The 72,089-nt window shown below is 42.8% G+C and overlaps 1 long non-coding RNA gene across 4 annotated transcripts; it reads right to left on the reverse strand.

The window, feature by feature from the left end:
- Positions 1–9,508: 9,508 nt before the first annotated feature.
- LOC140517363 (uncharacterized) lies at positions 9,509–48,819 on the reverse strand. Of its 4 annotated transcripts, XR_011971561.1 has the most exons (6): positions 48,675–48,819; positions 30,943–31,058; positions 20,380–20,450; positions 19,954–20,012; positions 19,687–19,797; positions 9,509–14,601 (listed from the first exon to the last, which is right to left on the reverse strand). It is a non-coding gene; the product is annotated as an uncharacterized lncRNA (long non-coding RNA). The 4 variants fall into 4 exon arrangements; XR_011971560.1 differs by lacking the exons at positions 30,943–31,058; positions 48,675–48,819 and adding an exon at positions 21,288–22,187; XR_011971559.1 differs by lacking the exons at positions 30,943–31,058; positions 48,675–48,819 and having other exon boundaries at positions 20,380–22,187.
- Positions 48,820–72,089: the final 23,270 nt, after the last annotated feature.

Below are 72,089 nucleotides of genomic sequence, written 5' to 3' on the forward strand. Positions count from 1 at the left end.
CTGGCAGCTAGAAGAATAACAGAAAATAAAACTACATGCGGTAACAAAAGACCAGGTCTTGCCTTTATGTTCTTCTTATAGATGAGCTGGACAGTGGGGAGAAGGCCTGTCCTCTGTCCAGCAGGCACAGCCCCAAACTATGCTTCCCTGACAAGGGCAGATCCATCCCAGTTGGGTAGCACCAGTGAAATGGACTAACCGAGACAAGCACAGGCAAGAGTTAATGGAGAATTTGGGAGCGTCTTTATTAGCCGGCGGCTGTCCACAAAGGAAGCAGCCCTGAACAAAGGTGTGTGTGCCTTTTAAGCATCTTAGCACTTCCCGGTACAGCCTTGCGGTTCCAATAGCACACATTTTTCACAGAACAGTTTTGACAGGGGTTCCTAGGTACTGCTAGGCAAGGGGGCACAACAGAGAGGGGGGCCCAAGCAGCTGGTAGGCAAAGGGGTACAACAGAGATGGGGGCCCAGGCAGCTGCTAGGCAAAGGGGTACAACAGAGAGGGGGGCCCAGGCAGCTGCTAGGCAAAGGGGTACAACAGAAAGTGGCTACTAGGCCCAACCCTGCCTAGAAATTCAACAGACATTATCTCAACCCAGGGGCTCCAGGGGGGTGGAAATAATGTCCATTTCACTAGAAGTCTGAGGGCTCTGGGGGAAAGTGGAACTTGACAGAGAAGGAGGAGAATTTTGTGGGTATCTTATGACCTTTGGCCAGCAGGCCCTTTGTGTGTGTTTCAGTTTTGTTTATGGTCTCCTGTGAGTCCTTTGCATCCTCTGCCTTTTCTATAGGGGTAAATAAAGAGCTTCCCAAACATAAAATCTGTTGTTCTTATTTTGTGTAGCTCATGAAGGAGCCAAGAAACCCTTTAATCTGTATCTTTGGGACCTTAGACATAAACTCTCTTCAATGATTGGTTATGAGTGGGGGCAATACAAGACAAAGCGAGTGACCTTTTGGGGTGGCCACCAAGATGGATATGCTTCCCCAAGCTTGGGAGCCCCAAGTCATGGATTATACAACAGAAATTCCTACTAGGTGGAAGACACTGTGAGAAGCACTGGGCTTACAAAGATAAAACTGAAACAGACCCTGTCCTGTGGTAACATTTGATCTGGAAAACACAATACAGATAAGGGAAAGGACTTACAGGAAGAATTCAGAGGGTGAGATTACTAACAGTTGGGGGCAGCATGGAAGGTTTCACAGGGGAGGTAGCACCAGAGTCAAGTTCTTAAGGAACATTAAAGGTCATCTAGTTTGACTCCCTCATTTTACATATGGGGAAACCAAGGCACAGAGACATGGAAGAGACTTTCTCAAGGTTGGCATGGGGTAAGGTTTCTTTCCCTTTCTAACCTAATCTAAGTTAAACTATGGCTCTGGAGAAGAAAGTGAGGTTGGTGACCTTGCACAGCCCTGCCTCACTCAAATCAGTCAGCTGCAGGTCATGCCATCATCTTGATGTCATGGTCCTCTTCAAGAACGAAGGACAAACACAACAATGTTAAATCCAAACAATAAGCTCACCCTCCTGATGTCACTGGTCCAAGCAACAACAACAATCTCTGTTAACTCAGCCATGCACTCTATGTAGCTAAATTAGACTGCCCTCTATCCTTCCAACACACCTTGAGCTCTCCTGCCTCCAAGCTTTCCCTAGGTCCTATGTCTAGAATGCTTTCACTCCCTTTCCCCACATTCACATACCTTAATCCATTGATGTGCCTACCCACGCTTTAAATACCAGCTCAGATGCAGCCTCCCTAATAGAACTGTGCCCGCCCCCCTAGCACTGCCCTTCCACCAGCTTCCCTCCAATGAATCTATCATAGAATTTCATATTTTATAATTACATATTTTGTATCTTAACCCCCTCCTTCACTTAGTTGTGTCTTATCTAGACCTCGTATCTCCGTAGCACCTACTTCTGTGCCCTCTCTCTGCCCCCTGCCTAAAGGCTCTCTTCTGGACCCTCCTGACTTAAGAGTGATTATCGATAGTAACTGTTGCTGTTTCCCCCCAGCCTGATGTCTTTCTTTTTATTGCTTCATTAAAGGGGCCATGCCCTGGCTACTTCTTAAACAGGCCAGTTCAATGGATAGGCGTTACCTCACCCTAAGTGAGTACCTGAAAAGACCTTGGCCTAAAGGGCCCAAGGTCTCCCAGTGCATCCTGGGTCATCTCCAGTCATCCTGATGAATATCTGGTCACTGGATTCAGATGGCTCTGGAGGAGAAGTGAGGCTGGTGACCTGCACAGCCCTCCCTCACTCAAAACAAACTCAAGTGCAAGTCATGTCAGCATTTCTCTGATGGCATGGTCTTCTTCAGCAATGAAGGATGAATACAACCTCTGTGCCCTCAGGAAACGTTTGAATTAACTACTGAATAAATGAATACATGAGAGCTGCTCCTTTCCACACTTTCTTGTTCATAATATGTTGTGATTTTTATTTTTAAAATTTGGGGTTTTCTTGGCAGAGATACTAGAGTGGGTTTGCTCTTTCTCCAAATCATTTTACAGATGAGGAAACTCAGGTAAACAGGGCAAAGTAACTTGCCCAGGGTCACCCATCTAATAAGTGTCTGAGCCTGGATTTGAACTCAGGAAGGTAAATCTTCCTGATTCTAGGCCCAGTACTCCATTCCCTGAACCACCAAGTTGCCCTGACCCTGATTACTAATCTTTAAATGGTGCTTTTAGACTTGCAATGTATTTTTCTGTTTTATTAATTAAATTTCTAATGAGATTTTTTTGGTTTTCACATTGCTGAGATTTCCTCCAGTGTTTTCCTTCCCTCTGCCAGTAAGCCATCCCTTAAAACAAAGTTTGTTTTTTAAAGAAAAAAGATGAGGAAAAAGCAAAATTGATTGACATATTGAAAAAATCTAATATTATTGTATGCAGTGTTCCACACCTGTGGGATTCTCCACCCCATCCCACCCTCTACCCTCTGTCTCATATTCTTTGGGGCTGAATTCATTCCTTATAATTTTATAACATTCACTTTCATTTGTTTTGTCGTTGTTATAATCATTGCAGATATTGTTCTCCTGTCTCTGCTAATCTAACTTTGCATGAGTTTATATTAGTCTCTTCATACTTTTCTACTCTTATCATGTTTGCTATTTCTTATAGCATAGTAATATTCTATTACATTCCAGTACCACAATTTGCTTCCTTTTTGTCAGTGATCTCCTTGGGGTAAATGCATAGCAATAGAATCTCTAGTTTAAAGGGCATGGACGCTTTAGGTATTTTATCTGTACGTTTCACAATTCTTTTCCAGAATAGTTTTCCTACTTTTCAGTGCCACCGATAATGCTTGTGTATCTTTCACACACCCTCCAACATTGACTGTTCCCATTTTTTGCCATTATGTTGTGAAGTATTTTAACATGTTATGTTTTTTTTAACCACCCTGGGTAGTGAAGTTATCATAATCCCCAATGCACCAATGAGGAATTGAGGCTCAGAGGCTTTAACAATTTACCGTGGTCAGTTAGGTAGTATCTGAAATTGTATTTGATCCTAGTTTCATTTGACTCCCAATCTACAACCTTTGCCCTAACCTTGCTGCCAAGCCGAAAGATATATCATTGAGGACACCTCTAGCCAAGAGAACTTAGAACTGTTTGAAATTTGATCCCTCTTCCCCCCTCCCCAAAAATGAAAAGCTCTAATTGGTTGTTTTTTGTTGGTGCCTCTCCAAGTGATGATGTTAGAACCTTCTAATGGCATACTAGAAAGGACAGTATTTTGAGGCTTTTACTTTTCTCTAGCAACGATCCAGGTCACCTTCCAGACATCTTGAGGAACATATCAAGTGTTCTAACTCTTTCTTACCAACTCAGCTTGTCCAAATCTGAACTCATATTTTCTCCAAAACGTGTCTCTTCTTCACATTCCCCTGATTCTTTTGTGGGCACTGCCATCCTTCAGGCACCCACAAGTATAACCCGAGTCATGCTTGACCCTTGCCTCCTTCCATCCATCCTTGCATCCTTACCTCCCTCTTGTCATCTACCCAGTGGTCCAGTTCTGTGTCTCTTTTCTGAACTCAGGAGTTCAGGATCTTAGCAGTTCTCCTAGGGCAAACTAGACATCTTCCGATTGCCCTCCCTTATGCCAATTTCACCTTTCCCTCTTCATCCCTCCATCTAACCCTCCTAATCCTAACCTTAATTCTCCACATAGCTGTCAAATATTGCTCAAAAAGATCTGACCCTATTGAAAAGCCTTTGGCAGCTCACTATTGCCTCTAAGTCAGGCAAAGTTCTTTTAATATATTTTATTGATGTTGTCTTTGTATCATCTAAATTTCCACCTGTATCTCTTTCCATTCTTCCTCCTGGGGAGCCATCTCATGTAAGAAAGAATTTTTTTTTTAAAGAAAAAAAAGAGGAAGAAAAGAAGCAGAAAAACCATTAAAACCAATCAACATGTTAAAAACCTTTTGGAACATACATGCAAAGTTGCACACCCCTGGACCTCCCACTTTTGCAAAGTAATGCTTGATTTTTAAAATTTTGTAAATTCACTTTCATCTATTTAGTAATTGTTCTTTGCATTTACCTTGTGGTTTGGGTGTATGTTGTTTGCTTGGTTGTGTTTACTTCACTCTGCTTCAGTTCATGTAAATGTTTCAATGGTTCTCTGATTAAAAGTAATAGTATTTAGTATATTTGTTAAAATTTAATAATACTTTATCATGAAGTGCTCTTTGCACTTCAAGATTTGTAAAGAACTGTATAGACATTATCTCATTTTATCTTCACAAGAACCCTAGGAAGTAGGAGCTATTATCATCCACATTTATAGATGAGGAAGACAGTGATTAGTTGACTTAACCAGGGTCACATAGTATCTGAGGCAGGATTTGAACTCTGGTCTTGAGTATCTTTGCCTAGAAAACCCATTTGGTATCATGAAGAGTCAGACATGACTGAACAACAACAACAAAACTTCATAACTGTAGGTTCAGTGTTCTCTACAGTGTGCCACTGTATTCATCAAATTTGTTCCTTACTATAGCACACTAATATTCCATTACATTCATGGACCACATCTGCTTATCCAAACTCAGTGGACATTTTTTAAAAATTTCCAGTTCTTTACTCCCTTCAAAAAGATTGCTATTATTATGTTGGTGTATATGGGGTTATTATTTTTATCAGTGATCTCCTTGCCTAGTACTAGCATCTCTCTATCAAAGGACATGGACAGTTTAGTCACTTTATTTACACAATTCCAAACTGCTTTCCAGAATGGTTGTGATGATGCACAGCATTTAGCAATAGAGACGCCAGTGACCTTGGAGAGAACCTTAATGGATGGGGAGGGGGAGAGAAGGGATTGGGAGCCAGAGGTTGAGAAGTGAGTAGAAGCTCAGTGGAGGCAAAGGGTTTTTTATAGGCATTTGGTTGTACGGGGAGAGGGTAGGGAGAGGTGGTGGGGGGGAGAGGAGAAATAGGTCACATGGTAACTGGAGGGGATGGTAAGGTCAAGGAAATTTTAACCTAAGGCTCTCATGTTCCGTATTGTGTGTTGGGCACAGGATGTTATGGTACCAGGATACAATTAGGTCTTCTCTGACTCTTGGGCATGAAGGCACACAAAGGGCAGTATAGGCTAATTATTAAAGACCTGCTTTTTTTTAGAACAAGCTGAGACAAGAAGACTGGGGTTCAAGTCTTCCCCTGTAGCCCCTACAAATAGTGTCTGGGTGACTCTGGGCAATTCATTTCACCTCTTAATTCTCCAGGCAATTGTCTAAGATTAAGTTACAGAGCAGGCAAATTAGCAGAGGGCATTTCTTCACTGGCAGTTCCCTATATAAATGAAAAATCATAGACCTAGTTTTAAAAAAAGTGATATTCATTGATTATCTGAAAACTCCACTTTTACAAAGGAACATGTGAGATGGCCAATGAAATTCCCAAGTGTTCAAATCATGAAGGATCTGTGTCCTTCCATCCCCCTAGAGCCACAACTACAGAAGTAGGGAGTAGGGGGAGTGGTGCTTCAAAGATGTGGTGAGAACTAACATGTCTATTTCTGTATATGTTATCTTAGCATAATTATGGATGGAAAGAATCCTGGATTTGGGTTAAGAGGCCCTGGTCTGAAGACCTTCCTCACTACCTATGGCCTTTAGGACCTTGGATGTGGCCCCCCGGGGGTCAGGGAGCTGGCCTTCCACACTATCATCTTCCTTCTGGTGATTATCTCCCACTTTTATCTTTTAGGTATATGGTTTGTTGCATAATTATTTGCAGGTTGACTCATGCATCAGACTGGGAGCTTCCTGAGAGCAAAGACTGTCTTTTGCCTTTCTTAGAATCCCCAGCACTTAGCCCAGGGACTTGCACCTAGTAGGTACTTAGTAAATGTTTGTTGACTGATTTCACCTCCCAATCTCAGACCCATTATCCATAGAATGAGGGCAACTATCTTGAAGGTACAACTCTTAACAGCCTGTGAGTCAACTGGAGAATTGGTTTCCTCAAGGACATGCATATAGGAGGATGGTGAGTAGAGAGGCCTGGTCTGGGAATGAGTCCTGACTCTGCTACTGTATGACCTTGGGCTTCAGTTTCCTCCTCTGTAAAACGGGTACATTGAACTTTGTGGCCTCTCAGATCGCTTCTAGCTCTAAAATCTTTCTGGTGAACCTCCAGGAGGGCAGAAACCCCATCTTATTTATCTTTCAGTCTCCCCCAGAGTCTAGCCAGTGCTTTGCACATAAGAGGCACTTAAGAAATGTTTGTAAATGAATGGATGGATAGGTGGATGAAGGGATGCAGCTTATGGGATGGATTGGTGAAAACTGTGATTTATGTGAAAATGAGATTCCTTTGTTCTATCCAGGTCTCAGAAGTATTTGTCATTATTAATGGAACATAAATCATGTCCTCTGGGGATCTGGTTTTTCCAGGTTAAACCCTCCTCCTCATGGAACCATGTGATCAGTTCTTTTCTTTGTAACATCAAGTTAACTGCTCTGAAAACATCAGGTTCTCACCTTAATGCTTCCATTTCACCTGTTTAACACTTTGTTGTTTAGAAAATGCTTTCTTAGGCATTTTCTCCTTGGAGCCTCCCAACCAACAAGCCAGATAAGACAGGGATTGTGAGCCCTATTTTATAGCAGAGGAAGCTGAGGACCCAGAGCAGAAGTGTCTTGACCAGATCAGATCTGGAACTTGAACCCCATTTTCTGCCAGTCCAGCCTTCTCTTCTGTTCTCACCCCTCCTGCTCTGCCTTCTCGCCTCTCCCACCTTCCAGTTTATTTCCACTGCTTCTCTCCTAAAGGAGAGGCCTCAGAGAGAAGTCTGCTAACCCTCTCTCATCCGGCACATCCCTGTGTCAGTGGCTTTGTTTCCCTGGGACCAGCTCATAGAGATCACTCAAATCCATCAGCCCCTAGAGACCAAATGCACTTTGTCCTGAGTTTGGTTCAGCCCTTAACCTAACACAGAAAGTGCAGCTCATCCCTGCAGAGATTCAGGGATTTCACAGATAAGGTCAATCCTCTGGGAAACCAGCAGGTACCAGACTACAGATCAATAGCCAGCAATAGATGGGGCCCTTTCGTTGGCTTTGATGAACACTGAGCTAGATAGACAAAGCACTGAGTAAATGCTCACCATGTGCCAGGCATGAGCTGGGGAATACCAAGTAAGGAGGCCCCTGGCCTCAAGGAGTTTATATTCTAAAGGGGGAAGACAACACATAAAGGGGTCCTGGATGGGGAGGGGAGGAAGACATGGTGAGGACACTGCCTACAGCAGCATTGGCTACAAAGTAAAGCAAAAGCCCCATTTAGCAGAGGGATGAGGGAAAGCCGGGAAGACTGTGGCAAATAGCAGCCTCCTAGAGGCCTGGTTCTCAGCAAAATAAGGCAGAAGACTGGCTTATCAGAGGGGTGAGGAGAGTTGGGAGGGAGCCTGGGGTGGAGTCCAAGTTTCAGGTGGGGTAGAGTTGGTTGGAGTGTGAGGCCATGATGAAGATACTGGTTCCCAGCAAGATAAGGCAGAAGACTCACCTATCAGAGCCCAGAAGGGAGCCAGAGGTGGAGTCCCAAGTTTTCAGTGTACCAGTTAGATTTAGGAGAGATGTCTAATCTCTCATAGTCCTATAGCACTCACACAATTAATGGCCCTGCAAGAATGGGCCCAGTCCCACACCAAGCCACAACCCAGCCATGCCAAACCTATGGTGCTGATAATGCCACTATCACTACTCTTGACCAAATAAAGAGAATGGGTAGAATATAGGAACCTCACAGAAGTTATTGACCCATGATCTGAGACTTCAAGCCAAGGCTGCATGACCCTCATGTCAGGGACATTGTCGAGGAGTTTCATGGTCAAGTGCAGACTGGCCAAGATGGTGTTTGAGTCCCTTCCTGATGCAGTATCCAAGGTGTGAAGTGTACCAGCCTCTCTTTCTTTTCTGTATGTGTGTTTAAGGCTTGTTGTTATTGTTATCCAGGTATGTCTGACTCTTCCTAATGCCATATGGGGTTTTCTTGGCAAAGACACTGGAGTGGTTGGCCATTTCCTTGTCCACTTCATTTTATAGATGAGGAAACTGAGGCAAACAGGATTAAATGGCTTGCTCAGGGTCATACAGCTAGTAAGTGTTTGAGGCTGGATTTGAACTCAGATCTTTCTGACTCCAGGCTTGGCACTCTATCCACTGCGTCACTAGCTGCCATATGTTTAAGGCAGATTGCTGTTATTAGGAAACTTTAATGAAGTGTGCATAGTTCTCACCAGAACCCTGCCCATGAAGGGCATTGGGCAACATGCCAGGAAGGGAACAGCTTTGTGGCTTCTGGACAAGCTCATTAGGTCCAACCAGTTGGTAAAGAGGCCTGCTTAAATAGCTTGTGGACTTTGCAGAGGCCTGCTTAAATAGCTTGTGGACTTTGCAGGGTTGGTGGAGATCCCAGAGTCTCTTTCCTTCTAGTTGAGCTGATAACTACCACAATCTCCTTCGACAGATTGGCATCCCAATGAGAACTGGCTGCAGTTTGGATGTAACATTCCATTCTGCTCTGTCTCCTTATCTTCCTAATCAGAGAATGTGCACAGGGTGGGCCACCAAGGGGCCAGGATGACTCCTCTGGAATCACAGAATCTCAGGGCTGGGAAGGACGAGAGAAGTCTGCTCCAATTCCTTCCTGGAGTTGGATTTCCCTTGAATTTTGTAACAATGGCCAGCACTGACGTGGGTCTTGGAAGCTTCCAAAGTGCTTGATGTATATTCTTTCACTAGATTCTTACAATAATCCAGTGAGGAGGGTACTATTATTGTCTCCATTCTACAGATGAGGAAACCAAAGCACAGAAGCTAAGTGATTTGCTGAAGGTCACATGGTGAGAGTATGAGATAGCATTCAAATTGTCCTTCACTCTGTCTCTGCACCCCCAGTTGCGTGCAAGTGGTCATTCAGCGTCTTCCTGAAAACTATTTAATGAGTTTCAGGTATATTTTGGGAAGGACATCAATAAAGTAGAGAGAATCTAGAGGAAGGAACCAGAATGGTGAAGGGCTTGAGATGAGACTATATGAAGACTGAGGGAATTGGGAATGTTTAGACCAAAGATGAGACACGATTGCTGTCTTTAAGTATTTGAAGGGTTGTAGAGGTGTGGTGGAGCAGTTGGGATGGGGCGGCGAGAGCTGATTGTTAGATTTTCAGTGTCAGCATTTATACCTCAGAAACCAGCAAAAACTCTAAATCATCGCATGATTTATTTTTTTGTTAATTGTTTTAACATTAACAATGTAGGTGTGTCCTTTTGGACAGCCAGTTGTTAAGCCTTTACTAGCCCATCCTCAAAGGGCTGTCAGGAGGAAGAGGGTAGATCTATTCTAGAAGTAGGAGCCGTGGATAGACCCCGTCCAGTGAGGAAGTTGGGCAACATGCCAGAAAGGGGAACAGCTTTGTGACTACAAGGTCACTTCCTTTTTTTAAGACTTCTTTTCTTTTCCCTCAGTTAAACATATATTCTCCAGCTTTCTGTAACAAGAGGGAGGTAGGTGGTACAGTGGATAGGCTCCCTTGACCTGGAGTCCAGAAGACCTGAGTTCAAACCTAGCCCCAGGGACTTATTAGCTATGAAATCCTGGGCAAATTCCTTCATCTCAGTTTTTCCAAAAGTAAAATGGGGATAATAATATCACCTACATCCTAAGGCTGTGGTGAGGATCAAATGAGATAATATTCCTAAAAAGTACCTTGCACATAGTAAATGCTTAATATATGCTTGTTTCCTTCCTTAGCTGAAGATCAGACCACCTATTTACATGGAAAATTACTGATAAGCATAGGTGAGAATCAGTGGATAAATCAACATTTATGAAACACTCACTATGTGCTAAGTGCTGGGGATATAAAACAAGGCAAAAGACAGTGTTTGCTCGTGGGCTAATAGAGGAGAGAGCACACAGACACTGTGCAAACAAGCTACTTGCAGGAGAAACTGGAAATGATCAACAGGGGGAAGGCACCAGAACTGAAGTGGGAAGATGAAGACTTGTTCAGTCATGTCTGAAGCTTTGTGACCTCATTTGGGGTTTTCTGGCAAAGATACTGGAGTGGTTTGCCATTTTCTTCTCTAGCTCATTTTACAGATGAGGAAACTGAGGCAAACAGGGTGAAGTGACTTGCCCAGGGTCATACAGCTAGGAAATGTCTGAAGCTGGATTTGAACTCAGGAAGATGAGTCTTCTTGATTCTGGCCTGGTGTGGTATCCACTGTGGTGCCAACTGGTAAATATCAAACACTTGGACTCGAAGTGCTAGGATTTGGGTAGAGAGAGCCTGTGTGGAGAACATGAGTGTCACATACCTATATTACAATATGGTCTCATCTCAAGCCCTTCACCATTCTGGTTCCTTCCTCTAGATTCTCTCTACTTTATTGATGTCCTTCCCAAAATATACCTGAAACTCATTAAATAGTTTTCAGGAAGACGCTGAATGACCACTTGCACGCAACTGGGGGTGCAGAGACAGAGTGAAGGACAATTTGAATGCTATCTCATACTCTCACCATGTGACCTTCAGCAAATCACTTATTGAGTGTTTGGTGCAGTCTTCCCCTGACTACACTGGAGCTTCCTCCTCACACCTGGTATGGGAGTGAAGGACTACCCTGTCTCCCAACTGAAGTCAGCTCACACTGGGTGTAATACTTAAGCTAACTTCAGACCCTTCTTAGTGATGAAAGATGTGTCCCACAGAGGGGGAAGGGGATGGGATACCAACAGAGGGGATGAGAGCCTGGAGAGGAAAGCCTCAGACCTAAGTGTGAAAAGTTTAACATAAACACAGAGGAAGAGTTGGAGAAATGGAGTGGACATCAGTCAGTCAGTCAACATGCAGTTCTTAATCAGGCGTTGGCTGGAATACAAAGAGGGGGCAAATTCTCAGTCCCTGCCCTCAAGGAGCCACATTCTAATGGGGGTGAAAACAGGCAAAAAACTATGCACAGACAAGATATAGATAAAGTAGATGTATGGCCATCTCAGAAGGAGAGAAGGGTAAAAACAAAATAGAAATTTAGACCTGGAAAGAAGGTTCAAGGTCATCTGGTCCAAGCCCCTTATTTTACATGTAAGGAAATCAAGCATCAGAGAGAGGGGACTTATTCTAGTCACAAGGGTAGTAAGTGGCAAAGTGGGGATTCAAGCCCAGGAAGATGATATGTCCTAGTGGGGCAGGAAGCTCTGCATTCAAATACTTCCTCAGACACTAATAATAATAATTACATAATATTTTCAGGTTTGCAATGCATTTTACATATATTTTCACATTTGATCTTCACAACCACCTTGGGAGATAGATACTGTTATTATCCCCATTTTATAGATGAGGAAACTGAGGGAGACAGAGGTTAAGTGACTTGCCCAGAGTCACACAACCAGCGAATGTCTGAAGCAGGATATGAACTCAGGTCTTCCTGACCTCAAGCTCAGAATTCTATCCTCTGTACCACCTAACCAATACTTATGTGATCCTGGACAAGTTATATAACCTCAATGTGCCTCACTTTCCTCACCTGTAAAATAAAGAGGTTAGACTCAATGACAGATTCTAAGGTTCCTTCTAGTTTCTAGCTGTAATCTTATAATCTTCTGATTCAAAGTTCAAATGTTTGATATCTACTACCTCCCACCTTCCCCACCAATGCCAATCAGCAGTTTTCTAGGCAGGTAGATATATATTGAGCTTCTGTTGGTAGCAATGATGTATCTCCAGACAAGGGAAGAAAAAAGAGCATTTAAAAACAGGAGGAAGAACTGGCCTCAGCACGTCAATTGATAGCTTCATTCAGGCCATTCAGCGTATACCCATAACCAACTGGTGCAATCTATTATCCCCCACTCACCTCTTTATCTCTAACTAAGGGAAAGGGTATGTTCACTGGACTGTGAGTTAGGATGTCATTGGCCTGAGGCAGTGCTGGCATCACCTCCATCTCCAAATTACCAGCCTAGGTCCTTTGGTCACAGGACAAAGGGCAGGCCCAGATCCGAGTGTGTGTCATTTCCACCTCTCTGGCCATGTTGATGCTATTTAGGGGTGGATGCCAGAAGGAAACTGAGGCTGGTGGGGAAATTTAAAATAAAAACCACTGAAAAATGATAAAATTTTCTCCTATTGATGGCTCTGTTGTGTTCAAAATAAGTATTTCCAAGGTTGTATTTTGCTTTGGGAGCCCAGCCTGTCTGCTCTAAAAGTTTGCTTTTTAGGAAACAGTCAGATGGACTCCCAGGAACTGGCTGACTTTTTGTATCCCATGGGTCAAGACAGCAAGATGACCTTGTGTCTTCCGAGTCTGGGAAGAAGAGGAAAGGGCACTTAACCAAATGCAACAAAACTAGAGAAAGGAAAAGAAACTAGCATGGGAATGAAATAAAGGAGTAATTGTCTATAATTATGGTTAGCTAACGTTTATCAGGGAGAGGCAAAGCACTATAAAGCACTAGACTGGAAGTCAGAAAACTGGTGTTCGAATCCTGGTTATCCTAGAAGAAAGAGAGAGAGAAACAGAGACAGAGAGAGAGAGAAGAGGTAGGAAGAAAGGAAAGGAGGAAGGAAGGAAGGAAGAAAGAAAGAGAAGGGGGAGGGAAGGAGAAAGAAAGGGAGGGAGTGAAGGAAGGAGGAAGAGAGGCAGGAAGAGAAGAAGAGAGGGAAGAAGGAAGGACATATAGGAGAAAGGTGGCTAGGGGAGGAGTGTTTAGGCCTCGAAAGTCATAGGGATGGTGAGGGGGGCCATTAGGAGCCATATTACCTTGTGACCTTTAGTTAATCACTTTAACCTTTTGGGGTCTTTGCTTCCTCCTATGTCAAATGAAGGGACTGGGTTGAATAACTGGTCAAGTCCCTGCTAACTCTACAATGGTGATTCTCTGCTCACAAATGCCAGGATCCCACTTCCAGGCTCCTCCAGATCCCCAAATCCCAAAGCTAGAAGGGACTTCAGGAATGATGGAGTACAGCCCCTAAACACTCCTAATCTCTTCTCTGAACTTCTTGACCAGAGGCAGCCTTTGCAGGGAGGGGGGTGGGTTGCCCAGCAGAGGGAAGCTGCTTTCTTTCCTAGGGGATCCACTTACCCTTGGGACAGCCCTGTCATGGGCCAGGATGTCCCTCTTACATGAAGCCTAACTTTGTTCCTCTGTCATTTCCCTCCATTACTCTTAAATTCTTCCCCCTGGGGTTAGGCAGAACAGTCTTCAGATGATGATGGTCACCTTGCTCTCCCTACATCTTTTCTTCTCCAGATTAAACAACCTTAGTTCCTTTAACCTCAACAGCCATCTTGCTCCTGCATCCGTCCACCATAGGCCATGCCATGAAGGATTTAGCCTTTTCAACTGCAAAAGTACCCCTTGGAGGCCCCTGCTCCGACCATGGGAATACATCACCTGGCTCACTGAATCTGCTTGGCCCAGCCCCAGACGATCCACCCCATTCCCGCTTTTGTACTGGACCATCCTTCTGTCTGCTGCACCAGTCATCTGGGCTGGGTAACCAGGCCTCCTCCAGGGAAGCTGGGGGTTCTCCTACTCTTCCCTCCTTTTAAACTCATGCTTACTTATCTTGCTTTGATTTCTCAAGAGAAACAAAAAGTTAGCAAGCTGATTTAAAGGAACTGAGCTTCTAATTGCCTTGAGTTTCATATAAAAATTCACAGTGGGAGGCTCTTAACATGAAAGTTCTGGGTGTGCCTGATGTTTTCACCCTGAGAGGTCATGGGAGGAACTGATGGATGGTGTGGGGGTTGTTTCACATTCTATAGCAGAATCTAGTGGTATTTCAGCAAGTTCGAGATATTTTCATGAAAATTAGGGATATTAGATCATGTTGACTAAAGAAAACTAGTCTTTTAAAAATCTAAGCATTTTAATAGTTTGGGTCAGAATTGGTCTGTGGATTCCTGGCCAAGCAACCATCTGAAAGTTAGTGGTAATGACTTTTTAATCCTCATTGCTCCCAACTCCAGGTATATAACTATGGCCAAGTACCTTATTTTTCTGGTGTCTCATCTGTGAGCTGGGAACAACACCAGAGACCTAATGGGAGAAATAATAACAGAAATGCTAATTAATCACATTGCATAACAGAAGCATCTGAATATATCCATAGAGATGACATTTTAGTGTCTTGTAATGGAAGGAACCCTGCAACTGCAGTCAAGAGACCTGGCTTTGACATTGATTGACTGTATGACTTTGAGCAAGTCACTTACTCTGCTGAGCCTAAGTTTCCTCATCTAATATTAAGAACTGTAAGATTAGCACTGATTTGTAGGGCTATCTTGAGGATCAAATGAAGATAAAGAATCTCTTCGTGAGACTTAAAAGCACTGAAAAATGTGAACTCATTCTTTCATCCCTAAGGGAGTGGTTCCCTTCTATGAAGCAAAACCACTGATTCTTTGGAATTAATTGTACATCTTTAGCAGGAACTTGAAGTCAATTAATTGAAAACCAAAGATGGAACAAGACATATTATTTTGTTGAACTCCTAGCTGATATATTAATTTTTTAAATGAACTCTCCTCTATATTTCTCTCCTTCTGAGTTGCCTTCTCAAGATCCCTCCACCCCCATAATTGCCTCCTGCTATTGATAAGAGAAAATGCCCAGGGTCCTCTGTTCCCTCCTCTCTTGACTTGCCAGACTTCACCAAGCCCCAGCACAGTCTCCTCCCTATCTTGGGTCATTTTGAACTCCTTCAAGGGAGAATCCGGGTCAGGTCACAAAGGACCTCTTTGTTGTCAAATCTAATGGGCTTTTCTCCAGTCTCGTGCTTCTTGACTATCTGGGGGTTTATGTCCTAGGGACTCCCCTTTCCCCACTTTCTGAATCCTCTCTCCTCCTTTGACTTCTGGGGTAGGGCTGCCTTCTGGTTCTCTTTCCACCTCTCTGACAGCTTCCTCTTGGTCTGCTTCACTGCCGCTGTGGGCTTTGGCTAGGGTCACTCAGCACTGACTTGTCTTCAGGAGTTGAGAAAATAGCTCTTTGGGAATCGCAGAATCAAACAATTTGCTGGCATGAGATTTGAAGCTGTGGATATGGATATGTACAGTACACATATACCCAAGTCAATGTATACGTTCATAACTGCATCTATATAAATATACATATGTATATGCATATATACACTCACATAATACCTACGTATACTCATATGTATACAAATATATCTACATACACATACATACATATATTGTATATATTCACATAAACATATGTAGTATATACATGTACTTATATATGTTCATATATACAAATATATAACATAAATGTTAAATGCTAAATAGCTATGAAGAAGAACTAATTTCAAGTTTTAAAAAACAGAAACTCATGTAAAGAACTAAAATCTAAAAATGTAGCAATGGAAAGGATGTATATCTTGAAGACTAATTGGTTCAAGTGACCTTGTGGCTTTTTCTATTTAACTTTCAATAGCTCACAGTGGTAGCCATACAAAAGTGAATGTTTTAGTGTTTTAAACAGAAAGAGCTCCTGCCCTCCAAGAGCTTAAAGTCTAATAGAGGCATATAACACATATAAATATATACACATATGTGCACACACACATACATGATACTAAATAGAATGTGATGGGACAAAAAGAAGGAAACAAACATTTTTGAAGCACCTACTACGTGCCAGGCCCCGAGTTAAACTTTGCGAATATCACCTCACCTGAGATAACACAAATAAAAAGAATTTGAGAAATACAGGTAAAAGGTGCTAGGAAAATCTTTAGTGGGAGGTTCAGGAAAGACTATGTAGAGAGGTCCACTGCAGTTGGATTGGGCCCTCAAGGCAGGAGAAAATACATTTCAGTTCCAGAGGCAAGCAAGGAGAGACAAAACCCAGAGACAAGAAAGTAGAGAACAAAACTGAACAACAGTTTGGTTGTAACATGGTGTGGATTACAAGGTGTGCTGCGAAACAAGGCTGAGAAGGAAGGTTGGAGCTGGACTAGTAATATTAGGTTAAGGAGATTAGGTTTTTTCTTTTTTTTTTTTTTTTACCCAGCAGCAAGAGGGAGGCATGGAAGACTTTAGAGCAAGGGAATGAGATAAATAGCCCTATGCCTTAAGAAGATTATCTTGCCAGTTGTATGAGGGATAAATTGAAGAGGAGGAAAGGGCAGAGGAAGGAAGGTTGTTAGCAAGAATCCATGCAAGGTCTTGAACTAGGGTGGTGGCAGTATGAATCAAGATGAGAAGGATGCTGAAGCTGTTTGGAGGTGGAATTGATGGGACTTAGCAACTGGTGGGATGTGGGAGGTGTAGGGAGAGGGAAAGATGACTCCAAGGTTTTAAGGTTCCTTGGCTCATATACATATAGGGAAGGAGAAGGCTTATGTGGGAAAATGATGAATTTAGTTTTGTACATGTTGAGTTTGAGGTACTTGATGGGGCATTCAGGGAGAGATGTCCAGCTGACAATTAGAGATGTGGGACTACAGCTCAGAAGGCAAGCTAGGACTGGATGTAGGGATATAGAGACAACTAGGTGGTACAGGGCATAGAGTGGGTAGAGTTCCCGGGCATGGATTCAGGAAGACTCATCTCCCTGAGTTCAAATCTGGCCTCAGAAACTTCTTGGCTGTGTGACCCTGGGCAAGTCACTTAACCCTTTTTGCCTCAGTTTCTCCATCTGTAAAATGAGTTGGAAAAGGAAATGGCAGACCAGTCCAGTGTGTTGCCAAGAAAATTCCAAATTGCTACACAACTGAAATAACTGAACAACAATGAACAAAAGTGGTAATTGTAGTATCATCTGCATAGATGTGATATATGAAGCTGGGGAGAAAATAAAGACAGATGAGAGCCTAGAACAGAGCTTTGGGGGAGCATCTGCACTTGAACAGGTAGAGGTAAGGAGGAGTCCAATGACCCAAATGGAGTAGTTGAGTCTTACAGTAGATAGAGCTATGGGCCTGGAGTCAGGAAAAACTGGGTTCAAATCTATCCCCAGACATTCTCTAGCTGTGTGATTCTGGACAATTCAGTTACCCTCCACCTGCTTCATTTCCCTCAACTGTAAATTGAGGATAGTAGCACTTGCCTTCCAGGGTTGTTTTAAGGAACAAATGAGATAATGTTTATAAAGGGCTTAGCAGGGTACCTGGCACATAGCAGGCACTTAACTAATGCTTAATTCCTTCTTCCCCTTCTAATGAAGCAAGCTGAAAGGAAACAGAGAGCTGGAGGAGAACCAGAAGAAAGTAGTACTACACAAGCCAAAAGCAGTATTCATAAGAGTGGGGTGGGGCATGCCACGAGGACAAACCACTGTAGACAATTAAGGAGCCTGAGGATGGAGAAGATCCCACAAGATCCAACCATCGAGGGAACAGGAGTGGTGGTGTCATCCCCTTACAGACTGCAGGGGGTTAAGGAGGGAGGGAGTGGCTTATGAGCATGGCAGGTAGGAAGGTGAACAACTCTTTCCCCAAGTTCAGCAATGAAAGGTTAGAAAAATATGGAGCTCCAGCCCGAGGGGCCCAGGGCACAGGGAAGGGAGACCTGAGCATGTTTGCAGACAATGGGGAAGAAGCCAACTGAGAAAAGGCTGAAACTGGATGAGAAGAATTGGATGGAACAGGAACACTAGAAAATGGCAGGAGGAGATCAATGACCCAAGGAGAGGGAGGAGCCAGGAGAATAATCCAGGGGGTTTTTAGACACTTTATTCTGAGGTGACATCTAGTGCTCTTTACAGGTTTTTTAGCACCTTTTTTCCTTCAGTTGTATAAAGAAATCCTGAGCTCAGTTTAGGTTCAAATGTAGGATGATACCCACAGTGGGGCCTGCAGACACAGCTATGGGGCAAGCCAAATGTAAATGTGAAAGGTAGTGAAAGGTAGTGTTAATGTGAAAGTGAGTGAAAGGTAAGGGCACCCTCTCCAGTGGGACTCTAGTTTCCCCCAGTGAGACGATGATCCTATAAAGTTGTCTTTCTCAATGTGCTCTCTTTCCCCATTAGTGTTTTGGTCTATACTTTCCAGAGAAGCTGGCTTCTCATCTAACTGTGTGAGAAGAGAAAAATGTTTACAGAGGAGTGATGCCAAGCCCATGTGAGGCTGGTATTGGGCAGAAGGCATCACTTGTCTTACTAGCTTTTCTCAGAGTTCCATGATTCCTCCTGGAAGGTTGGAGATGCCCTGGCCTGCTTCTCCTATCTGGGCCCTCCCCCCAACCCTTATTTCTGACACAATCAGGTCAGTGCTGGAGGTTGGAATGAATGTGTTGATATTTTCCTTTAAAGGAAAAAATCTGCTGGTTTCCAAGTATTTGTTTTAGTGGGAAAGAAGGCCACAACTTGACAATAGAAGCAGGGACTTTCTAAGCATGGATATTTCTCTGGAAAAGCATGTGAATTCAGCTGATATCCATGTCAAGAGAATGTTCTCTGGAGGTCCGGAGCTTGTCCACCCTCTCATAAGGGAAAGAATGTGTCATTTCTCATCCCAGGTATGGCTCTGTCATTCTGAGGGAGAGTAAGGTCCTGCATTCAATGCTGTTTCAGACTGTAGCTCATATGTGGCAGAGACTCAATAATTATTTAGTATCCATAAGTCCCATTTCTTCCCCAGAAGTCCTCCTTTGATGCCTCATCACAGCATGGAGACCAAATCCCCTCCAGGACCTCTCCTGGCTCAGCTTCCTCCTCTAAAATGAGAGAGTTGGACAAGATGACCTCTATGGTCTTTGGTCCTCTGAGTCTAATGAAAATTTTAGATCCTTTGATGTGCTCAGAAAGTCAAGCCCCTTCTTGTCCCAGATTTGTCCATATCTCAAGCTCAGGAATTGACACTGAAAAGGGGAGCTGCCTTCCTCCCTAGGTATCCCTTGGCCCCCTCTTGGATGAGCCTCATGGGAAAGGACAAGAAAGGTGTCAGCTTCCTCCAGGTCTGTGTGGAGTGGAAGGAAGCACCGAAGGAGGACACTGGCACAGACTCCCAGAGGCCCCCTTCCCTCCCCTCTTTTCCAATGATTCCTTTTGAGAGCAGATCCATGATTTCATTCCTCTCTCTCAGGAAGAGAGTTCCTAACTTAGGGAACCTTAGGGAGTTGTCTGCAGCTCTGATGGGCACTAAGCCAGGAAGAGTCAGAGGCTGCACTTGACTACCTGTCTTCTTGATTGCCAGGTGGGAATAGTGCTAAATATCCAACCACCATGCCAGGCTGCCTCTCTCGTCTTCCTTCTCCAGGGAGCTCGTGTGTTCAGTGACCATGTTTCCTAATTTTCAAACACATAAACACACATGTGTATACATATGTATACATGTGTATACATATGCACACATATGTGTATATACATACACACAAACACATATACATGCATATATACTATACATATATATGTGTATCATTTGGCAAAGAATCTTTTTCTTACTTGTTTATTGGACAGTTGCCGTCCCCAGGAGCAGTAGGGTTCTGGTGAAACAATCGACTCTAGAAAAGTAACACGTTTTTATGTTTAATCTGTTTCATTGAGATTTTCTCTATCCCTTTCTTAAATACAATCAACAAAGGGTTTAATAACTTTCTGAGGTGTAAATGCTCACACACAAAGTGCACCACCAGCCCAGTGGAAGCTGGCTCCAGCATGGCCCAGCACTGCATGGATCCTCACTGTAGAAGAGTGGATCCAAAGGAAAGAGGCCAGGGGGCTGGCAAGATCTTGTATGTTGTCTGCTCCATTAGACTGGGAGCACCTTGAGGGCAAGGACTGTTTACCTTTCTTTGTACCCCCAGCATTTAGCACAGTGCCTGGTACATAGTAGGTGTTTAATGAAAATTTGTGGATTAACTGACTGACCTGTGTTTGAGTTCTGGCCCTGTGGTTTACTCTCTACACACCCTTGGACAAGCTATGTCACTTCTCTGCCTCTGTAAAAGGAAAGAAAGAAGGAAGGGAGGGTGAGAGGAAATAAACATTTATTAAGCACTTACTAGGGGCCAGATTTGTATTCAGGTCTGACCTCCAGACCCAGGACTCTAGCCACCACACCATCAAGTTATCTCAAGGGTTTCTTAATCTGGGCTCCACAGACTAGATTTCAGAAGGCTGGTGAACTCAGATGTGAAAGGAAACAAACATGTTTTCTTTATAAACAATCCTATATATTTCATTTGATGCATTTAAAAACACAGTTCTGAGAAAGAGTCCATCAGCTTCCCTAGGTTGTTCAATGAGTCTGTGACACATACAGAAAAGATAAAAACTTCTGGACAAGATGTTATCTCAGGTACATTCAGGCTTTAAATCTGGTGATCTTCTAAAAAGGGAATGTGGGAGGATAAGGAGAGAGAGAAAGAGAGAAGGAGGAGAAGGGAGAGAAGGGGAGAGAGGTAAGGGAGAGGGAGGAGAGAAAGAGACAGAGGGGGAAGGAGAGAAAAAAGAGAGAGAAGGAGGGAGGAGAGAGATGAGGGAGAGAGAGGGAGGAGAAAGGGAGAAAGACAAGGAGACAGATTGGGGGGCGGGGGGCGGGGTTGGAAAAAAAGGCGAAAAGACTTGACTGTGGGGAGGAGAGGAGAGGGGATCAGCCAAGCGCCAGCTGGGTGAAAAGAAGTGCCAGCATCCCCAGAGCCTGGGAGCCGAACGACCTGGGGCTGAGCTCTGAGGAAGCCAAGCTGAAGCCCACAGGCTGCTGACCAGACACCTCTCCATCCAATTTCAGCTCCCTGGGAAGGTGGCCACAAGCAGCCTTGATTCCTGTGGCTTACCTTAAGAGCCAAGGTTGTGCCCCGAAGGTTGGGTTCAGAACAGAGACTCACAACCCGAGGCTGCTGGGTTACCCTCCTTCTCTTCCTCCTCCTGCTTCTGCTGCTGCCTCAGGCAGGACAGTTAGTACTATTGATGTCCAGGACCCAGGAAGTCTCCATTTCCCCTTGTAGTGTCCCTTGTGTTCAGCCACAGCTTTGACTAAAATCAGCAGGAAAGCCTTGAGGAAGCATCCTGGCTGCCACTGCAGGGCCCCTGGCCTCTTGGCCTGATACAGCTGCAGCCACATCTGGGAGGTGGAAAACATCCTAAACAGCAGAGTTCACAGGTTGGCTTTTCCAGTTTGTTGCAGATTTTATCCTCACACAATCGCTTAGATTTTTTAACATCAGGTTCTTTACTTAGGGTCCTTGGACCTCCAAGGGGACTAGGGGTAGATTTTAATAGCTCTGTGAACTTAGGTGAGGAAAAAAAAAATCACATCTTTATTTTCACTGAACTCTAACAGAATTTTGGCATTTTCTCCAATTTGAAATATTTTTAAATTCAATTTTAGTTTTCTTTCAGTTGCAAGGGGAAAAAAGTCATTACAAATATGTGTAGCCAAGCAAAACAAATTCCTGCATTAGCCATGTCCAAAAAAAAACCATGCCTCAATGTGCACTAAGTCTGTCACCTGCTATCAGGAAGTCAAGAGCATGTTTAATCTGAAGATATATTTTTTTAAAAGCCATGATTCTGAGACAAGGTCCACAGGCTTCCCCAGACCAGCAAAGAGATCCATGACACAAGAAAGATTAAGAAGTCCTCCTTCTGACCACTTTGCAGAACCATAGAGAGCCCTGGGACAGTTTGAGAAACGCTGATCTAGGCTGGCTTCTTCCTTTTTCAGATGAAAAAACTGATGCCCAGTCAGCATCTCTTGCTGCGCCTCTGGCTTTATTTGGAAGCATCCTCATAACCACTGACAACCCCCTTGGGAGCCTATGAGGCATCAGTCTCAAAATCCTTTGTACAATCTCAGGTCACAGAGATTGTCACAATGCCATGAAATAGGATAATTCTGCTCTGCTTTTCAAGGCAGGGTCTGAAGGCTCAGTCTGCCACAAACCTGGCCTTCTAGAAACAGGACACAAGGCAGTGAAATTAACGTTATCAACTTTCTCCCCTCCTCTCCCTCCACTTCCAGAGGTGGTGCCTGAAGGGACAGTAAGGCTGCCCACTACATTTTGGTCTCACTGTACTTGGAATGATACTTAAAATTGTGGGACTGCCCATAGCTTTTGTGTGCTTCATGGCCTTCCTCAGGTAGAGGAGGACAATCATTTTGACTGGGTATTGCTAACCATTGGGCTGAGTGACTTTTTTTGAGGCAGTCAGGGTTAAGTGACTTGCCCAGGGTCACACAGCTAGTGTCTGAGGTCAGATTTAAACTCAAGTCCTCCTGATGTCAGGGCTGGTGCTCTATCCAACTCTCCCACCTAACTGCCCATAGAGCTGACTGACTTTTAATAGACACTTATTGGGCTATTTCAGGACAGACTCTTGGTTGTCACAGAGGATTTCTGTTTCTGTTATAGACCAGGCAGCTCTTATCAAAAAGCCTTTTCTCCTTGGGGTCTTAATGGCCCATGGTTTCCTGCAGTATTCTCTGCCACAAGCAGATCCTCTGGGGCTCCTTCTGGGTGCAGTGCCTACTATCTTCAGTATAAAGGAGAGCCGGATGTGTTTTAATTGGATTTTTATCTTTTTTATTATAAATTTAATCATTATTAACAAAACCCATGCAGTTAAATAACACGTAAAAGGAAAAATTATATGGAAGATTTTAAAAAATCTAAGGCAGCAGTTTTTTGTCAAAGATATTTACTATAAAGTTTCCTTTCCCCCAGTCTGTTTCTTCTCTTCATAGTTTGGACACATTGCTTTTTTCGTTGTGCAAACCTCCTCTATTTTTATATTGTCATATCCATTTATTTTTCTCTCTCAAAGTTTCTTCAATTTGTAATTCACTGGGTTCTCCTTGAGGGAACTAACTGCCAACCCACCTGGGACAGGGGTCTTACATTTCTTAGGAATTTTCCCTCTTTCTACAATTAAAAAAATCCATCTTTGCTTTCTCTTCTAATTTAGTGGAACATTGTTCAAGTGACAGCAAAAGGAAGGGGGCACAATTTCCAGAATAGAATTAATTTGGTGGGGAGGCTAAGGGTTGAAAACAAACCAGAAAGAATGAAGTTTTTTTTTTTCAGTTGTGTCCTAAAGAGGGGTTGGGGAGGCCAGGGGAAGGGAAGGAGGAAGCCTTTCCCCCTTTGTAGTCCAACTCAGTTCTTTCTGGTTCCTGATAAATGGAATGCCCTTCCCTCCTCCTCACTGGAATTCCCTGGAAGGGAGGGAGGAGAGTTATTTTCAAGCATTTGAAGGGTTGTCAGGTGGAGGACATATTAGAGTATTTGTGTTTGACCCCTGGAGCAGAACCAGCATCAAAGAGTGGAAGCTAGAAAGGAAGCAAGGAAGTCTGAGATCAGAGAATTCTTAACATTCTGGGCTGGCCAGGAATGGAGCCGGCTGTCTAGAAAGATGGTGGGAGACTAAACTGATGGGGATATTGGAATGGGGATTCCTTTTGTGTATAAGTCAGACTGGAAGGGCTACTAAGCTGCCCTTCAACTCTCAAATTCTATGACACCTCACCTTTATGTTATTTATTTTGGGGAAGCAAATTAGGGTTAAGTGACTTGCCCAGGGTCACACAGCTAGTCAGGGTTAAGTGTCTGAGTCTGAATTTGAACTCAGGTCCTCTGACTCCAGGGTTAGTATCTATCCACTGTGCCACCTAGCCATGCCAATACCTAACCTTTAAAGCCTAATTCAAGTGTCACACTCTCCATGAAGCTTTCCTTGTGATAATCACCTGAGTTCACTTGTGACTTTGGATTCTTTTGAAACCCTTCTGTATTATTTTATATTTTACTTATTTGCCTGTGTGTCCTATCTTCCTACTAGACTGTGAACTTCATGAGAGCAAAGACCTGTGTTATCTAAATTTTGTAACCTCCCTAGCCCAAGATCCTGTGCTATATACAGCACACAATAGGTGCTCACTAAATGTTTGAGTTGAATCAAATAAGCATAATTAATAAGTATATGACCCCTTTGAGGGAATGTTGTTGAGAGGATTATTGTCCAGGTATAGGTTGGACTGAGTCACCTCTGAGGATCTAACCAGCTTGGACTGTCAAGGTTTCCTGCAGATCCTCAGAATTTCTAACATGGTCCGAGTCCTTCACTTCCTCCCATCCCTGACCTGAGAATAATTGGATTCTCAAAATAGTATCATTCCAGAGGAAGCAGGCTTCAGCTGTCCTATAGCCCTTCGAGGTGGTCCCAGAGGTCCACACAGGTAAAGAAGAACTAGGCTGGGACTCAATGCCTGGGTTGTAGCAGGAGCTCCCCCACAAATGTGTATGACTAATGGGTCAAATCATACAAACTGGTATGGACAACTGACTAAGTATAAGAGTGAGTAAGAAGGACATTTTCCTCAAGTGTAAACCAAAGGTGAAGAGGTATGTCCCATTCTTCCAGGACTGGCATGAGATAAGAATATATATATGAATGAATGAATAAAAATCATGTTTTAAGCTCTTACACTATATGCTAGGCACTGTGGTACATGCTGGAGATACAAATACAAGCTAGCCAGTCCCTGGGGAGATAAAGATGGGGGGATGGGCAGAGGGGAGTAAGGTGTAAAGCTCACAGGTCATCATCTTTTGTGAAAGTGTCTTTAAAGTCAGTCAATCAACATCTCTTTATTAAACACCTACTGTGTACCAGGCACTATGCTGGGGATACAAAAGGAGACAAAAGATGGTCTGTGCCCTCAAGGAGCTTACAATCCAGTTGGGGAGACAAGCAAGCAACTACATACCAAGCAGCTACATACAGGAGAAATAGGAAATAACTAAGAGAGGGAAGACGGCATAGAACTAAGAGGTTAGGAATGGTTTCCTGTAAAGATGGGATTTTAATTGAGACTTAAAGGAAGCCAGTAGATGAAGTTGAAGAGGGAGAGTATTCCAGGCACAGAGCTGAGAGATGGAGTGTCTTGTTCAGAGACTCAAGCCAGTGTCACTGGATTGACCAGAGAGTGCAGGGAATAAGGTGAAACAAGACTAAAAAGGGGACCAGGTTGTCAAGTGCTTTCAACATCAAACAGATAATTTTGTATTTTATTGTAGAGGCCATAGGAAGCCACTGGAGTTTACGAAGTAGGATAGTGATATGATTGTATCCATGCTTTATGAAAAATCACTTCAGTGGCCAAATGGAGGAGGGACTGGAGGCAGACAGACCCACCAACAGCTATTGCAATAGTTCAGGCATCAGGTGATCCAGGGCCTGCACCAGGGTGGGGGCAGAGTCAGAGGAGAGAAGGGGGAATATTCAAAAGATGTTGCAAAGGTAAAATTGATAGGCCTCGGTAACAGATTGGATGTGGGGGTGAATGAGAGTGAGGAGCTGAGGGTGACACCTACATTGTGAGCCTGAGGGACTGGGGAGGGGAGTGTTGCTCTCTACAGTAATGGAGAAGGTAAGATGAGGAGAAGGGTTAAGGGAAAAAGATAATGAGTTCCATTTTAGATGTGTTGAGTTTAACATGTCTACTGGACATCCAGTTAGAAATGTTTGAAAGCAGTGGGAAATGTGAGACTGAAGGTTGATAGAAAGGTCAGGGTAGATTCATTAGCAAAGAGAAGATAATTAAAACTAATGGGAACTGATGAGATCACCAAGTAAAGTAGCATAAGAGAAAAGAGGGCCAGATTAAAGGCCTGTAGGAAGCCTTCAGTTAGAGGGCATGATCTGGATGAAGATCCAACAAGGATACTGAGAAGGAGTAGTCAGATAGGGAGGAGGAGAACCAGGAGAGAGGGGTGTCCTGAGAACCCAGACAAAAGAGTATCAGGGCAGAGAGAGTGACCAGCAGTGTCAAAGGCTACAGAGAGGTAAAGGAGAAGGAGGATAAACAATAGACCATTGGATTTGGCAGCTAAGAGATCATTAGTAACTTTGGAGAAAGCATTTTGGGTGGAATAATAAGATTGGAAACCAGATTGAAAGTGGTTAATAAGAGAGTGAGAGGAGAGAAAGTGGAGGCACCTATTGTAGACAGACTTCTGAGTTAGCTGCAAAGGGCAGAAGAGATCAAGGACCATAGTTATCAGGGATGAAAGGACCAAGGGAGACATAAAAGGAGAGGATAAACCCTGTGTAGAAGCAAGAAATTATTGGTAAGATTGTTTAGGGATGGGAAAATCTGAAGCCCTAAAACTCTTACTAGTAGATTATAAGCAGGACTCGCAGGGCATTTAATCCTTGAGTCTCCAACACTGCAGGGACTACAGAAATTTCTGAAATTTAACAGAATTGACATCTGCTTAAAAGGAGTGAGTTTCTGGGGGACCAAGAATGCTAGGACAAGGAATTTGGATTTTTTTTTTTTGCTAGGCTTTGGAAAACCTCTATCTTTGAGCAAAGGCTGTGATAGGTGAGGGGAGTCTTGATCCTTCGATGAGGATTCTGGAAGACAGAGAGAAGAAAGGGGTGCTTTCTAACTGGGGCATATGGCTGGGGTTGGGAGATAGGAGGTGAACTCAGGGACAAGCTAATAGTCCAGTTTGGCTAGAACGTAGGAGTGTCTGGAAAGGAACAGAAAGTGAAATTGAAAAGAGAAGCTGGAGTCACGTTGTGGAAAGCCTTAAATGACAAGCTGGGGAATTTGTATTTAATTCTGAAGAGAATAAGAGGCCACAGAAAGATTTGGGGCAGAAGAGAGCAAGGGGAAGATTACTCTGTAAGGTGTATGGAGGATGGGCTGTGAAAGGCAAGACTGGAACCAGGGAGATGAATCAAGGAGACATTCTAGTAGACAAGGTGAGAGACAAATGCCTGAACTGAGGTAGTGGTTGTATGAATGGAGAGGAGATAGAGGTAAATTGTGTTGTAAGATAATGGCAAAACCTGGAAATGGAAATGGTGGATAGAACACCATGCCTGAAGTTAAGGAAATTGTGAGTGAAAATCCAGACCCAGACTCACTAACTGTGTGACCCTGGGCAAGTCACTTAACCTCTGTTTACCTCAATTTCCTCATCTATAAAATGAAGATAATACCTACCCCAAAGGACGTTGTGATAATCAAATGAGATAATAATTGTAGAGTGCTTAGCACAATGCCTAGTAAGTGCTATATGTTAGCTATTATTATTCTTTTAGGATATGGGGCCATTATTATTATTATATGTGGGGGCAAGACAGAAGAGTTACAGAGCCAGTTATAGAGCTGGTAGAGAAATGATCATGGATGTCCCAGATACCTCTTAAAATGGTGATCCAAGTGAGTGACTCATCAATCAGAGAGAGGGCCAAGGAGGGCAGGCATCTCCTAGGTGAGAAGGCTCCTGGGGAGGAGTTGGAAAAGTCTGAAGAATCAGCAGAGGAGCTGGCAGTGAAGTGGACATTTTTTAGTGGATAGATGATGATTTGAGACTGAAGAGCTAGACTGAAATATTTGAGAGTTACCTATAGTAGGACCAAGTAGGGCCAAGTAAAGGATTTTTAAGGATGTGGAGACCTCTGCACATTCTAAATGTCTTGAGAATCATAGACTCTCATGATCTTGAAAGAATGAAAACATAAGGGTAACTGGAAGGTCAATAGAAAGTTGCCTGGTGGAAGAAGCAAGTTGTAGCACACTATCAAGGATGACTTTGGCACCAGAAATGTCAAAAGATACAATACTGAGAATGTGTAGGACTGAAAAGGCAGTAGGTAGACCATGACCTTCCCTAACTGGAGAATGTACTACCTCCTCACCTTTACCTCGGGACATTCCTCTCTTCCTTCATGACTCAACCCAAGCATTGCCTTCTACATGAAACCTTTTCCTAATCCTCAGAGGAGATATTTGGAAAGTGCTTAGCACAATGCACAGTACACAGTAAGAACTTTAAAATGTTTGTTTCCTTTCCCCACCCTATCTCCTCAACTTCTAGTCCCATACCTTTCATAAATTTACCTTCATTTTATTCTCTTTGTATTTATTCAATATATTCTTATTCAGGTATTTGCCTTCTCTGTTGGCATATAAGCTCCTTAAGAGGAGCAATTATTTTATTCTTTGTATTTGAACGTAGTAGCTATCCACCAGCACTTAACACTGTGCCTGGCATCATCATCACCATCACTGTCACTTTTATGACACTTCAAGGTCTGAAAAACACTTTACAAATATAACTCATATAATTGTATTACATAGCAGGTACTTAAATATTTGTTGATTAGTTATTAATTCATTTAAGAATGATTGATTAATAATTAACTTCATAAATATTTACTAATTCATTTGGATACAGTGTGCCTTTCTAGCTTTATTACCTGCTGTTCCCCTTTGCTATGCAGCTCTGTCAAAATCAATCTGTGCACATACCTTTTTTTAAAAAAAGTTTTAATTTATGTCTTTAGGGCTTTTCTCTTTCACATAATCACAGTTTCCTCCAGTTTTCCTCCCCCTTTCCCTCTTAGATAATCATCCCGTATAACAAATGTTATTTTTATAAAGACAAAAAGAGGGAAACTCATCAGAGCTCATCAGAACATTGAGAGTCTGAAACCCTGTGTCATAGTACTGTACCTTAGCGCATTCTGTGCCTTTGCATTGACTGCAGGGCAAGCTGGGAATGAAGGCACCCCTTCCTCCTCTCTGCTTCTCAGAATCGCTAATTTCCTTCCAAACCTGGGTCAAACAAACAACTCTCCAGACGTCGCCAGGTGCCAGCGTCCTTCCCCGGGTTCTTTTCTGTTTCCTTTCCGTGTACTTCCACCCGTGTCTTATTTGCCCCCATTAAGGACATCCTTCGTAAGGCCCAGATTGCCTCCCCCGCGTGCCCGGCACCAAGGACGCATTTAAGAGAAGCTCGTTGATCAGCGGATTGATTTTTGGGACGGCATTGGCAGCCCTCCGAGGCATCCTTGAGCCCGGGCCTGGCCCCCAGCTTCCTTCCACACCCTCGCCCCCAGAGCCGGCTGCGAAGCTGCTTCGTTCCATTTCCTTACCACTGGCAGTCGGGCGGGCTCAGCGTCGGCCCCGGGAACTACCGAGAGGAACATGATGGACCCTGAGAGGAGGGTGGAGGGAGAAGTTTGGGGAGTGCTGGCCGGTGCGGCTCCGGGAAGTCCGGGGAGGAGAGCCAGCCCGGTCCCGCGGGGGTGCCGAGAAGTCTGCGGGAGGCAGACGGAGGCCAGGACCCTCGGCCTCCCCGGGCTTCTCCCTCCACTCGGGCTTCCTCGATCCCTCCGGCTGCCCGCAGGCCCCTTGTCAGCAGCTGGGCACGAGGAGGGGAGCGTCCGGGGCAGCACCGTGGAGTTTACGTCGGTGCTTTATTAGTCCTAAACGGGCGATTTCCCGCTGGTCCCTTGGACCTCGCAGGTCCTTAACTGAAGCCTACCGAGGACTCTAAAGGTGAAGGGATGCAGAATGTTAATTAGGCGGCTCCCAGGGAGGGGGCATTCAGGCGGGACTGCTCGTAAACAGCTGGCTGGTGTGCTGGATCATTACTCAGTCCACAAGTTCCTAGTGTGGGCATTTGGGGATACAAAGAAAGTCCCTGCCCTTGAGGAAGTAGAACTGGGTTCAAATCCTTCCTGAGACACTAGCTGCCTAACCCAAGACAAATCACTTAGCTCCCCCAGCCTCAGTTTCCCAGTCTGTAAGATAGAGATAATTCTAGCACCCACCCTACAGGACTGTTGTGAGGATCAAATGAGACGAGGAAAGTAAAGAACTTTGTAAGTTTTAAAGTGATATATAAATGCCAATTCATGTTATTTTAAGAGCATTATTATTTCTTAGGGAACATAGCTCCTGAGACCAGAAAAGAATCACTGGAACCATAAATTCCTAGAAGTTATGAGCTGAAACCTAGCTCACCCCGCCCCCGCCCCCATTTTATATGTGAGGAAGCAGAGGTACCTGTCATACAGGTAGCAAATAACAGCTGAGATTCAAAATGTACATTAGACTCAAAGACCAGGGTCTGAACTGGAAATCCAACCCATGATCCAAGTGGAACAACCACATCTGACAAGTGGCGATCCAGTCTCACTCAAAGATTTCCAGGGATGGTAACCCCACCCCCCTCCCTCTGAGGCACAACCGCCCTTAATCTTTGATTTGCCCTCTGGGATCTAGAGGAACTAGTCTAATCCCTCTTCCCACAAAGGACCAGTAAGGAATAGTGTAGCCTCTCTGACAGCGAAAAGAAGCCAAGGACGGCTCAAAAACCTCAGACAGGTAAACCGAATTATCTTGTCAGAGAAGGACCCGAATCAATGGCGCGGAGCCCCTTTTTAAGCCAGAGGGAGTTTGAATATCAGCTAACCTCAGGAGTCTTCCCTCCCCCAATCAGCACCAATCAACACCAGTCTTCAGGTCGGGGCTCCTCATTCACTTCTCCCAGGGTCTGATCTTGCTAGATCTGGATAAGAACACCATAAAAACTGACTAGACTTTACTAGTCTGGGAGGAGAGCTTACCCCATTCCCTCTGGGGCCCCAGCCAGGTGCCAGTTTCCATCTGGGGCCCCATGGTACCTGTTTTCCTCCTCCAAATTTTTTGAGTGTTGCCCCTCGATAAAGCTGCCTTGCTTTACACTCTCGTGGACTGTTTCCTTGTACTGGACGTTGGTATTCCATGAACCTTTGGGAGCCTGTATTAAGACAGGGTCCTTCAGGCACTTAAAGTCAGTCATCCTGTCTCTCTAACCTACATCTCCAGGCTAAATATCTCTAGCTCCTGGAATTAATCAATTGACAACATAGTTTACATTCACGATATCCTTCACCTCTCCACTTGTTCCCTTGTCAACCGCCTTCATAAAATGCTGCCCCCGACATGAGCACAGTTCTTTAAATAGTATTTTTTTTCCAGTTACATGTAAAGACAATTTTTAACATTCATTAAAAAAAAATTTGAATTCCAATGACTTTCCCTCCTCTCCCCTTCCTAAAAGGTAAGCATTTTGACAAGTTATATATGATGAATACAGTTCTCTAGTACAGCCTAATGAGGGCAGAGGACACTCAGCCGCAAAATTGTCCATTTCACATAACAGACCTAAAAAACCCCCACTATTTATTTTTAGTTTTCAATATTCACTTTAATAAAATTTTGAGTTCTAAATTTCCCCACTCCCCAAGATGGCCTGCAATCTAATATAGGGTATATATGTACAATTATATTACACATATTTCCACATTAGTCATGTTGTGAAATAAGCATCAGAACAAAAGGGAAAAACCACGAAAAAGACAAAAAAAAGCAAATAGTCTGCTTCAATCTGCATTCAGACTCCACAGTTTTCTCTGAATGTGGATAGCATTTTTCATCATGAATCTTTTGGAACTGCTCATGACATACTTGTAAGGACACTTAGGCTCAGGGAATAGATAAGTCACTGGATTTGGAGCCAAGGAAATCTAAGTTCAAATCTTACCTCAGATACTCATTTCTATGTGACTCTGATCAAGTCTTTTCATTTCTCCCAGCCTCAGTTCCTTCATTTATAAAATGGGAAGGCTGAATTCAGAGGCCTTATATTGAGAGGGTTGGATTGGAAGGTCTCTAAAGTGTTTTTTTTGTCCTAGATTTTGCTTCCATGAGTTTATGTTGGATTATTTGGAACTCGACGTCTCCTGAATTCACCATCTTTTTTCCATGAACTGTGTTGCCAGCCATGCTTCACCTCCTCCTTTATTTTTGTGGTTAATTTTTTGAGCTCATATATTCTATTTTATTTATCCCTTATTATGAGATGTGGCCCATCATACTACTCAGTCAAGATCTTTCTGGAACCTTTATCCGATGTGGTGACTATGCCTCCTAGATTTCATAAGTGTGCCATCTAAGCTTTCATCCAAGTCACTGATAAAAGTGCAAGAAAACACAGATCTCTGGGGTGCTCCAACAGAGAATCACAGAATCTCAGAATCAGAAAAGAAGTTGGAGGCCTTCTAGGTCAATTCATATCTGATGAGATATCTGATTAGAATCTCCTAAACACCATATTCAAAAAGTGGTCATTCAGCCTTGGCTTGAAAAGCTCCAGTAAGTGTGAATCCACTACTGTGAATCAGCACTGCATTCCTTTCTGACATAGGACTAAGCATTGGGAATACTGATCTTTATTTCAGCTTAAGTTTGCCTTTCTATGACTTCCATTGTTTGCTCCTAGTTCATTTCCCTTGGAGGGAAGTACTAGTCTATTACATAGCGTGAAATAGTGGAAAAGGTACTAGACCAGGAAGCCCTGGGTTCAAATCTTGCCCCAGACATTTACTAGCTCTGTCGTGCTTGACCAAGTCACTAACCTCTTTCTGTCTCAGTTTCCTCATCTATAAAATGGGAATAATAATAACAATTACCTTTGAGAGTTGTTGAAAGTGTATAATGAGATAAGCTATAAAGTGCTTACGTAAATGCTAGTTGCTATTGTTATCTTTGTCATAGTCTCATGTTCTTCACTGGTCATGATCCATGCACTGAAGGGATTAGGCTTAACGGCCTCTAAGGTGCTTTGTGCCTCTACCTCTCTGATACTATCATTCCTTGAACTCAGCCATCTTTGTTCTCCATAAATCTTTTCTTCTCTAGTTTAAATCAATTCCTACAGCTGATCTTCATGTGACCTGATTTCAAGACCTTCCACCACCCTGATCCATCACCTTGAGCCTCACCAGTGATCATTAACTCTCCTAAAATGAGGTTCTGGAATATGCAGTATCCCAGATGGGAGTCAGCCAGACTAGAGTGGGGCCATCACCCCCTTCTCCCTCAATGCTCTTCCTGACTTCTGGGTGGCTTAGATTTTATTATTGACTTGCAACATCATACTATTGACCCATATTAAACTTGCGGTCCGTTGAAACAGTCAAGTCTTTTTTCTGATGACCCACTTTCTAGCCATACTTTACCCTTTGAGTACATGTGAAGCTGATATTTTGAACTCAAGTGTAGGATACTACACTTTTATCCCCATTATATTTATCCCCATTACAGCTCATTATTATATTAGGCCCAACTTTAGATCTGTTTGAATCCTGACCCTGTCATCCAACAAATCAGTCAGCAAGTGTTTGTTAAGCACCTATTGTAGTCCAGGCACTGAGGATCCAAAGAAAGACAAAGGACAGCCACAGTCTAATAAGAGAGACAATATGCAAACAATTATGTACAAAAATATAGACAGGATAAATTGGATATCATAAAGAGAGAGAGGAGAGTTTGGAAAGGCTTCCTATAGAAGGCAGGATTTTAGCTGGGCCTGGAAGGAAGCCAGAGAAGTGGAGATAAAAGGGGGAGAGTTCCAAGGATGAGAAGGCAAGTGCAAAGGCCTGGCATCAAGAGTATTTCAATGCCACCTTTCTGTTGACCTTAGCATTCTTCAAGAGCCCTCTGCCACTGGCCAGAAGCCCGTCTTCATATGCCCAAAAGCAAAAATAAAAGACATTTCATGGGACACTTGGCTGCCAGTGCTCATGACAAGCACAAGCAAACAGGCCATCATAATGTTAATTGTCACATAGGCACCAACATCCATCAGCAAGGGAGAAACAGAAATTCTATGCAGAATTCATCAAGATCATCCAATCTAAGTCAACATACACCTTGATATATGGTGATTTCAGTGCAGAAATGAATAGAGGGGAGGATGGCAAAAAAAAAGTTAAGAAATATGGGTTGAGGATTAAGATATGGAAATGGAAGAGGGGAAAGCCACATAGATTACTGACAAGTTCCATGTCCATATCATGCACACTTTAAGGGGATAGAAAAGGTTCTGTGTATGTGAAGCAAAGAATAATATAAAAAAACCTAAACCAATCAAGCTAGTAAGAGGCAGCTGCTAGTGCAGTGGTTAGAACACCGGACCTGACATCAGGAAGAAGTGAGTTCAAATCTGTTCTCACACACTTACTAACATTTAACCTCTCTCATCCTCAGTTTTCTCGTCTGTAAAATGGGCTAAAAATACCCACCTCCCAGGGTTGTTGTGAAGACAAAATGAGATAATATTTTCCAAGTGTGTAGCACAGTGCCTGACACATAGTAGGCACTTAATAAATGTTTATTTCCTTCCTTTCTTCTTAACAGATAGGAAACACCTGGCTTCATACCAAACAGTCATTTCCAAAGCCGCTGATTTGTTAGAATAAAATTCAAAATAAATTCCAAATGAGAAGAAAGAGTAAAGATGAGGAAATGACTCTGTGCCATTCTAGAAGTTTTTAAAAACTGCTGACATCCAGAAGTGGAAAAGAGAACAGCAACAAAAAAATCAAGTCTGTGATCTCCATCACCATTTTTTAGAGAAGAAATTTAAACCTCTTTGACAAGCCAAAATCAATTAATCAACAAGTCTGTATGTTCTTATGTGCTAGGTACTGTGCTAGGAACTGAAGATAGAAATACGAAGAATGAAACTCTCCTTATTTCCAAATAGTTTACATTTATGGAAGTGAGTCAGTCAGGTAGCCAGAATGAGAGAATGTAGACAGATAGCTTGAACATGCTAACATGGGGCATGCCTAAAATGTTTTTTTTTTAAATATTAATTTTTTAAAATTATCAATAATTTATTTCCTCTCCCTCTTACTTCCCCCAAGACCCTATGGAAAAAGGAAAAACAAATGCAAAACTGTGTAACATATTTATAATCAAGTAAACCAAATTCCTATGTAGACCATGTCCAAAATAATATGTCTCATTATGTACCTTGAGTCCATCATCTCCCTCTGGAATTGTAGTTTGTCATTACTTTTATCAAAAATCTTTACATTTTTTATTTTTAAAAATTTGAATTTTTAATCTTCAAAAGTTGCTTGTCTTTTCAATGTTGTTATTATATATACTGTTCTCCTGCTTCTGTTCATTTCACTCTGCATCAGTTCATACAAGTCTTCCTAGGTTTCTCTGAAATTGTCCCTTTCATAGTCTCTTACAGCATAATCATATTCCATTACATTAACCTATTCTAATTTGTTCAATCAGTTCCCAGTAGATGGGCAGCCCCTTTCATTTCCAGTTCTTTATTTTTGTACAAATAAGCCTTTTTCTTCTTTCTTTGATCTCTTTCAGGTAGCATACCCAAGCTAGGAAAAGAATTAGGAGAACCCCACCTCCCCTAGGAATTTTTAAAAGATCCTCTATGGAGGACTTATCTCATAGACATGGAGAAGAAATGCACAGGACATGAAAACACAGAGTGTGCAGGTGCACTTGTGAAAAGAATGCCAACAATAATGAACTTATCCATCTATCACTGTAGAAAGTCTGTTTTTCGTTCTCAAAATTCAGGTCAGCCCCAAGAAGACTCAGTAACTCTTGCCACTAGATGGCAGAGACTGGCATTTCTTTGGAAAGAGAAAACACTGCCCACTGTGTTGGTCAAGGTAATTAAGCTGGAAAGACTGGTGTGCTATTTTTTGTAAGGGCAGTCCTGGATTGCAGGGTACAAAGTAAATAATTTTGTCTTCTCTTCAAAGATACACGTTGTTCCTTCCAGAAGCAAATGGTCTAGGTGTCGGATTTGAACTGTTTCTCCTGCCCACAGTGGGAAATGCCAAGAATAGTTGAAGTCACTGAGACGTGAACAGAGAGATTCCCTGAAGCACCTATTCATCTTAGAAGCAAAGCTGAAGGGGGTCTCCATATGCCTCAGGCAGAGAGGTCTCAGGCAAGCCAAGATTAATATGGCTTTTTTTTTTCATTTTTGACATTTCATGTCTGTTACTAATACTAATGGCCTGTTGGTGAGTGGCTGCTTCTGTCTTAGTGCTCTGTATAATGAACTATGATCTTGGCCTTGACATCTATTGCCTGTCGATTGCTCTAATTTAATGAAGTGTTTGTAAAGCTGTCTGGGGAGTTACTGAAAAATCTCATTTTCTGAGCAACTGCTATAAATTTTGGTGAGTTGTGTGGAAAGAAAGCTTTGCAGAGGGAAATTCAGAAGGGGATACAGACAAGCAAGGATGCTGTTGTATTATTGCACTGTAATTTTTTTAAAAAGCTGTACGTGTATATATATGTATGTATATAAGCTGTCTCAATTAAGACATGGTTTTACATGCAATCCTCTTTCTGTTGTGTTTTTTTAAATATGGAAATGGTCATGTTTGTTGTTATTTATCAAATTAAAAATAAAAAAAAATTTCTTAAAGAAGAGGGCTTTGTCTAAACGTATCTCTTTTTCCTAGATCTATTATTATTAACTATTATTATTAGCCGGCATTCATATATTGCTTTAAGGTTTGCAAAGCACTTTAAGTATATTATCTCATTTGGTAACATATAGAAAGAAAAAAACAGTATGGCTGGGTCACTAACTGTTAGCATGTTCATTCCTCATGAAGTTTATTTCTTTCTAATTGCTTATTTCAGTTCAGAAATTGGGAAGCAGGGCTGAGTAAACCTGATTTTTGCACAATTCCCCATTCTCTGGGGACTTGAGACTAGAAGATTGGGGCATTTCCAATGAATAGGGCATTTGGTGTGTACTGGATTGCCATAACTTGGACTTCAGTTTTCACAAAGCACTGGCTGTTCCTGGGGGGACTTGGATACATTCCAACTCCTGTACAAGGCTGAGCTGGCAGGCTTTGCTTTTCAAAGGGTGAGGTGAATCTTCTTCTTCCAGCTAGAGGCCAGGTACCTTTCCAACAAAGACAATTCCTCACCATGTAAAGGGATAACACTTCCATTACCCATCCTTTACTTTCTTTGATTCCACCAGCTAGCTGGGGTGTAGGGAGAAAAGTGCTAATTTCCTCCCAGTACTGCACTATAAAGCAAGTATTATCAAAACTATTTGTACTGGCTAATTTTTAAAAAGTAGATTAGTGGAACAGCCAAGCTAATGAAGAACCAGAAATGATTGAACTCAATAACCTAATGTTCAGTAAAATTGGAAACACAAATTACTTGGAGAACTCCCTATTTGACAAGAGCTGATGGGAAAACTGCAAAGCAGTCTGGCAGAAATTAGGTCTAGACTCTGTCAGGCTGTTGCTCCTCTTTGAATAATGGCAGAAATGATTGGTTTCATTAAAGGGCATGGCTGACATCCCAATGGGAACCTTTTTTCAGAAAAAGAGCTGGAGGTATGTATGAGTAACATCTTACCCCATCTTAGAAAGCTGATTTGTTTTCTCAAAGGGAGGATGGCAAAGTATATGCCCCTGGAGAATCTGATGAATAAGTTCTATTTTATTTTCTCCCTTTCCTATCACCTCTTATACCTTAGCCTCCTCATTAGCACATTTTCCTATTATCACAGGAAGGGTGATTTACTTATTTATTTTGGTTGAGGAGGAAGTGGGTGATGATGGAGAACCAGACACCTACATTTAAATGTCCTTGTAGAATATATTTCTCTCTTTATCCTCACCCCATTCCTATTTTTCTGCTGGAATTTTTGCTTGTATCATATCAGGAGTGGAACAATGTGGAAAGAATGCTGGACTTGGAGTTGGAAGCTTGAATCTCCACTCTGTCTTGATAACTGTTTGAACCTGGATGAATATCTGAGCCCTAGTTTCTCATTTCCAAAATGGAAATGAGGATACTTGTGCTACCTGTGTACCAGGATGGCTGTGAGGGTCAAATAATATGAGGGCATAAGGTAAGGTAACAAGCATTTATTCAGCCCTTACTATGTTCTGGGATTACAGACACAAGCAAAAAGGAGTCTGCCCTGAAGGAGTTTAAAATCTAATGGAGCCAAACAGCAGGGAATCTGAAAAGGGGTGAAAATGATAAAGTCCAGGGAGAGTCAGAAACAGAGTCAAGAAAGGAGTGGAGCATGGCTGGCCTCAACATAGAGGAATTCCTCCCCAGTGGGAAGAGTGCATAATCAAGGCACTGGAGTCATGGTGATGAAGTCCAGGGAATCAGAAGGCTGAGAGGGAAGGAAGGTGCTACACCTTTAGATCTTGTCATCAGCACCATCATTGACCTTACCAGGGTGTAAAGTTTCTTTCTCCTTGCAAGTTCAGGTGTATTCCTGAACCCAGGGCTAGTCCTAGTCAGTGTAATCACAGAATGGAAGGAACATAGAACAGAGGTGCTAGCCTTTTATAAAGTGAGGCATTTGTGCACTTTGATAGAGTGAGTAGAACTCTCAGTTTAAGAATGTTTCCTCTTGGTGGCCCCTAGACACTGGAGGGGAGGACAAAGGGTTACTCATGTCCCATTTGGAGTCTGGATGAGAAGAAAAGCTCATGAAAATATCTGGGGAGATGGAAAAATCATGGAATCTGCAAGGCTGCACATCATATCCCCATGGGTCATAAGATTATTTAAAATCAAGGCAGATCCCTCTCTGAGACTTGTGGCATTGGGGCCATCTCTTACCCACTTTTTCAGGACAAAACCATCCATGTAGTCACTGGGATTTCTGTACCTCCTGTAATGGAAGCTTTAAGTCAGTTTAACTCTGCAAACATCAGCTGAGAGCTTACTGTGCCCAATGTCCCGTGCTTGGCATGGGAGAAGATATTTAGATAAGATGCTACCTGCTATGATTATATCTAGCTAGCCCCAGAGCATGCTACATATCCCATACCATCCACCAAGAATGCACAAATATCAGAACCCCCTTTCCTGACTCCCACTCCCTGATATGTACTGTCTCCCTCTGCTCCTGAAGGGTATAAACAGTCTCATTCTTATTTGTATGTCACCAGCACCTGGCACACTGCCTCACATATAATGGATGAATAATAAATATTATTTCATCCATGAAATTTAATCTGCCTCTCTGCAACTCATATCCATTTTATTTAGTTCTATCCTATAGGCCAAACATCCATCCATCCATCCATCCATCCATCCATCCATCCATCCATCCATTCATCCATTAATTCCTGGAACTTACAGCCCAGTAAACTGATGGCACTTACACATATAAATGCAATAAACAATACTAAATGGCAAGTACATGACAAAAATACAAACTCAGCAAGGGCCATTGGATCAGAAAGAGTGGTATTTGAGCTGAGCTTTTTTTTTTTTCAAATAAGGTTCACATTTTCCCCAGCAAAGGAGGTACAGAGTTGAGATTGTATGGAGGGGTAGACAAGTCATTTGACCAGAGCATGGAGTACATGGAGAATCTTTACACATGCAGGTAAGAAGCAAGACAAGGACTCTCTCAAGGTCTCTCTGAAAAACTTTGAAATCAGTTATGAAACATGGGAGACACTGGCACAGGACTGCCCAGCAGCCCACATCAGAGAAGGTGCTGTGCTGTATGACCAAAGAAGAAATGCAGTAGCTCAAAAGAAAAATGAGATGTGTAAATTTAGAGACATCTCCACTCCAAATGCTCATATGGTCTGTTTGTGTCTGGTCTGTGGCAGAGCCTTCCAAGCTCATATTGGTCTGATCAGCCACAGTTGGACATGCTGTACCTTGACCCTGACATAATGATGTCATTTTGGTCCTTTTTGAACAATGACAGCGAGTAAGTAGTAGTAGAATACATTGGTTTATACCTAGTCTCTGCTAGACTGCTCTCCAGTTTTCCTAAAAGTTTTTTATTAAGTGGTGAATTCTTGTTCTGACAGCTGGAATATTTGGGTTTAACAAACAGACTACTGTGCTCATATCTTCTGTATATTGTGAACCATATCAGTTTAACTGATAAACCTCTATTTCTTTTCCCTTTTGTCCTTCCTTCCTTCCTTCCATCTATCTATCTTGTCTTCCTTAAAACCATACACAGAAGGTCTTTGCAGGTACTCCCTTAGGATGAGGTTAATGCTCATTCATTGAATAGGACTGTTTAAGAAGTAGCCAGCGGCCACGAGGGTCCCTCCACCCACAGGTGACGGGGGTCGGTGAGAAGCTTTCTTTGGTGGGTCGAGAGGGGAGTGGGGTGCCCCCATACTCAGGCCCCCTCGGGAGGCAACAGCGGAGGCGGGAGCAGACCAAGGCTCCCCAAGCAGGCAGGAGCCCAGATCCATTGTTGAAGGTCTCTGCATAAACCCCCTGAGGGAACTGAGCCCCGTGAGGTGGCCCTGCCCCCACCTGAGCACCTGAACATAATCTCACACTGAATAGCAGCCCTGCCCCCGCCCAAAGCCCTGAGGCTGGGAAGCAGCATTTGAGTCTCAGACCCCAAGCGCTGGCTGGGAGGATCCGGAGGCGAGGTGGGTGTGAGGAGAATATTCAGAGCTCAAGTCACTGGCTGGGAAAATGCCCAGAAAAGGGAAAAAAAACCAAGACTATAGAGGGTTACTTTCTTGGTGAGCTGGTTTCTCCTCCCCTCCCTTCTGATGAGGAAGAGCGGTGCTCACCATCAGGGGAAGACACGGAAGTCAGTGCTTCTACATCCCAGCCAACTCAATGGGATCAGTTCTGGGAAAAGATCATAAAGAGCTCAAAAAATTTTCAAAATTATGTTAGAGAGGTGGAGGAAAAACTGAGAAGAGCAATAAAAGACTTGCAAGCAAAGTATGAACAACAGATCAGCACCCTGCTAAAGGAGACCCAAAAAAATGTGAAGAAAATAACACCCTGAAAAATAGGCTAACTCAATTGGCAAAGGAGGTTCAAGAAGCCAATGAGGAGAAGAATGCTTTCAAAAGCAGAATTAGCCAAATGGAAAAGGAGATTCAAAAGCTCACTGAAGAAAATAGTTCTTTCAAAATTGGAATGGAACAGATGGAGGCTAATGACTTTATGAGAAACCAAGAAATCACAAAACAAAACCAAAAGAATGAAAAAATGGAAGATAATGTGAAATATCTCATTGGAAAAACAACTGAGCTGGAGAATAGATCCAGGAGAGACAATTTAAAAATTATGGGCCTACCTGAAAGCCATGATCAAAAACAGAGCCTAGACATCATCTTTCATGAAATTATCAAGGAAAACTGCCCTGATATTCTAGAACCAGAGGGCAAAATAAATATTGAAAGAATCCACTGATCACCATCTGAAAAAGATCCCAAAAGAGAAACTCCTAGGAATATTGTGGCCAAATTCCAGAATTCCCAGGTCAAGGAGAAAATATTGCAAGCAGCTAGAAAGAAACAATTCAAGTACTGTGGAAATACAATCAGGATAACACAAGATCTAGCAGCTTCTACATTAAGGGATCGAAGGGCATGGAATAGGATATTCCAGAAGTCAAAGGAATTAGGACTAAAACCAAGAATCACCTACCCAGCAAAACTGAATATAATACTTCAGGGGAAAAATTGGTCTTTCAATGAAATAGAGGACTTTCAAGCATTCTTGATGAAAAGACCAGAGTTAAAAAGAAAATTTGACTTTCAAACACAAGAATGAAGAGAAGCATGAAAAGGTAAACAGCAAAGAGAAGTCATAAGGGACTTATAAAAGTTGAACTGTTTACATCCCTACGTGGAAAGACAATATTAGTAACTCTCGAAACTATTCAGTATCTGGGTACTTGGTGGGATTACACACACACACATGCACACGCACACACTCATAGAGACAGAGTGCTCAGAGTGAATTGAATAAAATGGGATCATATCTTTAAAAAAAATGAAATCAAGCAGTGAGAGAGAAATATATGGGAGGAGAAAGGGAGAAATGGAATGGGGCAAATTGTCTCTCATAAAAGAGGCAAGCAAAAGATTTTTTTAGTTTGGGGAAAAAGAGGGGAGGTGAGAGAAAAAACATGAAATTTACTCTCATCACATTCCACTAAAGGAAGGAATAAAATGCACACTCATCTTGGTATGAAAACCTATCTTACAATACAGGAAGGTGGGGGACAAGGGGATAAACAGGGTGGGGGGGACGATGGAAGGGAGGGCATGGGGAGGAGGGTACAATTTGAGGTCGACACTCACAGGGAGGGACAGGATCAAAAGAGAGAATAGAAGTAATTGGAAGCAGGATAGGATGGAGGGAAATATAGTTAGTCTTATACAACACGACTATTATGGAAGTCATTTGCAAAACTACACAGATTTGGCCTATATTGAATTGCTTGCCTTCCAAAGGGAGGGAGAGGGGAGGGAGGGAGGAAAAGAAGTTGGAACTCAAAGTTTTAGGAATAACTGTCAAGTACTGTTCTTGCCACTAGGAAATAAGAAATACAGGTAAAGGGGTATAAAAAGTTATTTGGCCCAACAGGACAGAGGAGAGGATGGAGACAAGGGCAGAGAGGAATGATGGAGGAGAGAGCAGATTGGTGATGGGGGCAATTGGAATGCTCGGTGTTTTGGGGTGGGGGGAGGGGACAAGGAGGAAGAAAATTTGGAGCCCAAAAATTCTGTGAAAATGAATGTTAAAAGTGAAATTAATTAATTAATTTAAAAAAAAAAACAAACCATACACCTAATGCACTCTGAAGCCCATGGATTGAACAACAATGGGTCCCTGCCAAAGCTCCACTCAGTGGCTGTTTTTGGACCCTCCTGGCTTAGAATGAATGTCAGTAGTAACAGTTTCTCCTTCAAACAACAACCCTGCCCCTCCCAGCATGATTTATCTATTTATTTTTCTTTTCTATTAAAGATGCCATTCCCCATACTACTTGTTAAAGAGGACTTTTCACTGAATGTGCATTACTTCCCTTTAAGTGAGTACCTGAAAAGGTCTTACCCTAAAAGGCCAAGGTCTCCCATTGCATCCTGGTTCATCTCTAGTCATCCTGATGAATATCTGGTCCCTGGATCTAGATGTCTCAGGATGAGAAAGTGAGATTAGTGATCTTGCACAGACCTCTCTCACTCAAAACAAAGTCAAGGGCAAGTCATGTCATCATTTTTCCGATGGTCCTCTTCAAAAATGAAAGATGAACACAACATGGAGGGTAATAACATGAGATGTCTGGAAAGGCTGAGTGGTGTCATATTGTAGAGGGCTTTGAAGGCCAGTCTGAACCTAATTCATAGGCGGTAGAGAACCACTGGAGGGCTTTGAACGAAGGAAGGGCATGATCAGCACTTTAAGGACAGGATGGTAAGGCATAGTGTGTTTGGGTGGGGATAGGGAAGGGAGGGAAGGCCCATGTCAGAGATACTTGTTGCCCTTCCTTGTTATCCCATTTCCCTGCAGGGAGACCACCCTGGTCAGAGTTGGCTGTCTGTTCAAAGGAAAAATGGCGGCAGCCACCTTGACATAGTACTTGCTTCGCTTAGGGCTTGGTCTGTTCAGTGTCATTTTGATGGGTAAACTCTTCAGCTTAAGCTCAGGAAATAAACTTTCTGCATGAGACAATCCAGGTGCATAGCCTGAGGCCTTTGCAGCAGGGATATTCTCAGATGAGCCAAGGAAAGAAGGCTAGATAGTAAATAAAGAGGTTACAACTGTAATTTGGGACCTATGGCTCCAGAGAATCTCTGGGGGCCACCACTACTCCTCGGACTCTACTTCTCCCCCTCCCCCAAGTCGGGGCTCTTCCTCACTGGGATAACTATATGTGATTACAATTAAGTGTGCAGGATCATGGCACCCAGCTGTCCCCCTAAACACTTACCACACCCTAGGTACTCAGGGCTCAATTGATTGGAGTGGATGGGAGGCTAGGAGAGAACAGATGGACTGACCCCGTGGGGGCACCAAAATACTAATTGATGCTATGTGCTTTCCCTAGATCCAAACCCCCAGCCTTTGAGGTCTCGAGAGTCTTTGTAAGATAAATAGGCAGAAAAGCCTCTCTGCCACTTTCCTTAGCAGGGATGAAAGCAGCATGTCCCACTGCCAGATGCCTGCTAATTGAGCAGAATACCTCACTGGGGAAGAGGCAGCCGTGACTGCTGCTCTGTTTGTCCTGGAAGCACACTTCTGTCCCAGAAAGAGTGGCCTCCAGATAGACATAAAAGAAAACAGGCTTGAACCTGAGCTCTGACTTTACTTTCTCCCTTCCCATCCCCACTCCCAGCTCTCAAACAGGCAGCTTTGCTTCACGCTTTGTACTTAGGAGAATGCAACCATGAGACACTGAATTCACCCACCTGGGGTATAAGTTTTCTGGCTATCCAGTGGTTCATGAGATACCCTTAGTGGGCACTGACAAAAGGGAAGCAAATTGTCTCAATGACCCCCTTTGTAAAGGTGGAGGGGGAGGGGAAACCCAAGATCAGTTAGGAGACTGCCAGAGGAAAGAGGGCATCTGCTATCCTACTGGACTCTTCTCAAAGTGTTGGATGTGGTGATCTAGAGAAACCTTTGATTTTCTGGGTCTAGTCTTTCTGAGGAATGGGCTACCTTTGCTATAGACATGTCCACTTCCTTAGCTAGTACCTTGTCCTGATCCTTCTGTGACATACATCTAGCTTCCTGGCTAATTAGAACCTCCTAGCCAGTGGCATCAGAGGGGGAAAACCAATCAGAGGTACCTGAATGATCCACCCTGCCCCTCCCTATAAAATGCCTAGCTTAAGGATCTGGTTGTGTCCTATGATCCTGGTGTTCTACACTGAAGAACTTGAAGTGATTGACATAACCTGAGTGCCAGGGAAGGATGCCACCTGGGACCTGAACCATAGAGCTAGAGTTGAAAGAGATATTAGAAGCCATCTAGTCCAATTCCTTCATTTTACAGATGAGAAACTGAAACCCAGAGAGGTTAAGTGACTCACCCAAGGTCACATAGGTAATAAAAAAAAAATCACAGAATAGGATTTGAACTCAGAAATGTTGCATCCCTAACCTGTGTATCTTTCCCCTTATCATCTATCTTTCCCCTTTGTCTTCCTGCCAGGCATGAAGGTTATCACATACAGGCCAAATGGCCCCTGGAATTCACAGGGGACTGTGATCCCAGCTGTGTCCTTTGCCCCTCTTCCTTATCCTTCTGGGTCCCCGACTCTCCAAGTTAACCATCTTCCCTTGTGTGAGGAAAAATAAGCGCATTATAAGAGGACCACTGGCTCATTTGTTCTTTCTGTGGAAATCTCCAAACCTCCCCCAAAGCAGCTTCAGTGTATTGGGACCCCCTGTAGAGTCATGTGAGTATAAAAAGAACACAATACAAAGTGGGATGTGAAAGCTTTTGTGGTATCTTTATCCACTGTTAGGGTTTTAGTCTGAAAACATTATAAAAGGGAGAAAGAACCTAAGGTACAAAAGTACTCCTAGCTCTTCTCCTCAGAATAGCAAAATCTTGGAAATAATCTGCCCCACAACTGGAAAATGTCTGAGTACATTGTTTTGCAATAGTGCAAAGGAATAGTATGTTTACACATTGGCCACAAGAGGGAAAGGAACAAACAAATTTATTTTATATTAATGTAAAGGGATATTATGATACTATGAAAAGAGAAATATGAAACAAAAGGAAATACAAACATACTGTATGAAGTGATGCCAAGCAAGATCAGAATTAGGAAGGTATATTATATTGACTGCAAGGAGAGAGACAGAGATAAAGAAAATAGGGAAAGGAAATAGAGACACATTGAGAGGGAAAGAGAGGGATGGAGGGAAGGAGAGGGGGAAAGAGAGAGAGAGAGAGAGAGAGAGAGAGAGAGAGAGAGAGAGAGAGAGAAGAGGGAAGAGAGAGAAAGACAGAAGAAGAAGAGGAGGAGGAGGAGGAGGCAGGGGAAAGGGAGACAAAACAATGTCAGAAGTAGAGCTTCTGCCAGACCTGAGAGGGAACATAGAACAAAAACATCTTTTTCATTGTTGATGATTTGTAGTTTATTTGTCTCAGCCTTGTTAAATGCTAAGGATTTTATGAGCACTTTTCCTCATTTTTGTACATTTATTTGATTATTTGTTTTTGTCACTGGTGGTTGTTTACAATAAAAACATGCTACCAATTATTGTGGCCTTCTTGATGTCTTTCCTAAGAGGAAAAGAGACCTTTGGGATAATCCTCTGGGAGATAACAGCTCTGAAATATCAGCTCTAAAAGAAGGTTGTGATTTTCAGCTTTGAGAAAACAAATGTTTCTTAGAACTCTGGGTACTGAACTGGGATGCCCCAAGAACGACATGAGAAAGCATATTGGGCTCTATCATAGAAGACCTTGAACATGTGCTAGAGTAGAAAAAAAGGCAGTTTTTGGAGTCGGAGGTTCTGACTTCAAAATGTAGTTTTGCCATTTGGTAAGGTGCCATCCCGCTGCTGGGTGTCCATGTGTTGAATCAACACAGGTGACTGAGCAAAATGACCTGATGTTCTCACTTTGATTGTCCTAGGATCATAGATCTTGAGCTAAATGTGCCCTCAGAGACCAAAGATTCAGCCTCCTCCTTTTAAAGATGAGGAAATCAAAGATCAGGGAATTTAAATGACCTATCCAAGATGAACCAGATAGTAACCATCAGAGGTGGGATTGGAATCCCATTCCTCTAATTCCAGTCTCTCTTTCACTAGTACCATGTTGACTCTCTTTTCTCTTAGTTCATTATGACCTTATGTTGTGTCTGAATGTCCAGACAAAGGAAAGAAGAAAAAAAATGGATCATGAGAGAAATGTATATGAAATGTGGGAGCTAATAATAAATCAGTTAACATTTACTGAGTACCTACTATGTGCCCAGCAGCTATGCTAAATGCTGGGGGATACAAACGAAGCAAATGACAGTTCCTACCCTCAAGAAGTTTATAACAATAAGGGAGACAAGACATGAATAACTGTACAAAGCAAGCTCCATACAAATATGTAAAAGAGAGGGAAGGCACTAGAATTAAGAAAGGCTGGTACCTGTAAAAGATGGGATTTTAGTTTGGACTTAAAGGAAACTGGGAGGTTAAGAGGCAGGGATGGAGGAGGGAGAGCATTCCAGGCTAGGAGAAAATGCTTGGGGGGGGGCGGGGAAGGAATAGAGAGTCTAATTAGGGAACTGCAGGGATGCTATTAGGAAGGTTATGAAGGACTTTGAATGCCAAACACAGGACTCTGTATTTGATCCTGCAGCCCCTGGAGTTTTTACTGAGTGTGGGGGTGGGGGTGGTGACGATGACATGATCCAACCTGCCCTTTAGGAAAATCACTTTGCAGGCTAAATAGGGGATGGATTAGAAGAGGGAGAGATTTGGAGCAGGCAGATCCATCATGAGCTAGTACCATTGTCCAGGCATGAGGTGATGAGGATCTGAACTAGAAGGGGAAACATGTCAGAGAAGGGACGAATTCGAGGGATGCTGCAACAGGCCTTGGCATTAGTTTGGATGTGGGGGGTGAGAGATAGTGAGGAGTTCAAGATGACTCCTAGGGTGGGAGCCTGAGAGTTTGGGGGGGATTAGGGGGGTGTTATTGCCCGAATAGGCAAGGTAGACGTGAGAGAGGATTTAGGGGAAAAGATGAGTTCTGTTCTGGATATGTTTAAGTTAATTAATACTAAGTGAATATTATGTGTAACCCCATAATTCTGTGTATACAGTGATCTGTGACTTTTCTTACTGTTCCTTTAGCTTTCTGGTATTTCTGTAGCCATCGATTATTTTATAGTACCATTCTAGAATTTTTATAGAAATACATCCATAGATCAGAAGCTTCTGGAAATTAGGAATTCCTTTTCATTTTGCTTTTCTATCCCTAGTACGGGGCCCCAGCCTACAATGGGCACCTCATCAATGTTAGTTGGATCTCATGGGCACATATTAAATTTTGTATAAACAAAGACAGAATTTTGATTTCTGCAAGTACTGATCCAAGTTCTATTTTTAGGTACAAGGGAATTTGTAGATCTAGGAGCCACACCTGTTCAGACCAGGCTTAGCATAAAAAACTCTCCCCCAGTGAGTCATTAATCCCAGTGTTATTTAAATGCTTTGTACTGATACAGCTAATCTCTCAGGAGGGCAGGATATAAACTAACTTTCCTTTACTCCATTTCATATCAGTCACAGACACTGGGGTCCCCAGCAGAATCCCATAGGAAGTTGGTGATATCAGCTCCCTATGAACCCTCCCTGATCATTCTAACCCAAACCAATCCCTCCTCTGCACTCCCATGGCAGTTAATATCGATGCCTCCCACTTGGCATCAAGGAATGGGATACAATGGGGTGTTAGATCTGGAAAGAACATTAGAGACTATTTACTCCAAATCCTCCCCCACTTCATTTTTATAGATGAAGAAAATGTGTCGTGGAGGTAGGAAGTGACTTGCCCAGGGACACACATCAAGCTGGTGAGAAATCCAGTTCTAGGATCCAGATTTCCTGCCTGTCGTTCTGCTAGCACATACTCATCTTTTCAGGTGTGTATGTCCTGTCTCCAAACTTCATCACCTGTTCTTTGAAGGCAGGACAAATCATGACTTACACTTCTTTGTATCTCACTTGGCAGCCAACATAGAACCATGAATGTCCATCTACTGATTACCTTTATGACCCTTATCCTGCTGTGGGATGTTTTCGAATAATTACAGAGCAGGTTGGTCGAAATCCAGCATCCCAGTGGTCGTCTGAGTCACCAGAGATATGGGGAGACAGTTGGAATCATTTAAATGGCAACTGCCTCATTTGTGCCATTCGACAGATGGACGCCAGGAAATCAGACTCTCTATAATCGTAGGACAAGGATTAGGATAGTTTTGAGTTAGGATATTTCCCTAAATCCCTACCTGAGTCACAGCCTGGAAGTGTTAGCTTTTATAGGTGGTGTGATCTTTCAGATGTCGGCTGCCTGGACCTGTGACTGTAAGTGTTGCTGGTTTTAGATGGAGGGTGTCTTAGCAGGGACAACACCTCATATTCTCCAAGCTCCATACAGTCACCCTCTTTTTTCTCCCTGTGGCCCCAGGACCTCAATGTTACTGCCCCACTTTAACTGATCTTAGAAGTGTAATGGCAAAATGATTAATTTGGAAGAAAAGCCCAACAATTTTGCAATGAATTTCTCTGATAAAGGTCTGATATCTAAGGTACGTAGACAATTAATGCAAAGATATAAGAACCAGAGCCATTTGCCTATAGCTAAATGGTCAGGGGATGTGAACTGGCAGTTCTCAAAAGAAGAAATGAAAGCTATTGACAACCATATGAAAAAAATGCTCCGAATCACCAACAATAAGAAAAAAATCAAATTAAAATAATCCTGAGAGTCTATTTCTCACCCATTAGATTGGTAAAAATGAAAAAAGGAAAATGGCAATTAATTGTCTGACAAAATGCTGTCAGAGAATAGTCACATCACACTCTATTAGTGGAACTGACCTAAGTAGTCTGAAAAACATTTTGAACTATATTCAAAAAGTCACTAAACTGTGTATACTCTTTTACTCAGTAATATTGCTATGAGATATATACCCCTCTAAAGAGATGGAAAAAGGAGGGAAAGACTCATATGTACAAAGGCAGAACTTTTTGTTACAACAACTGGAAGCAACATGGGTACTCATTGATTGGAAAAATCTGAACAAATGAGGGTATCTGAGTATACTGTAATTTTATTACGTTATAAGAAATGATAACAGGAATGAATTCAGAGAAATCCAGGAAGATCTGTAAGAACTGGGGCAAAAAAGGTGAGCAGAACTGGCTCAACAATTTATACAGTAACTACAATGTTGTAAAGAAAACAACTTTGAAAGACTTGAGAATTCTGATTAATGCAATGAACAGCCATCCTCTGGAAGACTGATGGTGAAGGGTGCTTTGTACCTCTTGGCAGAGTAATGATAAACTTTAGGGAGCCACCTGCAACCATCCTGATCTATATGTTAACACTGGACCCAGATGACTGAAGGAGAAAGTGAGGCTGGTGACTGTGCAGCCCTCTCTCACTTAAATCCAATTCATTTACAAGTTGTGGCCTCATCTTCCTGATGTCATGGCCCTCTTTAAGAATGAAAGACAGACAATAGACTTTAGGTGCAGAATGAGACCTACATTTCAAGACACAGCCTATTTATTTTGCTTGATTTTGCTCATATGGGATAAAGGAGGGCTTTGAGGGGAGAGGAGTCACAGGAGGAAGAGGGGAGCAAAAATAATGATTCCCACCCCACCCTCACCCCTGGCCAAAAAAGAAAAGAAAACCAAGAGAAAAGCATCAGTGAAGGGATGAAAAAAATCCAGAAGGGGACATAAGTAAGTGGGACACTGTTGGCACTACTATGTTAAATTTGAAATACAGTCTAAAAAATAAGCTGCATATAATGGATTCATGATTTCATCTCTAATCCTCTTTTTCTATTCTCTGTTTAAGGTAATATTAATATTTGTTGATATTTGGTAACTTCATCATAATATATTTTTTTAATGTTTTAAGTCTCTTGGCCAATGACAGTCCCATTTCCATAAAACCTCAAGGTTTATGAGCACTACTGTTCCTATTTTGTAGATGAGGATATTGTAGCTCAGAAGGATGGACGTGCCCATGGTAGTAATGCTGTAAGTATTGAAGACAGGATTCCTTCCAATCTAGGTCTCCAGATCCCTCTAGCACTACCTCGAACATAGGGAATTAGTGGGCAAGGAAAGTGAAGATGAGGTGAGATCATAGGAACCTCAATTTAGGCCCCACCCTAGCTGTGTTCGGCTAGAAGGGAGGTGGGGTCAAAGACCAGCCTTCCTCAGGCACCAACCACCGAGGTAGCCAAAGGCCAGACCCCTCCGCCCAGAGGCAGTCACGATGCCCATCTGGGGAGTGTTTCAGAACCTTGCCAAAGCCTCTCAGAATAGCTCTGCTCTGGGATTGACAGCAGCAGCGTGCCTGAAGCAAGGGTGGAGCCTAGGGCTGGAGAAGTAACTGGAGAATTTGTGGGAGAGGTGGGGTGGGAGGTGATGAGCCTCAGGAAGCAAAGGGGAACAGTTCCCAGCCCCAAAGCTATGTTACAAGAGGCAGAGGCCCCAAAAGCAGGAGTTTGGGAATTCTTACTCAGTTTCTGCCCTGAAGAAAAGATAAAGTTTATGCTGTCATGAGCTCCTACTAATAATAGCTAATAATAATAGCTAACATTTATATAGCTCTTACTAGGAGCCAGGCACGGTGCTAAGCACTTTATAATTGTTATCTCATTTGATTCTTGCAACAACCCGCAAGGCGGATGCTATTATTACCCTCCATTTTACAGAGAGGGCAACTGAGGCAAACAGGTTAAGTGACTTGCCCAGGGTCACATAGCTAGTAAGTGTCTAAGGTCAGGTTTGGGCTTCTTGACTTCAGGCTCAGCACTCTATCCACTGCAACACCACCTAGCTGCTCCTAATTGGGAAGACCATTGGCTCTGGAGTCACAAAAAAAATCACACAAAGATAAGGAAAAGAGAATTCCACTAGACCTTCTACCCCCATGAAATTCCTAAGAAGCCAGGATCCACAGAAGTGTAGAAGACAGAGCTTGAAGGGGACCTTAGAGGTTATCTCATAACCTCATGTCCGAGCAGCTAAGGGGTGCCATAGTGCACAGAGTGCCAGACCTGGAATAAACAAGGCTCATCTTTATGAGTTCAAATCCAGCCTCAGACACTTCCCAGTTGGGTGACCCTGGGCAAGTCACTTCACCTTGTTTGCCTCAGTTTCCTCAACTGTAAAATGGGCTAGAGAAGGAAATGGCAAACCACTCCAGTAACTCTGCCAAGAAAACCCCAAAGGGGGTCACAAAGAGTTGGAAACTACTGAACCACAAAAGTCCTGTATCATCATTGTACAGATAAAGAAACTAAGATCCCGAGAGGTTGTGATTTGGCCAAGATCACATAGGGAGCAAGTAGCAGAACCCACATCCTGAAGCTGTGTCCCTTGAAAAATGAGGAGCTAAAGGCACCTCCTGCAGCTGGCCTTGAAGGAAGCCTCCTGGTTGACTTGTTGACACTTTACTTTTTCAGGAGGCTTTTTAGAAGGGAGACTCATCCAGGATGACGTCACTGAGGTAGTATCAATAGAGAGAGGTATTGGCACACTCATTCAAGCACCACTCAGTGCTCTCTGCCCATAGTAGGTGCTAAAGAAATGTTTGTTAAATGGCATCAAACTGGCAATTCACTAGTAATGTGACCAAGGAACAGTTCTCGGTCACTCAGATGCAAGGTGAGTGGGGGGAGAGGGGGTGAGAACCTGATTTGGCAGCAGTTTACATGGAGAAAAAAACAAACCCAGCCTACGAGGGTTTCCAAAGTACACTGCAAGGTTAGCATGAGTTAACAGTGTGATCCCACAGCTAAAAATAATGTAATCCTCTGTGGTATGCATAGGAGGATATTCAAATCAAGAGAGATGGAATCTCACGGTACTCTGCGCTGCTTAGATCACATCCGCAGTATTGTGATAAGTGCTGGGCTCCGAGTTTTAAAAAGGCACATTGACAAACCACAGTGAGAGACCCCAGAGGGAGGTAACCAGGAGAGGGAGGGAGGTGGGGGCCCGGTCTCCAAATGAAAGGTTGAAAGGGCTTGAGAGTATTTAGCTCAGAGAAGATTTGGGTGGGTAGTGATGTGATCACAGTCTTTAGATATTTGAAGGGCTGCCACGGGGAAAAGAGATTAGACTTGTTTTGTTTGGCCTGGGGGAGAGCTAAATACAATGCGTGTGAGTTACAAAGAGGCGGATTTAGTAGCTGACCTGACTTTTTATTTGACTACAAAAGACTTTCCCTCATTTTATCATCCTAACCAGGTCGAGAGTGGCAGAGTGATGTGGTAAACAGCCTGGATCAGAGCTGGGAAAAGCTGAGTTCATGGCCCTCCTCAGACACATGCCTGCTGTCCCTGACTGCTCACTAGGCTGGGATTGGGTCACTTAACCTCTCTCTGCTCCTGGGCAGCGAACCCTCCAATACTACAAAGTGTAGAGGAGTTATGGATCTGCCTTGCTGGAAGTTTCCTACACCAATGGAATTACAAGTCTAGACCAAAGAAATCACACAAGGGATGGAACGCTGGGCCCCTAGTTAGGAAGACCTGGGTTCAAATCTAGCCTCAGACACTTGCTAACTGTGTGGCCCTGGGCAAGTCACTTAACCTCTGTTTGCCTCAATTTCCCCAGCTGTAAAAGGGGGTATAATAATAGCACCTGTGTCCCCTTTTTGTTGTGAAGATTAAATGAGACAATATTTGTAGAGCACTCAGAAGAGTGTCTGGCACATAGTAGGTACTTAACAAATAAATGAGTATGTCCTTCCCTATGAAGTAAATAATAGAAAAGTTATTATTCCCCCATTTACAGATTTGGACATCAAGGCTTAGGAAATAAAGTGACTTGCACATGGGCTGCATAGCTAATAAATGGTAGAACCCCTGGGTTCTGACCCCAAGTCCAGTGTTCTTGACACAATGCCATTCTGCTTCCCCTGTTGCTGCTGCATGTGTTTAAGCACAAGCTGGATGCTTCTGCCTCAGGGATGCTCTCATCAGCATCCCACCAGGGCTAGCAGGCTGAACACCTCCGAGTCAGGACTTATAACTCTAAATGTCAAATTCCTTTTCATTAGGATGGGAGCTCCTTGGGGGCAGGGACTGTTTTTACTTTTTATTTGCATCTCACAGTGCCTAGCACATAGTAGGAACTTAATGAGAGTTTATTTCTTGCCTATAGACTGAATAACTCACAACATGAAGGTAACAAATCTGAATGTAGATTTAATCCATGGCCTTGGTCTTTTGAGCAATGACATCTACATCCATCCATTCATTCACAAACATTTATTGGATGTTAATGTAAGACTAAGTGGCAATCTGTGTCAGCTGGAGGAACACCCACACCAGTGAAATGACAAATCTTTCAGAGTATTACTCTTGTTATTATGGAGAAAATGCCCTGTGTTTCTTGGCACTTGGGCATGCCTTGGAGAGTAGTTCCCTAGGACAGAGGATGGATTGTCATGAAGTTATGTTAAGGATGTATTATTTCTTCCCCTAAGATCAATCCACTTTAGATCCAGCATCACGCATTGCTTTGAAAGCATTGGAAGCAAAGATGAGGGCTGTATACCATCAGAACTGTCCTGTTGTCAGAGACCAAACTGTGCTGGAACGTGGCTCAGGCTCCCTCCTTCTATATAGCACCTCAAGAGTGTACTGAGACATGTTTCTAGAAAAAACTAACAAGTTTCTCCCTGCTTTCCCATGCCACTACTTTGGTGTATGGGTAAATATTCCAGAAGGCAAACTGGTGGTGCAGTGGATTGAGTTTGGGACCTGGAGTTAGGAAAACTCATCTGCCTGAGTTCAAATCTAGTCTTAGACATTTATTAACTGTGTGACCCTGGGTAAGTCACTTAACCTTGTTTCCTCAGTTTCCTCATCTGTAAAATGAGCTGGAGAAGGAAATAATAAATCACTCCAATATTTTTGCAAGAGTCTAACACACCTGAACAAGTGTCACAGCACACTATAGATGAAAGGGACCTTAGAGATTATGGTCTAATCCTCTCAGTTTGACAGATGAAGAAATCAAGACCCAGAGAATTCAAGTGAACCTGAAGTTATCTACAGGTAGCAAAATAGTCCAACCTAGGTTTGAGCATACTGTAAGCACACACATTACTTACTATCAAGAGAAACTGTGGGTTGTTATTACTCTCTGTGTGAATTCTTTGTGCATTTGTAAATATGTGCTTTGACTTTGGATGAATGCCCTGAAGAAAAAATGATTCATTAACTTGTAAGTGGGGAAGGAGGAGAGCTGTGCCAGGTGTGAAATGTTCTTTGGACTCTGCAAAATGAGCACAGAACTAAAAACTGCTTGAATTTATTAGGGGGTGGTGGTGGGAGATTTTAGGGGAAAGGCAATCAGAGAAGGTGTTATAGGATGGGTGTCACCTGAGCTGTACTTAGGAGGAGGACATAAACAGGGTGTATGTGTGTGTGTGTTCGCATATCCAAGCTAAGCATTTGGAGGGAGTGTAGGGGGATATTCTGGACAAATGTACCATGATGAAAAAATGCAAGATGAGATCAAAGACTGGAAAGAAATGATGGAGCCTGAATAGTGAGAGCCTTGGATGCCATACTAAAGAATCTGTCTTTTATCATGTAGGAAAAGGGGAAATGATGGAGCCTGAATAGTGAGAGCCTTGAATGCCATACTAAAGAATCTGTCTTTTATCATGAAGGAAAAGGGAATAGTGGTCAGTCAGACCTATGCTTTAGAAAGATTATATTGCCAGCCAAGACTAAGGAAGGTAGGAGATTGTACCTAGGAAGAACAGCTAGTAGACTATTCCAGTAATATAGGTAAGAGATAATGGTTCGAAATAGGGTGATAGCAGTAGAAAGGGAAAGCTTAGAGGAGAGATAAGAGATATTTAGGAGGTAGAATCATTGGGACTTGGTAACTTTTTGGATTGAGGATGAAAAGAGGGAAGACTGAAGTAATTCCAAGCTTGGGTTCAGGAAGGACAAACTATCACCAGAAATGAGGAAATTAGAAGAAAGGGCAGATTTTGTAGTGAAGAGAATGAGTTCAGTTCATGTTGAGTTTAAGGTTTCTCGAGACATCTCAGTGGAGATGTCCTATGGGAAGTTAGAAATATAAGACAAGAACCCAGGCGAGAAGTCAGGAACAGAGATGCACACTTGGGAGTCAAGGTGGTGATAACTGGAAGCCTGGGAGTCAACGTTGCAGCAGACAATAACGAGCAGAAAACACTTGAGGGTTGAACGTTGGGGGACGAACTCCATGTAGAGGGGTAGAAATAGGATGATAAAACAGCAGAAGTAAACAAGTTCAGGGCCCCACGATGTGGTGTCATGATAGAACTCTGAAGAGGAGAGGATTATGAAGAAGGGAGTGGTGACCAGTAATGGCCAAATGCCATTTAGAAAGGTACTTTAAATTCCTCAAACATTTAATTGTGTGTGTGTGCACATTTAGACTAAATGTCCATTTAGACTCAGGTTGGCCAATGAAGAAGGTTGCTAAGAAGACAAAATTGGAGGAAGTGATTGGGAGACGACCTTGGCTAGAGGAACTCACTGATGAGGATGGAAGAGATCCTGCTTGGGGGATGCTAGTGGACATCGGGTGAGCAGCAAAGAAGAAGCTGAGTGTCGACTACTCTTCTATGAGAAGACGATAATTTGAGGAGGTGGCAGAATGGAAGACGATTTATTTGTCACTTGAGCATATTTATAGGCAGCAAGAGAGGAGGCAGAAGGGATAGAAATAAAAGACAAGCAACAGAGTGTTTGGTCACTAGAGTAAATTTCCAGAGGGAGGGAATGGGATTCAGGGTCCAGGTGGACAACTTGGCTTTGGCAATGACACAGGAGTGGAGCCAGACCCAGAATCCAGGTCCCCTTCTGCCCAGTTCGAGATTTCTCTTGCTGATTACTGAAAAGGGTCAGAGCTGAGCGCAGCAGGAGCCAATCACTGAATTTAGTACCATCAAAGGAAGAACTAAAACCTCCCTCAGCATCCTACCTTCTTCTATCCTCTCCCCTGCTCCCCACCATCTCCTACCCCACAACACACTCACCCATGAGGCACTCTCCAGCCTTCCCCAGCCTCTCCCTGGGCCTCACTCTTCTTTCCATGCATTATCACCCTCTTTACACTACCACTGTCTTTTCACCTAATTCTCTGAACTCCCTCCTCCTCCTTTGAATCTCACCCTTTCCACAAATCCACCATCCAGAAGAACAATCCCCCAAATGAGAAGAATAACCAGTAAAGTGCACTTTAAATTCCCAAGCTTGGAATTCAGGGTCTTTCACGATCCCTGCCCATCCCAGACTTTCCAACTGTTTTCCTCAAAACACCTCCCACAGCACTTTTCCTATTTTTCAGTAAAATTACCTTATTTTTGTTTTATAGATATTCATATATTTACATATTATATACATGTTTTCCCCAAAGAATGTCAGTTAATTGAAATCAGAGATGGTTCCGTTGCCTTGATGTCCCCAGAAGGGAGAACAGTGCCTGGCAGCATGTAATAAATACTTAGTGATTGACTGATGTTTTGTGCTTTTAATCACAGTTACCTCCACCTAGAACACCCTTTACTCTCAGTGGGCCTCTCAATATCCTGTCCTCCAAGGCTTAGCTTAAATCCCACTAGGTAATCCAAAGAAACCTGCTCTGACCATCTCCTGTAGCCAGATGAGATCTCTTCCTCCTCTGTTTCCTTTGGGCTTTATTTAGATCCTTTTTGTAGTATTTAGGAATGAATGGGTATGCATTTATTAAGTACTTACTGCATGTCAAACACTGGGCTAAGTGTTGGAGTTAAAAATAGAAAAATCAAGACAGCCCCTGTTCTCAAGCAACTGACACTGTTAACTGGGGGAGACAACACATCAGCTGTTGGACAGATGGACAGGCTTGAAAGTCTTAAGGGTGCTGATTGGGGGCACATTGTAAAGTCCAGGGGTCTTAGGAGGTAAGTTGATAGTGTCAGGAACCTGACATGGCAGCTGATCAGGCCTGATGATTTTCCATGTGATCAGAAGAAATAGTGTTGTTGACTCCCATATCATCCAGACCTCGTGATAGCGAGTTCTGAGTTATTCCAGGGCTGGTGGAGAGGGTGAAGATAGGAAGCAAGAGGGATGTCTTCCTAACTGTAATGGTTTGTATATTTCTGAACCATAAGCCCCTTGAGAGCAGGGACTCTGGGGCTGCATTTCCCATAACAAGTAGTCTAGTGTCTTGCATCCAGTAAGAGCTCAGTAAATCTTTAGTGACAGTAGGCACAGACACACTAGATACTGACTGTCTAGAGAATTCCTCTACCAAGGACTTTGTTAGTCTTGTTATCTTTGCCTTCTTGGGGGGGGTGGGGTGGGGGGGGGGGTGGCAGGGCATTAGCCATCAGCTGAGATGGGATTGCTGGGAGTCACCTCTTCATCTTTGTACCTGACCTTGATCCATAGGCTTTGTTGCCTTTCTGGGCCACCAGCTTGATCTAAGAGCTGATCTCACCCTGGCACCAAGGCTTTTTCCTTTGCTACTTTCTAAGCCTCACTAACTAGTAAGCCCCAACTCAAGGCAAGGAACCCTCCTGAGTTGCTTGGTCCCTGCAGCTGCATCAGAGTTGCATCTAATCCATAATGACACCATAATTCAGGTCTCCAAATTTAGCAGCCACTCTCCTTTTTCCGTTGCCATCCATAAAAACCAGACGTCCACTGTAGACTCCATTAGAGTCCATTTTCTAGCATTTGCTTACAAATTCAATATGACCCAAACTGAGCTTACCCACCTCACCCTGTCTCTTCTGACTTGACTGTTTCGGAACCACCACTCATTCCAATCTCCCATTCCAGGAACCTCAAGGCTCCCTGCTCCCTCTTATGTCCAGTTACCATGTCTTGCTGATTGCCCCTACATGGCCTCCCTTTGATCTGTTTCCCATCTCTGCTACCATTTTATTATTTTTTGGGGGTAGGGGGAGGTAAAGCTAAGGAGGAAAGGCAGACCTGTGAATTCCTTGATGTTGGGAACTCCCAGTGAAGAATTTCTTTTACCAATGTAGATGGTCCCCTGCTTTGCCACTTAGAATCTTATAGCCTGGGATATTGAGATGTTAAGTGACTTGTCCAGGGTCATATAGCCAAGGGGTATCAGAGACAGGACTTGAGGCTGGCTCTGTATCCACAAGGCCATACTACACTTACCACCTAATTATCAGCTTTTATTATCATCCAGCTGGTCATCAACCTCCTAAAATACTTTGCAGTATTTTAATACTAAAGTAGTGTCTGACTCTAGTCTCTAAATTAGTCTCTTTAGTGTTAAAACTCTATTTAGTATTTAGTAGGCTGGGCAGCTAAGTGGCACTGTAAATAGAGTGTTGGAGTCAAGAAAAGCTGAGTTGGAATGCCGTCTTGGGCACTTACTAGCTGTTTGATCCTGGACAAATCGCTTTAATTTCTATCTGCCTCAGTTTTCTCATCTATAATATGGGTATTATTATCTTACTGTTACAATATATAATGTCATATTACATATTATAGTATATATTATTATTATTATAATTATCTACCTCACAGGCTTATGATAAGGATCAAATGAGATAAGTAAACTAAATAAATATTATTATCATCATCATTATCGTTAATGGATCCAAGAATGTGTCCAAATTGGGAAGGTTCTGTGAATTTTTCATCCTTGGGAACTGCCTGAGTGGGTCTTCCCCAGAGGCAGTCTTTCCTAGTAGAGAGGCAATGAGGAGTTGGCTGGTGAAGGTAGGGGCTGGGAGTGTAACACAATTAATTGATACAGTGATAAATTCAACTCAGCAAACACATAGCACTATGCTAGGCACTTCTGGAGGCTGAGAAAGATGCCTTCTGTATTTGCACCTCCCCAAGATTTGGGATTCTTATCATCTAGGATTGATCCTGTCTTGTGATCCCAGGCTCATTCCCAACCAATCAGGAAGCTTCCTGATACCTGGCAGGTTTTTGGTAATGATTCAACAGCTAACATTTATGAAATGCCTGCTGTATGCTAAGAGCTGAGAATACAAAGAAAGGCAAAATCAGTCACTGCTATCAAGCAGCTCCCAGTCTAATGAGGGAGGCAGTATGTATACAAAATACATGCAGGGTAAGTGGGAAGTCATCTCAGTGGGAAGGCACTAGCAGACCAGGGAAGTTTTCTTGCAGATGGTAGAACTTTAGCTGAGACTTGAAGGAAGCCAAGAAACTAGGAGGCAAGATGAGGAGCGTGAGCCTTCTAAGCAACACAACTCACCCCTGTCCCTAAGTGAATCTCTCTGTATCCAATTTCCTTCACCCAAAGAAAGGAGGGAATAAAAAGAAACACCTATTAGGAACCTAGATGGAGACCTGCATCATCAGCCACAAGAATAAGACTAACCCAGCTGCTTCTGCATGACACCCACCTCAACTCCCAGGTCACCAAAGACATGCTACAGATATGGTGCCTGTGGATCTGGATCCTGGCCATGCACAGTCCAGGTCAAAGTCTCCCATGAAACTTTCTCTGCCCATCCTAACTCCCTCTACTCAGAACTCCTATGGCATTTATCCCAGGCACCATTCATTTGACTCTAAGCAAGTGAGGAGTGGCCACATAGATGAAGTAATGAAATAAAATAATAAAGCCTAGGTGTGGTCAATCCTCATGACTTTGCAATTTTGCCCTGAATGATGCCCTGGTTTCCATCTGAGCTACTATGACTGTGGTGCTGTGGAACCTGACCTCCCTCCTCCATCGATACCACCTGGCCCTGGACCAAACCCACTGATCATGTTTGTGACCTCAATGTGGTCTCCATTGCAAAAAAAATTTTCTTTCTAGTCTCTTTGTTTCCTTTATGCTCTTGCTTCATGTGGTCCCAGAATCCTAGAGATGAAAGAAGATCAAGTCCAACCCATAACAGAACAGGGATCCCTGTTACAAATCCCAACTGGGATTCATAAAGCCTCTGTTCAGAGACTACCAGTGAAGGCTCCAAAAACACCCCCTCCTCTTTTAGACCAGTCTTTGGAACTGTGTTTTTGACTTTGCCTCAACTGTAACCTCACTCTAGAACATTCCCCAAGGCCTTTCCTCCTCAGTGATTTCTTCCAGGGAACTCTATTTTGAGGAGGGGCCCAAGCTCATCAAATTGCATTCCCCTCTTAGCCATTCTTCGGGATTTCAACAACATTCCCCTCCCCCCTTTCATTTCCTTTTTTGTGTGTTGTCTTTCCCATTCAATTATAAGCTTCTTGAGGGTAGGACCTATCTTTCTTTTTTGCTTATATATTCAGTTCAGCCATAACACTTGCTTCCAAAAATGGGAATTTGTTCTGACACAGTTGAGATACTACGGAAAATTTTGAGCATACCACAAATTAAGTTTACTTATGCATGATTTCTTTTTCAAGAAACACTGAGGATGCAGAAAATTACATCTCTCCATAATAACCCACCTGGGAGGTGGGTGCCACCCTTCCAACCCCCACTTCCACAAGCAAACCTTAGGTCTTTTTCAGGATAATGTATACTTTATTCTCTATCTTCTGCTACAGAAGAAGCTGTGAATAGGAAGGAGAGGAGCTGGTCCACATCCCACCCCCTTCCAACATGGCCTCCAACTCTGCTGGGAGTTGTGACCAGCTCAACTTTCATGACCCTTTGCCCGCCCAGCTAGTGGGAGCTGGGGTGCAGGCTGAGCATCAGCCCAAGACTTTGAAGCTGCTGCTACTGGTTGTAGTATTTATGTATTGTTAATCCATTTTTTTATTAGGTTCCTATCTTTTTTTTTTTTTGGTGGAGGGAGTCATCATGCTGTATTCCTTTCCCCATTTTTTGTATATCAAAACCCTGTGGTTTTTATTTTGAGATTTTACATAGTTCCATGCTTTTTTGGAAAAAAAAGACAGCAGAACTAACTATATTTGTATCTCTGACCCTTAGCACGTTGCTAGGCACAGAATAGGCACTGCATGAATACTAGTTGACTTGCTTTTTGCCTCGCTCTAACAGTTTGGGAAGATTTAGCTTGTGTTAGATCTAACTCTGAGTCTGCAGTTTCCTCCCACTGCTCCCAGCTCTGTTTCCTGGGGTGGAGAAGAACAAATCGAATCTCTTTTCCACAATACTTGAAGACAGTATCATGTCAGCCCTAAGCCTCTTTGCCAAGGTAAGCATCTCTAGGGATCTAGTCCCTCGAGGCCCAGCATATGAGCTATGTGCCCATGAGCAAAGGCAAATCCTTTAGTGAAGCCATCAGACCAGGTCACATTCCAACCAATCAGTCAACTAATGTTTGTTAGTCACTTGCTTTTTGCCTGGTTCTGTACTAAGTGCTGGCTTTGTAGGCCAGGTGGGGTGACAGAGGGGTGAGTTAACTGCACAAGTTCCCATAATACTGGAAGGGTCTGTTATGTGTAAAGAGCTGATGGTGCAGTCTGGACCAGTCAACTTGACCCTCAGGCACATGGATCAATTGTGGGACCTTTGGACAATTTGAATAAGAAAACTAAGTTTAGGACTTTGGTAGGCAGTTCCTCACACTCTGAAGAGCCTCCTTATACATGACTTAAAAAAAAAAAAAGTTGCTCTAAATCACCGTTGATTAGAGAGATGCAAATCAAAACAATTCTGAGGTACCATATCACACCTAGAAGATTGGCAAACATGACAGAACAAGACAATGATAAATGCTGGAGAGGATGTGGGAGAGTTGGAACACTAATTCATTGTTGGTGGAGCTGCGAGCACATCCAACCATTCTGGAGAGCAATTTGGAACTATGCCCAAAGGGCTACAAAAATGTGCATACCCTTTGACCCAGCAATATTGCTTCTAGGACTGTATCCCCAAGAGATCATAAAAATGGGAAAGGGTCCCACATGTACAAAAATATTTATAGCAGCACTCTTTGTAGTTGCCAAAAACTGGAAATCAAGGGGATGCCCATCAATTGGGGAATGGCTGAATAAATTACGGTATATGAATGTAATGGAGTACTATTGTGCCATAAGAAATGATGAACAAGAAGACTTCAGAGAGGCCTGGAAGGACTTATATGATCTGATGCTGAGTGAAAGGAGCAGAACCAGGAGAACTTTGTGCACAGCAATGACCACAGTGTGCGAAAGTTTTTTCTGGTAGACTAGGAATTTTGTAATAACGCAAGAACTTCTTAAAAAAAAAAAATCCCAATGGTGGTTCTCAAGGCAAAATGCCTTCCACACTCAGAGAAAGAAATATGGGAGTCAGTCGCAGAATGTAGCAGATCATGTTTGTGTATGTGTATGTTCTTGTGTATCATGTTTTGATTTGTTATATGATTTCTTCCATTTATTTTAGTCCGACTACATAGCATGACTATAGTGAAAATGTACTCAATAGGAAAGTATATGTAGAACCTACACAGAACTGTATGCAGTTGTGGGGAGGGAGGGGGGTAGTGAGGGGTAGGTGTAGGGGGGATAAAATCTCAATTGTATGGCAGTGATTGTTAAACATTAAAAAATAATTAAAAAATAAAAATAAAACTAAAAAAATAAAAATGTAGAGGAACCAAAAAAATAAAATAAAATAAAAATAAAAAATAAAAAAGTCCTCCTGAACTGCTCCTGAGGATATTGGAATGTTTTTAGTGTAGGGTGTGGGTAGTACCCATGTAAGCTATGTGTGTCCACATGAGGTTGTCAAGATGTGACTCACAGAAAGGCAAGGTTAGATATCAACAATGATAAGATAGCTAGTATTTATGTAGCAGTTTAAAGTTTGCAAAATACTTTACAAGTATTCTCTTTTTCCTCACAACCACCCTGGGAGGTGGGTGCAGTTATTATTCCCATGTTACAGATGTTGCAACTGAAACAGTAGTTAAGTGACTTGCCCAGGGTTACACAGCTGGGAAGTATCAGAGACTAGATTTGAACACTGATCTTCCTGTCTCCAGGTCCAGCATTCTATCTACTTTGCCACATAGCTGACTAGCACCTCCTGGACTCAACCTTCACCAAGGGATACTTCTAATTCCTACCTGAAGGAGGTTGGAACTACCAGGGTTGGGCGTACTAGCTGGAATTTTTATTTATTCACCCCCCTAAATATTGTTAGTTTAGGGAATTTTTTTTTTTTTTGAGTTCAAGCTATGCTCCTGATCACTATCCTTTAAGGGAGAAGGAGTGCTCCAAATGACGCATGCAAGGCTTGACTCTTCCCACCAACTACTGGTTACACAAAAGCCACACATTATCAAACAGCAAATAAGCTCACTTATCCAAGCTGGTGGCAAACTGAAATCAGAGAAGTTATAGAGGTCAGACTGTATCAGATATTACACAGAATTAATGAGCTCTCCCATCAGAAGTGATATGTCTCAGCCCAACCAAGGGAAAGAGTCCCAGGTCTCACCCAAGGGGAATTCCCCAGAGCCTCTGACATAGAAAGCTGGGGAAAGGGATATGATTGAGCTGCTAAAGCTTCTATACGCTGGCTTCTTCCCAGAATTTTTCTCTCCCTTCAGAGGCCTCTCTTTGAAGAGAATCAAGAAATCTCCATACCTTCTCTTGAAGCTAGAAGCATTTCCCAACTCTACATCTCACGCAGGCATGGATATTACTAATGGTGATGATAATTAGTATTTATACAGCCCTTTAAAGTTTGAATAATTGCTCTTCACCAATTAGGAGAGCCTAATACAAATGAGACTTGAGCCTTGAATTACATTTCTCTGGATCAAAACTTTTCAGTCGTTTTGTCAAAATCAGCCAAAGCAGGCTTGAAACCAGTAACTCTACAGTAAAAACACAAACATCAGCACTTTAAAACAAGGGTGATTTTCCTGGCATCCCAGATAAGTAAACAAATGGGGGTTAACAGTAATTGTAATAGACATGGCATCATCACCAGAGAGGGTACTGAGGTGATCACATGTGTAATAGCATGTGGGACAAACATGCATATTTCAAAAGCACATGGATGTCCATAGTATGCAGCAATCACTCACAGACAAAGAAAAGCATGGCTAACTAATGAGACAAAGCTAACTAGCTCCAACTATCAACAGATCTATATAAATACAACTTAAGTAAGAGCCTTTGCATATAACATTGCTACAGCGTGAACATAACATAAAATGTAGTCAAATGAACATAATAGCAATAATATATATTAATTAATATATAATATATTATAATAATAAGAAATAAGCCTCCTCAAACACGAAGTCCCCAGTAAAAAATTGCTGGTTTGAATCTCTGGGCTCTGAATGATATAATTGTTGCTGTTTAGTTATTCCAGTAATGTCCAACTCCTTATGGCCCCATTTGGGGTTTTCCTGGTAAAAATCCTGGAGTGGTTTGCCATTTCCTTTTCCAGCTCATTTTATAGATGAGGGAACTAAGGCAAACAGGGTTAAGTGACTTGCCCAGGGTCACACAGCTAGTAAGTACCTGAGGTGAGATTTCAACTCAGCAAGATGAGTCTTCCTGGTTCCAAGCCCAGAGCTCTATCCACTGTGCTACCTAGTCATTTAAGTAGAGTCTAACTCTTTGTGATCCCTTTTGGAGTTTTCTTGGGAAAGATACTGAAATAGTTTGGCATTTCCTTCTCCAGCTCATTTTACAGAAGTGACTTGCCCAGGTTCACACAGTGTAAGGTTAGTAGGTTATAAGATCTTCCCCACCAATTAGAGATTCCCTTACCTTTCCAATTAAGTGCTGATTTCCTAACTTGTTGGCACTAAGCCAATCGAGTGCTGAGTCTTTGATTGGAAACAGTATATATTGTATTGCCGGGAGAGAAAGGTGTGGAGCCAGAGAGAAGCTGGCAGAGAGAGGAATGAGCTGAGGGAGGAACTTGCCTTTGGGGAGGCTTAACAGAAAAAATGCTGGATTGGAGATGCTAAATCTTGCATTCTGGTATCCTAATAGCAATGTTCCAAATAAATATTTTGTTTTTGTCTTGGAGGAGGAGAGTTTATTGTATTTTGCCAAAGAACTCTGGGAATATGTATGCATATTCATAGCAGCTGCTATGGTGCCACATTGGTGTTACACACAGGTACTCAGTGTCTGAGGCTAGAATTGAATTCACACACAGATGAGTCTTCCTGATTCCAGTCCCAGCATTCTAGGCAATATGGTGCTGTCTAGTGGTCCACTATAGCAAACTGGGTCACTGAGCACAGAAAGAGAAGGCAAAACAAGTCTCTGTCCTCAGGGAGTTTGTATTTGTGAAATAACCAAGCTGATTTCCTCAAAGGGAGACTAGCAAGCAGCAAGAATTGCTATGAAAATGGAAAAGAACCAGGTAGATGTCAGAGCACTGAGGCAAGGTCAGGCTGGGAAGAGATGGCCCTCGGTGGTGTGTGGGGCATCTTCTTTAGCTCAATACATAAAGGTGAACAGCATTATTTGATTTTTCTCAGCTCCTTACTCCTCTGGTCCTGCTTGTACTTCAGAAGGGGAACATTAAGAATGGGAATGTTTAGAGGATGCTTTGACATACTTCAATTTTCACATCTGGCATGATGTCCAACACAGATGATTATTGGCACACTCCCTAGAATAATCACTAGTCCTCAGCACATGGAGATGAAACCCTATGTTCATTGTGCAACATGTGGCTGGTTCCCATTAGCAGATCCATTGGCCTTATGAACTGGTCATTAGCCCTCCCTGTCTCTGGTCAGCCAGAGATCACAGTCCTTCTGTATACGTTCAAGAGTCCTGCCCTCACCCTAACAACTTCCTGAGGCTAAAATGAATGAGCCAGGCTGTACCCACAGCATTTGAAGATTTGACTTCATTTTTGTCAACACTGGTACAGTAGAGAAGCTGATCTCCCTTCTGGGTCTCAGTGGCGGGTCTCAGACACCATGCAGGCAGTCTTCCATCAGAGAATGACTTTCTGAGCTTCACTTGGGGAGGAGAAAGAGAGAAGAGGAGGGAGGCTGATCTACCTGGGGTATTGGGCTGAACACCTCCAGAGTAGCCTAGTAGATACTCATCATGTCCTTGCTCCAACCTGGGAAGGGATGAGGCAGTGAGAGCAGACAGGAGACACCCTGCAGTTTTTGCCACAGTAGGAGTGGAGAGGCTACTTGTTGAGACTGTTCTGTAGAAATACAGAGGTGAGAGACCTCCAGTCCATTAACCAGATCTGATTACCCTCCTCCTACAGAGATGGAAACTACTGGATCAAGGCTCTCCCGGCTCTGATCTCCCTCAGGCCCTGGCTCATCTCAGGACCTATCACATCAGGTCTGGCTAACTGCTTTGTTAGTCAATCAATGTTTATTTATTCAGTGCTTGTTGTATACCAGGGGCTGGTAAAGCTGTGAAAGGCAAATACAGTCCCTTCTCTTAAGGAGCTTATAACCTAAAGGACACCTTGTCAGGACTTTCTTTTTCTGTGGAAGTCATCACCATCCTTCAGAGTCATAATCTTCCTCATCATCAACAACAATAATCATTTATTAAGTGCCTATTATATGCTTGCTGGTCACCCTAGAGATACAAAGAAAAGTGAAATCACCCAGGTTCATGAGCTCAGAGTCATCATGGGGTCTTCCCTCTCCCTCACTCCCCACATTCAATAAATTATCAACTCCTTTCGATCCCAGAAAGGCTGGGTGTAGAGCAATGGCTTTGGAGCCAAGGCAAGCTGGGTTTTAGTCAGATCCTTTCTATCTGCAGTGACCTGACTTCACCTCTAAGCACCAGTTTCCTCTTCTGTAAAATAAGAAGGGGGGGTGGGAGGGAGTAGACTTGTTGATCTCTAAGGTCCCTCCTGGCTCTGAATCTATAATTCTCTTACAGGTGTCCCCTCTTCTCTATGTATACAAACAGCATACTAGTTCAGGTCCCCATTGCCTCTCACCTGAGCTGTTGTACGCTAGGTTTCCTAGTATCCTTGTCTCACCTCTGTATCCTCTCCATTCCATCCTTCAAACAGCTACCAAAATAATCTCCCAAAGAAACAGGTCTAACAACGTTATCAAAAATCCTCAGTGACTTCTTACCATCTCCAGGACAAAATACAGACTCTTTAGGCTGTCAGTTAAGCTCCTCCACAGTCTGACTCTAATCCACCTTTTCAGCTTTATTCTAAAGTACTCTGAATCAATTACACTATAATTCAAACAAACTGGATAAGTAGCTGTTCTCTGACCTTAAGGCTTTGTGTGTAGCTTCTACTTATGTGCCTTTGTTCAAGCCATCCCTCTCAATAAACATTTTAAAAATCAAATAAGAGATGTAGAGGGAAAATAGGGAAAAGAAGTGATAGTGATACAAGAAAATAACAAAAAAGAGCCAACAGCTTGGCAAAGGAAGCACAAAAAATATTAAAGAAAATAACACCTTAAAAAACATAATAGGCCAAATGGTAAAAGAGGCACAAAAATCCACTGAAGAAAACTCCTTAAAAGCAGAACTGGCTAAATGGAAAAAGAGGTACACAATTCACTGCGGAAAAGAAATACTTTAAAAGTAGAACTGACCAAATGAAAAGGAGGCACAAAAGCTCACTAAAGAAAACAATTTCCCAATTGATAAATGATCAAAGGACATGAGCAGGCAATTTTCAGAGGAAGAAATTAAAGATATCTATAATCATATGAAAAAATGCTCTAAATCACTTTTGATTAGAGAGATGCTAATCAAAACATCTCTGAGGTACCACATCACACCTAAGACTGGCAAACATGACAGAACAGGAAAATGATAAATGTTGGAGAGGATGTGGGAGAGTTGGAACACTAACTCATTGTTGGTGGAGCTGTGAGCTGATCTAACCATTCTGGAGAGTGGTTTGGAGCTACGCCCAAAAGGCTACAAAAATGTGCATACCCTTTGACCCAGCAATATCGCTACTAGGGCTGTATCCCTAAGAGATCATACAAATGGGAAAGGGTCCCACATGTACAAAAATATTTATAGCAGCACTCTTTGTAGTTGCCAAAAACTGGAAATCAAGGGGATGCCCATCAATTGGGGAATGGCTGAATAAATTATGGTATATGAATGTAATGGAATACTATTGTGCCATAAGAAATGATGAACAAGAAGACTTCAGAGAGGCCTGGAAGGACTTATATGATCTGATGCTGAGTGAAAGGAGCAGAACCAGGAGAACTTTGTGCACAGCAACGACTACAGTGTGCGAGAGTTTTTTCTGGTAGTCGTAGAACTACGTAGTAACGCAAGAACTTAAAAGAAAAAATCCCAAAGGTTTTCTAAGGCAAAATGCCTTCCACACTCAGATAAAGAACTATGGGATTCATTCACAGAATGTAGCAGATCGTGTGTGTGTGTGTGTGTATTATGTTTTGATTTGTTATATGATTTCTTCCATTTATTTTAGTTTGTCTGCATAGCATGACTATAGTGAAAACGTATTCAATAGGAAAGTATATGTAAATCCTATATAGAATTGTATTCCATCTTGGGGAGGGAGGAGGGTGGTGGTGGGGGATAAAAATCTAAGTTTTATGGTAGTGATTGTGGAACATTAAAAAAAATAATAATAATAATAAAAGAAAACAATTCCTTAAAAATTAGAATTGGACAAGTGGAAGCTGATGACTCCATGAGATATCAAGAAAAAAATAAAAATCAAAGAAGACAAAAGATTAAAATGTGAACTCTCTTATTGGAAAAACAATTGACCTAGAAAATAGACTGTGGAGAAGTAATTTAAGAATTATTACATACTATATTTCACACTATATTTCAAGAAATTATCAAGGAAAACTGCCCTCCTATCCTTGAATCAGAAGGTAAAATAGAAATTGAAAGAATCTGTTGATCACTTCCTAAAAGAGATTCCCAAATGAAAAAAAATCCCAGGAGTATTATAGCCAAATTCCAGAATTCCCTGCTCAAGAAGAAAATATAAGCAGCCAGAAAGAATCCTATTGTGTTATAAGAAACGATGAAGGAAATGGTTTCAGAAAGACCTGGGAAGACTTGAAAGCACTGGTACAAAGTGAATTGAGCAGAAATGGAAGGATACTGTCCACAGCAACAGCAATATTGTGATGATCATCTGTAAAACATTTTCAAAACAATTTTCCAAGACAATTCCAAAGGACCCATGATGAAAAATGTTATTCAACTTCAGGGAGAGAACTGATAAATTCTGAATGCAGATTGAAACAGACATGTGTGTGTTTTGTAACATGGCTAAAATGGAAATGTGTTTTGCATGGCTTCACATGTACAATTTATATATTGCTTGCCTTCTCAAGGGGTAGGGTAGGGGCAGGAGGAAGAGAGAGAATGTGGATCTCAAAATTTTAAAATAACGTAAAAATTTTTTACATATAATTGGGAAATATTTAACAAAATAAATTATACATAGACATGTACTTATATCATTGCATACTGCATATTGCAATACATATAGCTATATTTACTTATAGACTCACAAACATATATGTGTGTGTCTCTATATGTGTGCATGTCTATATATGTCTATATATGTATGTGTGTATACACACATATATGCATATATATGTGTATATAAACATACATGTATCTGTATATAGCCTGGTTGACTCCTTATTCAAAAGTGATCCTGGGGCCTCGATCAGGGCCTGAATGATGCAGGCTTCTTGGAGACTAGATCAGAGGTCAATCAGTCAATCAACAACCATTTATTAAGTACCCACAATGTGTAAAATATTGTGTTGGTCCTTGCTTTTCAAAGACTTTTATTTGTGAGCTCACTGAGGGTAGGGATTGTTTTTTAAGTCTCTTTGTATTTTCAGTGCTTAGCATGGTACCTTAGCATAGTAGGATCCTGTTTATTGCTAAAAAATGTTTATTGATTGACTAACCAAAAAGGAACCTATATTTTATGAGGAGAGACACATGTATACAGATTGTTATATACTAAATATAGAGATAGAGTCTAGACCCTGTGATTTTCTTGATGAAAAAGGCTGCTTGGTACCTTCCTTGTAATTTATAGTCTTAAGAGTTGCCTAAATGACTAAGAAGTCAAATGACTTGCCCAGGGTCACACAGCTAGTGTGTCAGAAGCAGAATGTGAACCTGGGTCTTCCTGGCTCCAAGAACAGCTTTCTACCCATAACACCATGCTGATTCATACATAGGACACCTATACATATAAAAGCAAAATTGATGCCAATACAAGGTAGTTTGAAGAGTTTATTGAATGGAAAAGTAACATAGTCAGACCTGGGCTTTAGAAAAATTACTTTGGCAGCTGAGTAGAGGGGTAGATGGGAGAGAGGACTGTGCCCTTGAGGTAGGGGACCAGGGTCACTTATTAAGTCCTTGTGAGTTAGATCAGGGGTCAGCTATGGGCTTTCACTGGCCCCTGCTTGTCCACTCCAAGACTCCATGTCCTCCTCTGAGCTCGAAGCCAGGGCTAGGCTCCAGGGAGAGAGAAGAAAGGTTTCAATATCCTCTTGGGTGCATTGATGGAAAAGCTTTTCCCACCTCTCGCCTTGAAGCTGCAGGCAAAGTGCCAGAGCTAGTGAAGAGTAAAATGACAGCTAGCACGGAAGGTAGCGGAGGCTGCCTCTCCTGTGCCCCCGCTAAGTACAATAAACATGTGAAGATCTCACCCAGTCAGCTGGCCATCTGTCTGAGGGGCTAAGAGGGAAAATGTGCAAAGCCACTTACTGGCAGGAGATGGGCTGGGCAACCTGCTGGGAACTCTGTGGAGTCACTGAGGAGGGAGCTAGCCGGGCTCACAAGAGGAGTCTGTAATAGGGAACTTCCCAGGTTCGGGTGTGAATTCAGCTCAACAAGTGTTCCCTGAGTGCTTGGGCAGGGCTGGCACCTGGGCTGGGTGTAGGGCACCCTCTCTCCCAAGTCAGGCAATTACAGAGGCCTGGCTCAGCCTTAGACTCTGCTGGAGTTCTGCCCCTAATAGGAAAATAATGAGAGAGAGAGGGAGAGGGAGAGAGGGAGAGAGGGAGAGAGGGAGAGAGAGAGAGAGAGAGAGAGAGAGAGAGAGAGAGAGAGAGAGAGAGAGAGAGAGAGAGAGAGAGAGGGAGAGGGAGGGAGGGAAGGAGAGAGAGAGAGAGGGAGAGGGAGAGAGAAGGAGAGAGAGAGAGAGAGGAGAGAGAGAGGGAGAGAGAGAAAGAGGGAGAGAGAGAGAGGAGGGAGAGGGAGGGAGGGAGAGAGAGAGGGAGAGAGAGAGGGAGAGAGAGAGAGAAGGAGAGAGAGAGGGAGGGAGGAGAGAGAGAGAGAGGAGGGAGGGAGGGAGGGAGAGGGAGGAGGAGAGAGGGAGGGAGAGGGAGGGAGAGAGAGGAAGAGAGGGAGGGAGAGAGAAAGAGCTCAGTGTCCCTCCTTTTTCTTTCCCATCTCAGAGAGCTGAATATCTATACCTCCTGTGATCCCTCCCTGCCTTAGACACACTGGTTCCATATAGACAGGATAAACAGCTGTCATTA

The sequence above is a fragment of the Notamacropus eugenii genome, chromosome 1, assembly GCF_028372415.1.
Source record: "Notamacropus eugenii isolate mMacEug1 chromosome 1, mMacEug1.pri_v2, whole genome shotgun sequence".
Lineage (NCBI taxonomy): Eukaryota > Metazoa > Chordata > Mammalia > Diprotodontia > Macropodidae > Notamacropus > Notamacropus eugenii.